At 52.4% G+C, this 70,742-nt stretch overlaps 1 protein-coding gene across 1 annotated transcript; it reads right to left on the bottom strand.

Annotated features, from left to right (window-relative positions):
* Positions 1 to 20,271: 20,271 nt before the first annotated feature.
* GYPC (glycophorin C (Gerbich blood group)) lies at positions 20,272 to 53,147 on the bottom strand. Its single transcript, XM_036884152.2, has 3 exons — positions 52,875 to 53,147; positions 21,730 to 21,852; positions 20,272 to 20,928 (listed from the first exon to the last, which is right to left on the bottom strand). The coding sequence occupies exons 1-3, from the start codon at positions 52,909 to 52,911 to the stop codon at positions 20,735 to 20,737; spliced, it is 354 nt and encodes a 117-aa protein (XP_036740047.2). The 5' UTR covers positions 52,912 to 53,147; the 3' UTR covers positions 20,272 to 20,734.
* Between the last annotated feature and the right edge of the window lie 17,595 nt (positions 53,148 to 70,742).

Genomic DNA, 70,742 nt, shown 5'->3' with positions numbered 1-70,742 from the left:
GGTCCCAGTGTCCACACGTGTGACCACGCACCGTGACATTTGCTCAGGACACCCCCCGTGTCCCCGGGCATCTGCACGGCTGCCCATCCCCAGAGCCTCCAGGACGTTCGCTGTGTCTTCTGTATTCTGGAGTGTGGTACAGCTTCTGAGCAGGGGCGGTTCTTGTACGTAGGGAGTTACAGTCAGACTGAAAAGACGTGCCTCTGGCCCTGGCCCTTGACAGCAGGAAGGATTTGAAAACCCTACCTTTTACTCTTAGAGGAAGGCTTGGATTTGATCAGGGCTGGGAGCAGGGTGAGGGGCCAAACCTGGAATGTCCCGTTTCCATTTGGTAATGGTGTCCTGCTGTGCACAGCTGGCTCGACGTCTTTGGCGATCACACCCCTCCCAGGTCTCGGCGTGTGCTAAGGTGGTAGAGCAGCTCTGTGGCCCACGGTCAAGCCTTCAGTCTCCACTGAGACCCCACAGCAAGCCAAAAGCTGTTTCTCAAAGGAGAATAGTTATCTGCACAGGATGGCAGGGCTTTGTCCTGAAATCCCAAGGGTATGGCCGGTGGGGGCTGCCAGAGGCTCCAACCCGCACTCCTGCTGCCACGGACACTTGAGGTTCCTTGGGATCTGCTGGGTCGAGTGGCCCAGGGGCAGAGCAGCTTGTGTGGCAGCCAGGCCTGCTGCAGCACCTTCTTTGGTCAGGCCCCCCTGAGAGTGAGCTTTCTGGGCCCCCCGGGAGCACTGCCCCAGATGAGGACTGTTGCTTCCCAAACTCAGAGGTCCCAGTGGGTGTCCGCCTCTTCTTGGTATCCAGTACCCGGGCCTCCCGGTGAGATGGGATGTGCACATGCCCTGGGTCACTGCGGAAGGACCCTGCATCTCTGCGGGATTCCTTTCTCAGCCTCTAGCTTGAACCTGTTTGACCAGCTGGGTGTGGTAGCTGCTAGTCTGCCCACTGGGTCCAGTCAGCATAGTGTCACCAGTGTAATGGGCCAGCACGATGTCCTGTGGAAAAGGCAGGTGATCAGGATTCCTGTGGGTTCAATTACAGCATAGGGCTGGCGGGCTGATGGGCCGCTGAGGTGGGCAGTGAAGGCCTACTGCTGGCCTGGCCCGCTGAGAGGCAGCCGCTTCTGGTGGGCTTCATGGACAAGCACGGAGAGAAGAGCAAAGCTTCATCCCAGGCAACAGAGAGTGTATTCATTTGCTTGAGCAACGAAACGGCATCTGGTACAACAGCCGCGACTGGGGTTGCCGCTTGGTTAAGCTTTCAGGGGTCGCTGTCATCCTCCGGGACCCTCTGCCTTCTGCATGGGCCGAACGGGAGAGTGGGAAGGGGATGTGCTGGGAACCACCCCCTCCATCCTTTACGTCCCGGCTGGTGGCGCAGCCTCTGCAGGATGAGGCACTGCATTTGACTTAAGATTTTCCCAGGTAGAGGCAGGTCTGGTGGCTTCCATCTGCTCTCTCCCACCTAATACTCCTCGTGGTCAGGGAACCAGTGTGGGGAGCCTGCCCGTCCCTGAGTAAGTCTGTTCCAGTGATGAAGTTCTGGAACTGGGGCCACAGCTGCAGGATGGGGCCCTGGACGCACCGTGAGATGGGCCTGAGCTGAAGCCCCGCAGTCACCTGGCCCCCTAAGCACTTGGTGCGCTGGGGTGAGCCAGAGACGTTTGTGTCCCCCAGAAGAACCGATCACCTCGTTTCCCCAGCTCACAGCCACCCTGGTGAGTGGCCGTGGGCTCCTGTGGGGACGGCTGGAAGAACGTGGACAGTACCAACTTTAGCGGTTCAGTGGAGTCTTTCCTCAAGGGGACCCGGCCTTCCTTTCATCCTCGGGGCTGGTCTGTAGCTTGGCCTGTCTGGGAATTGGCTGACTGTCGGTGGGGGGCTTTCTGATTTGCTAATTCAAGGCAGACATAGTTCTCTATAACTGGAGGCTTACGCTGCACAGATCAAGTCAGCCTTTAGGAGGCTGCCCGTCAGCTTCTTTCTGTGGGACCAACTCACCAGTGCCCCGGGTCTTGGGGGGCCCGACCTTCTGATGGCAGCCCTGGCTCGGGTGTCAACATGGGCCTTAGCCTGGCACCAGAGGCTGGCCCCAGGCTGCCTTTGCAGCCTCAGCTCCCTGCTCCCCTGTCTTGATTGAACTCTGGACTCTATCAACACCGAGGTGTGCACCCTCCCCTCTGCGCTGTCCCCTCTGGCCACCACTCTCTGTGACGCCACTCAGTGGAAGGGAGCCTTTCTGACTCCCAGCACAACTCTGCACTTCTCTGTGCTGGCTCCTGGCCCTGGGGACGCCCCACCCGCCTGTGCGTCTGGCCCTGGGGACCCCCCCGTCCGCCCCCACACCTGGCCCTGGGGACCCCCTGCCCACCTGTGCACCTGGCCTTGGGGATCCCCCACCTGCCTGTGTGCCTGGGGACCCCCCGTCTGCCCCCACACCTGGCCCTGGGGACCCCCCGCCCACCTGTGCCCCTGGCCCTGGGGACCCCCCACCCGCCTGTGCACCTGGCCCTGGGGACCCCCCGCCCGTCCCCACACTTGGCCCTGGTGTTTGGCTCCTGCCTGTGTGCTTGACCCCACAGGGCGGGTGCTGTGAAGCTCCCTGCAGGGGATGTGAGGCGCACCCCAAGTGTCAGTGCTCCCTCCATCCCGCAAAGCTGGGCCAGGCCGCAGCACTGGATATTATGTCTGCACAACTTTTTGTTGTTATTGTTGTTTTGGCAGCCTCTGCTGCCTGTCAGCATGATTCCCCACGAATTGTTCTAATTTACAGGGCGTTTCACACTGTGTGAGGCCGACAGGAGCGTGGGGCTGGGGTGAGGGGCGCCGGCTCAGCTTGTAAAGCTGTCGGTGTTCCTGTAGGTGGCTTGGTGGGGCTGCTCCCTGGCCAGGGCCTGGGATCAGTGCTGGGCAGGAATTTTAATTAAAGGCAAGAAGCTGGCACTTCTGGGCTTCCTCACTTCCCCCAGCTCCTGGCTCTGCTCTGCAGCCCCTGGAAATCCCGCATGAAGCAGTGAATTGTTCAGAAGTAAACAAAGAGGTGGAGTGCTCACCTTGGCTGGCACGTGGAGGTGAGCAGAGGGACCCCAGAGAGGCAAGAAGCACGAACTTAGTGTTGAAACAAGAATATTTACAATGCAAATGATATTTAACCAGCCGTATCAACCAGAAACATAATATCAGCACATACTTTTCCTGCTACTTTTGTTAATACTGATTTATTTATCTATCTGTCCTCATCAGGGATTAGTAATGTAGCATACTTATTTAATTTTTAAAGAGAGTGATTTATAAATTTTGAGGTTATATATTGAATGCCATTTCATAAAACACATACAGTTTTATTTATGTGTTTGCCAGAAACTTACATTTGTGTAGTGGAGAAGTTAAGTTCAGTATCTAAAAGTTAGGTCAGTGTTTCAGGAGTCATTTCTCGTGGGTTTTTGGGAGGGCACTTTGATATTTTTATTTCAGGGTTAAAAAAAGGCATATAATTTACTTCTGGCATCATTTTAGTCAGAATATACAGTAGACGACTGGGGCTGGGGCCGTTTTGAAGCTGCGTCTCCTCCGTGGTCATGTCCGCACGGCCCCTGAGGTTCGGAGCTTTACGACTGAGCTGCGGTCAGCACGGGGCCGTGGCGGGAGCGAGGGACGCGGCTCGCGGCTCAGGGCAGCCACCGAGGACAGCTACCCTCCGGTTAGCGGAAGGGCAGTGCGCAGAGCTCTTCAGATACCCTAAATTCCTGTTAGACCCTATCAATGAAATAAATGGCTCACTCTTCCCTTTAACATTGAACGTAAGCAAACAGCTCCTCTAAATTAGAAAGTCTTTTCCCAAATGCCTTATTTCCATCTTCCACCATTTATCTCCTTCTCCATTGTATTTATATTATTTTGCTGACATATTTTATCTCTCCAAACAGACTACAAGCTAGCTGCAGGACTCGTGATTAATTTGTCTCAGTAGTACTCATACATTTATTGCTAATAATAATAAATAGAGGGCTTATGTATGTTTAATGAGTGAGCGAATGAACGAAATTTCAGATCTTAATACTCTGTAAAAAAAATGCTCTCTGGTTACATATTTATTTTTAACTAACAGTTAGCTCAGGGACAAAGAGGCAGACACAGGCATATGTATTGCTTTCATCAGGAGTAAGCAGCATTGTTATAATACATAAAGAGCCCTTTACAGGGCCGACCACCTTCAGCCAAATGTATAAACGTATAAAGAAAGCATTATGTGTCAGTGTGGGAAGTAAGTGGCTTGGCTTTGTCACAGGACATCTTGGGACCGCAGCACCGAGACAAGGGTGTGCGGTCAGACAGGTCAGTGGCTCAGGTGCATAGGTGCAAAGGGTCCAGACACAGTGAGCACCAAATAACATCGGTAAGGTATTGACGAGTGTTACTGAGAATGCTACTAAAGTACACAATGTATCAGAATGAGAATAGATTTCACAAAGACTCCCTGAGTAAAACCAATCCCTGGTCCAGGGAGGTCAGCCCAGAGAGGGACGCAGAAGCGGTAACAGGGAAGTCCAAGTGGCGGGATGATGCTGAGGCTGCCACCGTGTCGTGGGCGTCCTGGAACCCTGTGTCAGCCTGGGGACTTAGGGCTGGCTTTCTGGAGGTGACAGCATTTGAGTTGAGAGTTAAGAGGAAGTAAGAGTTTGCTGGAGAGAGACATCCCCGGAGGAGGGAACAGCAGAGAGAAAGTCAGAAAGTATGTGTGTGTGTGTGTGTGTGTGTGTGTGTGTGTGTGCACGTGAGCGTGTGCACATATGTACACGGGAGGCAGAAGTGGGGAGAGAGGAATGGCTCATTTGAGGACTGAGGGGAGATTGCCTTTGTTGGATATGCTAGGTGTGCTGCTTTGCCCTCAGAAAGGACTTACTTACCCCCCTCTGGTCAGGGGGATTGCCTGGATCACAGTGACATGTCATCTGTAGTACCCTCTGTCTTTGCACACACGATTGTCACGGGACTAGCGTATAGAAGGCACTGCTCCAGGGGCCAGAGACGTGGAAACAGACAAACCCACGAGCCCCCGCCTGCACGGGGCTGTGTTTCATAGGAGAAAAACAGACTCGGCACCGCACAGGTCAGTCAAATCTGCACAGCATCACAGAGCGTAAGGGCTAAGGAGGAAACCCTCACAGGGAAGAGGACGGAAGGCATGCAGGAGGGGCTGGACCTTTGGGGCAGGAGGCCAGGGGAGGCCCCCACCAACCTGACTCTGTAGTAAGAGCTGGAGGAAGTGGCTGCCAGGCAGATGCCCCAGGGTCCCTTCTTTGACCGGCAAATGAAATCGGCTCCTACTGGTGAGCATTCAGCCTCCCTCCCAGGGGTGTTAACCACCAGCTTTGCTCTGTGTGTGCAGCTTTAATGAAAGAGCTGTGAGGAAGGGACTTCACTTTGCCTGTTGACCTGGCTTCCAGGCTTTGTCTGAAGGATCCTGGTTCTCCCGGCCTCAGGTCAATGGCCGTCGGGTGAGGGCGTCCATCAAATCTCCACACTGTCCCCACACTGTTAGGAAAACCCATTCAGTCCTGCAAAGCTTGACCTCCCAGGACACAGTGTCCCAGCCGGCTGAGTTATCAGCCTGGAAGCCCACGGTCCGATCGGATATTCCGTGATGGAAGAGAGGTTTTATATCCGTGCAGAGTTCTGGAAATGTAGCTAGTATGACTGATGATGTGACTTTTTAACCTGATTAAAGTTTAATGCATTAAAATGTCCACAGCCCCAAGAGGCTGGCGGCCGCCGCACTGGAGAGTGTATGTCTGGAATGATGCCCTGGGTGGTGTGGGGTGCCCTGGTGTGCTGGTCCAGGGCGACGTTTGCAGCTCCCAGGCTCACCCTGCCCAAGGCACCCCATAGGTGAGTTGTTCCCCTAACTGTCCAGCTACTGGAACATGCGCGTGCATGCGTGTGTGCACACAGACACAGACAGACAGACAGACACACACACACACAAATGCCTATGTACATGTCCCTCTAGGATGAACACTAATTTTGGAGAGATTTCAGCCCATCCTCCTAGGAGGGCAGGCTGTCCACCAGTGAAGTTGGTGCTGAGCATTCATCTACTCACGCTTTCTCATACCTTCACGTTCTGTTCACGAGGCCCTGCTGGAAAATGGGCATCTGCCTCACTAATGACCTGGCACCTCTTAATAACCTCTCCCTTGGCCACAGAAAGCCAACAGGAGCTTTGAGGCATAGTTTTGGCTGCCCTTGGGGATGGGATGGTGGGTGATTAGAATAATGGAGCAGCCTGTGTTGAAAGAGGAGCATAGAAGAAGGAAAGGTCCAGGAAAACTGAGCCAGGGGTGGGGCCCAAAATGCAAGCCATTCTGATGATGTACCTCAGATATGACTGCCTGCTGTCTGGGAGACCCTGTGAGAGAGGCACCTGGTGGCTGCTCAGCATGAGGGGTGGGATGGCACAGCGCTCAGAGGAGCAGCCTCCACATTGAACCAATGTCACACCAGTACCAGTGAGCACACCTGTGCCCAGAATTTGGTTTCTAAATGCCATTCTGCTCTGAGAGGAAACAGGACTCCTTGGAGAAATGGGATGCAAATGGAAAAAGTCAAGATGAGCCTGGAACATCTCATGCTGGAGAGAGTGTGCAAAGAACAATAGGGACACGTCCAGGGGACAGGAGCCCGCTTGCGCAGGTGCCTACTGGCCACATCCAGGACAATGTGGGCATCAAAGTAAACAGTGATAGTAGTGGATCATCAGATGTGGAAAAAATAAGAATCCACCGTCCCTACTAATAACAAATGATTAAAGGGGGGGAAGAGAAAATCAACTAGTAAAGGTAGAAGGAAAAGCCACCCTCACCGCACTGGAGTGCCTCTGGATTCGAGTAGAAGCATCAGCGGAAGCTAAAGCTAAGGTGGAGGTTTGGTAACACCTGGCCACTTCCATACTTTCAGAGCATCTCCCCACACATTACTTGCTAATCACAAAGGGGAAAAGAGTAGCTTTGTGGTGGAGAAACCTGGCAGATGTCCCCTTAGCCTAGTGATCAAAGTGAGTATCATCAGAAATGGGGCCAGTCAACACCGTGTGTGTCCCAACTTTGTGCACTGGGAACAGGTCATCCCCTCTGGGGCTTCCTGCCCAAAATGCGTAATCTAGGATTCAATTCTGAGAAATATCAGACGAGCCCAAAGGATGGAAATTCTGGAGAAGAAAAAATGCTCTACATTATTTTAAAAAGTCAGTATAAAAAAGGCAAAGAAATGCTAAGGAATCATTTCACTTTAACAGAGACTAAAGAGACATGAAAATTCTGCACCAGAAATAAAACAGTAGTCAGGAAGAATATTCTTGGAAAATTGCAGAAGTTGGACATGCTGGACAGCTAGAGGCCACTGTCGACTGGGCCTGAGAGGTGCACTGGTGGCACCAGGCAAGGAGACAGGATCTCTCCTGGAGAGCCTCGGAGCAGGGTGAGTGGGAGATGGGCCCCAGCCTAGGCCCTGGCACCACCCCAAGCCCCGTCTGGGGGACAGTGCGGTCGGAGGAGGCAACGGTCCCACTTCCTGTTGTTCTAACAGATCAGTGTTCTGGGGGGGAAGGAAGGGAGGCAGCCAGCAGGTGAAGTGTCGTCCAGCTTCTGCTCCTTCTGCCCTGCAGGGGAGAAGGCGGGGAGCTGTGGCCCGCACGGCCACCGGGCCACACCTGGGCAGCTGGGAGGTGTTTGGCACGGAGGGTCTGTGGCCCTGCCAGGCACCGGGTGGCCACCCGACCCACATGGTGCAGAGCAGGGACCCTCTGCCTGTCCCAGCTGCGATTTCACAGTAAGGGTTACATGCCCGCCCTCCAGCTGTTCACTGTGGCAGGTAATAATACACAGGTAATATTTATTGAGCAAGTTGAGCATGCCACGCATTTTGGGTGGATTGTCATTTAATCCTCAGAACAAACTTCCGTGGTAGGTACTCTCAGGATCGCGGTTGCAGACATCAGCCATCGAGGCCTGGAGCAGTCAGTCAAACTGCCCAGGCTCACACAGCCGGTGCAACACAGACCCAGCCCAGGCCTGTGGGGTGGTCCCTGGGCTCTTCTTACTGATAATGGCCCTTTTCTGGGTTCTGAATATTTTAATCCCACCTTTTTCTTCCTTTTTCCCTCCCTCCCTTCCTTCTTTCCTTTCTTGTTTTTGTAAAGGAAGAAAAGTGTCCAGAGAGCTTGTTGCACTTCCAGAGTCCCAGACCGTGGTGAGTTGCTCGGTGGCCGACTCTCAGCCTTGGCCTGCCGGTGACGTGTCGGGGCCAGGAGGGGGTCCTCTGACTTGGCCAGAGCCCCGGACGGGTGGCCCAGCATGTGTGCTTAGCATCAGGTTCCCTGGCAGCCAGTTTCATGCGTCTGTGCTCCGCTAGGCAGGTGGCAGGTTGTAAACGACCCAGAAGCTTTCGGCCCTGCCCAGCACTGCTCATTCCTGGGAGAGAGGCCTTGCCAGGAGGTGCCAGGCAAGCACCTGCAGGGAGGGGTGGCACTGAGGTTGCAGAGCGTCATGTGACCTGGGCGTTTGGCCCAGATCTGCACAAGCAGCTCGGGCCGAGCTGAGCAGGTGCCCTCACCTGGAGTGTGGCCGGCCAGGGGAGGTGCTGGCTCGTCGGGCAGGCCCTTGGCATCCTTGTGACGCTGGTTGCAGCCCTGAGGGCAGGGAGCCTGGCCTGTGGGTGTGGGTGCATGGCACCTGGCCCCACTGCCCCATGCCCCGGCACAGGCTGGCCCTGCCGTCCTCACGCACGCTGCCACCACCTGCCCCAGGCCCTCGCTGCAGAGCCGCACCTTCCTGCCCTTCCCTTCCTGGGGCCACACCTGGGCTGTGGCGCAGGGTCCCAGATCTGTCCGCCCACTGATGAGGGGTGGGTGCAGAGTCAGGCAGCTGCATCCACCTGGCCCGGCCTCCTGCTTCCCGGGGCGCCAGCTGCTGGGCCTGCTTCCTGCCTGCCCGCCCAGGGCCGCCTGAGTGCCCTCCCAGCTGCCCCTCCTCACATGCCCTTGGTCTTCCCTGGGTTCGGCTGGCTTCTCTGTGTCCCCACTGCTGTTCCTAACACCTGTCACATGCTGGGGAATTTTCCCTGTACACGAAGACTTTGATGATGTTCCTTAAGGTTGAGGGTGAGCTATGCTCAAGGTCCTGTGTCTTGCCAATGGGTTTCAGCCCCAGGCAAGTTCGCTATGGATTCAATGTGACCAAAGAAATTGACAACAACATGTTCTTGGGGTGAAACGGTTATACCCAACTTTATTTCCAGGTGGCAGGTCAGTCACTAGAATCCTGTTCACCCAGAGTGAGTCTGCAGGCAGCAAGCCGGTCTCTGCCTCTGGGCCCCTCTGTCTGCACAGCCGTCCTCCTGTCCTCTGTCCTTGGCGCTGCCACCACTCCATCCTCTGCTCTGCTCTCCTGCAGCCTTGCAGCCCTGCCACTGTATTGCATGCAGTGCACTGGGCGGAGCTCTGTTTACAGAGTCAACAGCCATGTATTGCCCACAGGTGTGCAGTGAGCTAGTCAACCAGGGCCAGGTGAGAATCCTGGCCACAGGAACTCTCCTTTTATGCACATTCTGCAACTGAGCCACGCTCGGGGATAGTAGATGTGGGGCTCCTGTCATCCGTGCCAGCCCCTTGTCTCCTCTGTCCTCCAGGTGCCGGCCGCCCCTCCAGGCTTACGTATGAAGGCTCCAGGCTCAGACATGGTGTGCGGTCTGCCCAAGGCCATCCATTAGTAAGGGGACCCCAAGGTTTATGCTCTTTCCACAGCAGACTTGTGGGAGGTGGGAGTGGGTGGGGAGAATGGTACATCAATTCTCCTCAACATCTGAAGACAGCAGAAGGCCCAAGAAATGGGCAGGAGAGCTCAGCTCACAGTGAGGAAGATGTTTCCTACAGTCGGAACTTTCCAGAAGCAGTGACTGTCCACCTCTTCACCAGAATTACCTGGCCAGAGGCTCGCTGGTCATCTGTGAGGGAGGAACAAGAGGCATTACTGGAGGTGGACCTTTGAGAGCCCACGGGTTGGAGAGGGAGCAACTGAACCCTGAATCATCACGTTTCACTGAGAATTCGCTTGTCAGACTGGAGGCCTGGCAGGTTTTCCCTCTTGAATACATTGAGTCTCTGCACTCACCTCCGTCTCCCAGATCACACCCACGTGCTAGGCCGCTGGGGCCACAGCTTCCTGACTGACCTCCCAGCTGTCTCTGGCCCCTTACTTATCCTTCTCCAGGCTTCGCAGTGGGAAACTACCCAGGTCTCCCACCCCCATCCACCCTCCTGTGCAACCTCCTTGCACAGCTTTTTGTCCCTCTTGAAGGGCCCTGTCCTGACTACAGGCCCATGTGGTCAGGACCCTGCATCTCACCTTCCCATCCCCACGCTCCTCATTCCTCCGTCTGGTTGTGGGAAGGTGGATTCTGGGGCTGCCCCCCCGACAGGGCCTTTGCACATGCTGCTCCTCCCCCTGGGTCACTCTCCACCACCTGCTGCCCTTCAGTTTCTCCCAGTGAACTCCTCCCAACCCACAGCTAGCGAGGGTGTTGCTTTCTGTGGGAACCTTTCTTGGTGCATTGGTCCCCCTCCAGCTGTCAGGGTGCTCACGTCCTGTTATAGTCGCACATTGTTCACGTGACTGTTTCTCCCTTCAACATCTGCTCTCTGCCAGTTGACTTCCATGAGAGCAGACACCAAGTCTGCTTTGCTCACCACCTACCTCCAGCTCCTGGAAAGAGTAGCTACCCCGGATACACCTGCTGCATAAATTAACTGGCAAATCCTGAGTCCATGGGTCCTGGGAGAGAGGATTTTGAGAGATGAAAATGAGATGCAGACCGGGAAGGCTGCCCGGGGGTGTGCTGGGGTTGGCCTGCTGTGGCTAGTGATGGGGGCCTCCTTCCTGGGGAATGGCTCTGCCTCTCTTCAGGGCAGGATTGGCAGCCTGGTCATCCAGGTAAGGGGGTGGGCTCAGACCCGGCGCCAGGGGGGCGCACTCCCTACTCTGCACAGCTCGCGTGGCTTTGGTTTCCCCTGGGAGCGGCGTTTGCAGATGCGTCTGCGGCTCTCGCCCCCGCCCTGCCGGGCTTTGGCATTTGGGTACCTGGCATGCATTCGCTCACTTGGCCTCTCTGCACTTCAATCCGCAGCATCAACTGGATGGCCGGGAGGGAAGGGTCATGCCCACGGGCACAACTGCTTACCACGTGATGTTTGGATGATGATTCTCCTTTCCCTGCAGGAATGATAGTTCGACCTTTCTAGTTTGATATTCAGCCATAATGAGAGACCAGAGACCTTGCTGACCTGTCCCCCTTCTGCTTGAGAGCTGACGTCCTGACACCTGGCTGACGGAATGTGATGTCATCAGCTACCTGTAGCTGCTCTAATCCAGCTAAATATTTAATGTGGGTCTAGATCACTTTATCTCCTCAAACCCAAGGCAGTTAATCCCTGTCACAGCAGGATCCCACCTTCATTAAAGGGGCTTTCTTACAGAGAGAAGACTTGGGTGGGCGAGTCAGGGATACAGAGTAGCGCTTCTTATACTGTCAGACCCCACAGCCCCTTCTTAGAAGATACTTTGTGACGCTCCCTTAACTGTACTGGAATGGAATTCAAAGAGAGGATGACCCACCTGTGCATGTGATTTTTAAAAAGTTAATAGAGCCCCGACCATAATGTCTATAGTAAAAAGGAGAAATAAAAGGAAAGCGATCTTATGATAAGATGCAATGTTGTAATATGTAAATGGTCAGGCCTGACTCTATTAGAAACTATGATGCTATCAGATGTTTGCACCTGCTTCAAATGAGTAATTGCGGGTGAAGAGAAAGGGAACAATGATTTCCCTGAAGATTTTCTTTATGTCTGACATTTGAAGTGAGGGCTATGGAGGAATGCTTCTGCAGATTATGTACCTACTCCTGGGGTCCCTGGGACAGCCCCCAAAGCAGATGAACCCAGGTGTGCACTGGAGACGACTCAAACATCTCGAAGGGCATTGCCATTTGTGATAGGATTTTACCCAAAGAAGGGCAATGCTTGGAAAAGAAGCAACTCTTTCCTCTTATTCACATGATTGCTGCATTTGAAAATTCAGTGTGTACAAAACTGGGTAAATATACTTGTGTTTAGATATAAAATGATGCAATGTTCAAATAATAAACGGGTCTATCGCCTGAGTGTCTAACAGGACGTTCAAGACCCTTCTTGTACCACAAAAGGGCTACCCATCCTATCAGTAACCCCACACACCCTGCCAAGTTCCCAAAAACCCCAAGGGGTCCAACCCCCAAGTGTGGGTCCACTGACGGAGAGAGGCGGATGTCGGTGTGGCTGGAGGAAGCGGTGCTGAGTCAGGGTCTTTCCTCTGCTCCTCTGCCCCGCCTGGCCCCGCAGGCTGGGGGACAGCCATGCTAGTAACAGCAGTAACAGGGTTCTGAGCCCTCCCTGCCTGCGGCCGCTGGGAGAGCCGCTCTGCCTGCACGATTAGCCCACCCCGGCCAGGTAGGTCACTCCCACTTCGTGGTGGAGACACTGAGACTGTGATATTAGGCAACCTGCTGAAGTTCCTTCCCCCTTATCTTTCTGATCTATAAAAAGAGAACAGCCTCTGTGCATTTTCAATAGAAACGAGCAAAGACAGTGGACATACGTGTTTTTGTTCCAATGGTCTATGGAAGTTGTAGTGTAGATTACTCTGTATTAAGCATGAAATGATTAGACCATAATTGTCTACGTGTGTGGCCACAGGAGACGCCCAATGGTGATCAACAGGAAGCTGAAAGGTTTATGTTTCATGCTACAACCAGAAGTGATTCTTCTGACCATGGGGATTTAAAAAGGCCTTCCTGCCCCGGCAGAAGCTGAGAAGGTGGATGGTGCCGATGGACGGTCACAGAGTGAACCCCTGCTTACAGAAACAGGGTGCTGAGCCTCGGCCGTCCTCCTAGAGCAGAGCCCTGCAGCACAGCCCTGGAGGCGCCGGAGGAAGCCTTACGGGTAATCGGAGCAAGAGCAAAAGCTAAGCTTAGGGAGCCTGACTGGTGAGGACGACAGTGAGTCAGGAAGCACCTGCTCAGGAGGGACACCACCTGCATGGTGACGTGGGTCATTCGGGACTTTGCCTCCCCAACCCGACCTCCCCACCTCAGAAACAACTAACGGTCTGTTCAAGACCAAGGCGCCACTGAGAGAATCCCAGAACATGGGTGAGGCTGCACAGCCCCTGCACCCCTGAGACAAGGACACGCTGGGGGTAAGAGACGTGGCCGTGGGGTGACTGATGGCCCTCCCCCCGGTCCCCCAGAGGGAAAGAGAGTGGAGGGGGACAACCAGCATGACGGGCCACTTTGTGGGAGCCCCTAGGCTGACTGCAGTGGAATCTGTGAGCAAGAGGAGGGAGGGGCTCCCAACAACCAGCCCACGGATCTTGGCAGATGGGGTTCATGCCTGCGGTGCCCAAGTAGTAACCCCAACCAGTGGCTTTGCTCATCTGCAGAACCAACACGGGGTGCACTCTGACCAGGAGCTCAGCGGGTACAGATCTGCCTGATTTGGGTCAAGTGAGGATTGCCAGCCCAGGACCCCAGTTTGCCCACACCACACCAGGAGCTAAGTCACAGCCCCTCCCACTGGGGAGAGTATCTGCCTGGCCCCACCTGACTAGAGGGACAGGTGAGAGCGCCTGGAAGCTGTGTAACCAGCAGTAACACGGAGCAGCAGGTGCAGCTGATCGCCCCCGGAGCAAAACCAGTGCCAGGTGTGGAGCGATGCCCCACTACACCCAGGCAGGGTGTTAACTCCCAGCCCAGGCTGAGGGAAACTCCTCACCCCTCCTGGTTAGAAACCTTTTCGGGAAACTTTGGAAGAGGCCAGTCTGCATTTGAGGAGGCTTGGGGAATCCTAGGTCTCAGAATGTGCTGTGTGCTGCTCCAGGGCCAGGTTAGGATGGCCAGGCTTTGCCTTTTTAAACGGAGGGATCATCCCTGTATTAGGATCAAAGGAGAGGCCCTCAAGCTGTGGCAGGGGAGAACACAGCCACGCAGGTTTGGGCTGCCTCCTAATCCAGGCGTGCAGAAGTTTTGTTTTGTGGAAAGCCGTGTAGTTGAACCCCAGCTTGGAAAAGCAGCATAGACTACTATAAAAGTTCCTTTTTAAAGTGTGGGCTTAATTATACACAGTCAATCTTATTGTTAGCTTAATGCAATTCTGAATTAAGGAACCCATTTGGATATTGCTTCAGGCTGATGACCTGGGTTACTTCAACCCTTTCTGACTCCTTGAATTAAACTGTCTTCACAAGGCTGGAGTCAGTCTGGGTGTCTGTGCCTTAAATGTTGTCTTTTCTGTTATCCTCGGTGCTTTGGAAGATGGAAGGAATTGCTAGAGTCAGCATTTCACCTGTGCAGGAAGCGCTCAGTGAAATTCTCATACTTAAAGGAGCCTCTTTAACTCCACCTCTTCAGGGAGACAGCCCCAAGTATCTGTTTGGAAAGGAAATTCCTGTCTGAGGCCACAGGGGAAAGCTTCTTGGATGTAGCTAATTCTATCTAGAGCAATAAAGCAAGAAAATGAAATACATGACATCTAGATTGGGAAGGAAGATGTAAAGCTACCTTTTTTGAAGACAACATATCAACCTGGAATATCCTGTGGAGTCTCCCAATGAGCACTAGAACTACTGAGTGAGGGTGGGATACAAGATCAATATACAAAAATGAACTGCATCTCCATATACTGTCAATGAGCAATCAGAAATTAAAAATATCTTTGAATAACAAAAATTAAATGCCTTGAGATAAATTTGACGAAAAAAGTTTGATTTATACCCTAAGACTACAAAACATTGCCAAGAGAAATTAAAGAAGACCTAAAAACAGGGAGAAATGTGTACATGGGTCAGAAGACTCAATAGTAGGATATCAGTTCCCTTTAAATTGATCTATAGGTTAATAAATCCCTATCAAAATCCCAGCAGCTTGGTTATTCATTCATTCATTCACTTATTGAATATTATATTGTAGAAATGGACACACTATTGTCTGGGGCTCTCAGGAGTTAAACTACTAATGTAGTGAGTGACAGCTAGGATTTATGACAGCACACAAGAAGAATCAGATGATTATAAAACTGGAAAGGATTTTTTAAAGGAACTAATTTAACTTCTAGAGTAGAAAGGAGAAAAGCAAGGTCAGGAGAGAGGAAACAACTTCCCAGGGAATCACTACACATTTAATTGCTGAACTCCTGACTCCCAGACGGGTGGTCTTTCCATACCAGAGCGGAAGGCAGGCAGGCTGCACCAGCCCGTGAATGACTAGCCTTCCTTTGCTGGTATTTTTTTAAAAAGACTTATTTCTAAAAATGGATGCACCTCATTACTTTATTTTTCCCTGGGTGGGGAATTGAGACGATGTCAGGACATGATATTCCTCTGCCCCTCTCCAAACTCGAAGTGTGAATGTGGGAGATGAGGTGTTGCTCAAACTGAGATGGGGCAGCATGAAACTGTAATATTGAACTGTGTTGAAAGACTTGATTTTTAAAGAGGAAATTATGTATTAAGGCCAAGGAAATCCCTGGGAAGACAGAAAAATGTAATACTAGGCAATTTGGGAGAACTTTGACAGCATCAAATGAATAGACATCAACATATGGGTGGTAAATCACAGATCTTTTAAAGTTTCCTGTTCATAGGAGATCTATTTCACCTTTCATGGTGAGAGAGATGGTGGCCAGGTCATTTCTGAGTTTCTTAACAGTCCTCAGGGATGTGGATCATGAATGTTTGGAAGGGGAATTTTTAAAAGATGAAACTTATAAGATAGTGTATATTCACATGCAGATTTAGAAATAATATGGAGAGACCCCATGCACCCTTTACCCAGTTTATTTTAAGCTACATCTTAGAACTGTAGTGCAGTACCATAGCCAGGACATTGATACTGATAAATCCATAGGTCTTACTTAGATTTCCCCAGTTTTACTTGTACTAATTTAGTGTGTATGTGTACATATGTGTGTGTGACTGTGCACATGTGAATTTAGCTCTTAAAATGTTATCCAATGTGGAGGATCATACAGCCACCACCACTGTCAAAATACAGAACAAATTCCATCAGCACAAGGGTCTCTCATGTTGCCCTTTAAAAACATTTATTGGGGTGAAATTCACATAAAATGAATTAGCCATTCTGAAGTGGACAATTCAGTGGCATTTAATACATTTGCAATGTTGTGCAGCTCCCACCTCTATATAGTTCAAGAATAATTTCATGCCTCCAAAGTAAAATTCCTTACTCAGTAAGCAGTTTTTCCTCATTAACCTCTTCCTAGAGTTGGGCAACATCAATGTACCTTCTTTCTCTGTAGATTTATCTATTCTGGGTATGTTAGGCAAATGGAATCACACAGTAGGTGATATGTTGTGTCTGTCTTATTTCCCTTATCATTATGCTTTCACACTTCATCATTACTGCAGCATGTATCAAGACCCCATTCATTTTCATGACTGAATAATATTCCATTGTATGTGTAGACCATGATTTACCCATTCATCTATTGATGGACATTTGAGCTGTTTCCATCTTTCAGCCATATGAATAGTGCTCCTATAACTATTTTTATATATAATATGAGTATCTGCTTTCAATTCTTTGAGATATATACTTAAGAATGGAATTGTGGGGTCATATGGTAATTTAATGTTTAACTTTTTCTGGAAAACATTTTATTTTCCCACCAGCAATGTAAGAAGGTTCCAATTTTTCCACATTCTTGGCAATGCCTTGGGAGATTATTTTTATCATTAATTCAATCTCTTTACCTATTACAGATTGTAATAGTCTGCTAGGGCTGCATAGCAAAATAGCACACATTGGGAGGCTAAAACAACAGAAATTAATTTTCTCACAGTTTTGGAGGCTGGAGGTCCATCCTTCCTCTCTATAGTTGTCATGAATTATACTTTTCTATATTGTGTGCCCAACAAAATAGATTTGTAATTATTTTTACACATTCATATTTTAAGTCATGTGGAAAAAAAAAGTGGATTTAAAAACCAAATATGCAGTAATATTGACATTTATATTTACTTATGGAGTTACCTTTACTGGAGATCTTTATATTTTTGTACAGCTTTCACAGTTACTTTCTAATGTCATTTTGCTTGAACCTATAGAATTCTTTTTAACAAATTATTTCTTGCAAGGTGGGCCTACTGGTAATTAGTCTCTTAGCTGTTGTTTATCTGGGATGTCTTAATTTCTCCTTCATTTTTTTTGAAGGATAGTTAAGATGGATATAGTGCTTTTTACCTCTGAATGCTTCTGACTTGGAGAGGAAAGGGAATAATTTCAACTACTTGAAAAATCAAAGCTGGCTCAAGTATTTGGTTTGAAGTGAAACACTGGGAGGTCTGCCTATCTTAAGCATCCCTTGAGATCTACAATGCTGGCCAGAGCTACCCCCTGATCACAGGATGATCTTCGACACGGAGGCCGGCCAATTCCATCCAGCCCATCGCCAGAACGAAGCCGTTCCGCAGTGCACGCCTCTGTTCCCGTGATAGCAAAGCAACGGAAGCAACCAGACCTACAGCCGAATCTCTCAGGCACTGGCAGAGGGATGGGGAAAGGTTTCTACTTTAAACTCCCCCATGTGCCACAGGAAGCTGAAGATGTTTTTGATTTGCTGGTGGGAAGGGAGACTCCTTTGAAGTATCTGCGCCCAGCTGTTAGGGCATTGCTAGGGTTTAATGTACGTGCACGTGTTTTCGACAAGTTGAGAGCTCACAGGTACCAGGCTGTGCCCACCTTGCTGGGAGGCAATTCTCCGTGGGTCTCTCAACTTTTGTGAGGCATGGACTGTCCTTTGTTCTGGCCTATCTTGTCAACGATGTCTGTAAAGCAAGCAGCTTTGGGAAATGGAGGTGGTGCCATCCTTCAGAGCAGAGGGCAGGCATGCTTAGTGCCCATCAAGAGACTGGGCTCCTCTTTTGGGGCTCAACCCACCACCAGGTAATCTGGGACCATCCATGTTGCCCACCTGGGTCTCGGGGTGAAGGAGAACAGATGGAAATAGGCTGGAGTCCATGCCTTGCTGTGTACAGCAAAGCTCTCTGTCTCCCTCCAAGGTGTCCTGTGTCTTTTGTCCACATCCCCAGAACTGTTACAGGCTGGCATGTGAACTCATAAGGAGGTAAAATCTCTGAGCCTTCACAGTTCCTGACAAGCCTCTTTCTTTATTGAATTTTATATACCCAACACCCTACCATTCAAATATTTTAATCTTCATTTTGTTGATTAGAACAGAAGCTGAGAAGTTAAGTAACCCTTGCTAGGGCACAGAGCTAGTTCATGCCAGAGGAGAGGGTTTTGGTCAGCTTCGATTCCAGAACCATTCTGTCTCCATAACATGTGGACATGTTAAATTGCTAACATTAATGTGCCTGTAGCTCTATGTGTGGCACTAGGTCCATCAAAATCCTATTGACCCCAGAATCACCCCCACTGTGTGATGACACGAAAGCTCAGGACAGGACTGGAAGAGAGCTGAGCAGCATCCCCCCAAAGGGACACCAGTGGGGCACCATTATCAGGAGCCCTTCCACCCAAGAAAATGTCCTGTAATAGTTACACAATGGTTGGCTTGAAGCCACGGCCAACTGACCCTTCTTCTGGTGAACAGATGAGACCCACTTCCCATCAGGCAGGATGGGTTGAGTCATGTGAAATCCAGACAAAATAACGGGGTGGCTGGGGCAACGGGTGTGCTCCGGGATGAGGGGCGTCTCCAGCTGCTTGGCAGGCCCAAGCCTGAACGAGCCTGTAGCAACCCCGGGACATTTCCACATGCAGCTTCACCTTGTGTCCCGTTTCATTTGGCCCTTGCCACGTGCTCATGATGGAGACTGATCTGTCCCCCTAGTCGCTCCCTGTTGCCCAGGGAACAAACTCCCAGTTCTTAGCCTGGGGCCCAAGACCTCAGGGTCAGCCTCAGGTGTGCTGCCTAAAGACTTCATGCATTGGAGAGGGGTCGCAGGTGAAGAAAGGGCGCCCCCGGCTGGGGCGAGCAGTGTTTGTTTGCACACATGTGTGTACCGGATGTCCACGCAGGTGTGTGTGGCACGCACGTCATCTCAGCCCCTCTACCCGCTGGTGTGGCTGTTAGCCTGAGACAGCTTCCTCCAGGGTGGCATCTGGACTGGGCCACCCTGGCCGACCCACTGCAGCTTCCAGGTCCCCGCCTGTCTAATTCTGGCTGGGCCTGGGGACCCAGGGGGCTGGGGAGCAGGCTGTGCTGCAGGACAGTATTTCAGGACACCAGGTAGACAAGGAGGGTGAGGAAGAAGAGAGGGAGGGTGGGGAGGGCTGTGGGCCGGTTCTCAGAGAGCATGGCAGGTGCTGAAGGTCGGGAGGGAGGGTGACCCAGCTTCTTGCCCCAGGCCCCCGCCCAGGGAAGCCCCAGGTGGTTGCTGGCAGCCTGGGCTGCAGTCTCTGATCTGGTCTCGGAGTGGCTGCGAGCTGCTGGGAGTTTAGGAAGACTCTCGGGCAAGAGGCTGGTTGCTAAGTGCACCTCCTCTCTCTGTTATCTGGAATTATGGCTGCTTCTCAGGAAGCATTTAGACATGGTGCAATGAGGAACTTCCCACAAGCAGCACCCCGCCCCCCCATATCCGCCCTGGTTATGGATATCGGAAAGTCCTTCACAGTGAGCACCTGACACATTAGTCCCCTGCCATCAACTCTGAGAGTTGGGACCGTGGAGCCATGTCCCCTTGAGGGACAAGAACATTGAGGACAGAGAGGCCAAGCAGGCTGCCCAAGGTCACAGGACCCAAACCCAGGGAGTGGGCCTTGCAGCCCGCGCTCTCACTATTCTTCCGGAGAGGATGGCTTTGATAGTCCATCCGGTCTAGGACCGTGCCGTTAGAAAACCCGAGCTTCAGCCGGGGTCCTGGCGGCTGGGACACCATATTTCTGCAGGGACGTCCACCCTTACACTGTTTCACCAAGCTTCTGCCTGTGTGGGGAAAACGGGTGCTACCCGTCGCTCCCCACTGCCCTGGCAGCGGGCGCCCACCCCCACGGTCTGTGCTGAGCACTGGCCTCGGGAGCCAGACGTGGCCGCCCAGCTGTGTGCAGACTCCATCTGAGAACAAAACCGCACCCGGGGAAAGCAAGCCCCGGGTGGCCTTCATCTTTCCCCAATTTCAGTGATGCCGTTTGACTCTGAATGCTCCGTTACATCTCAAATTTATTTCCATCACTTAGAGCTGAATCAATGGGAGGCCAAGGTGCCTTTTAGCTCCAGCACCTGCTGTTTCCCCCAGATGTCAAGGTCTGACATTTGATGCCATGATCCCCAGTCAGTACTATGACTCACTGCCACCCGGCTCACCCACCCCGCACACCCAGCAGGGACTTTCACGCCACACCCATGGCAAACTGCACTGCCCCGGGGACCCCAGGCTCCCTCCCTCTGGCGGAGACACACCGTCTCCTGGGTGGCTGCCGCATCCCTGGGGGCCCTGGGAGGCCGAGTCCTCCTCCCTGGGCGGCACCCCGTGTGCCCGGCCAGGTGAGTGTGTCGGCATGTGGTGGGCACTCTTGCAGTCTGCCTGGGGCGCAGGTGGTGGGTGGTGGGTGCCACATGCTCTCTCGTGGACTTGAAGGAGGCACTTGGGGGGGCTCGGTTCTGCTCAGATGAAATATTCCTTCCTGCTGCTGCTGGCATCTTGGAAGGACGGGTCGTCCTGCAGGGCGGCATCCGCACTCTCGGCGAACTCCGTGCCCTTGGCCTCGTTGGTGTGGTAGGTGCCCTTGTGCCGGTACATGTAGTGCAGCGTGAGGAAGAGGAGGCACAGCAGCACGAAGGCCACAGCGGTGACAACGCCTGTGCAGGTGGGGGGTGGGGGGATTCACGGCTCTGACGGGGGTCAGGGGCCAGGACACAGTGGCTGTGCAGGGACCTGCCGCTGCGACCAGCAGGACGGCAGACAGGCTGACTCACTCCTGTCCCTCTCCCCGCTGCCTGGGGTGCTGGCGCCTGTCCATGCTGGGTAAGCTACCCCTCCGCTCAGCGCCCTGCAGAAGGGGCTGGGATCTATGCCCATCTGAGCCACGCATGGTGCCATGCCACCTACCGAGGAAGACAGCCTCCGTGCACAGCACGCATGATGCAGCCGTGCGGCCTTGCCTAAAACCAAGGGGTTCATGGGACTCAGACCTTCCAGTTCCAAACCCAAGACAGTCCCAACCGAGGGGTCCCTGGGGTGTAGGACTTAAAAAGTGCAGAAACCAGGATGGTGCAGAAGAACTGGGCTGGCTGGCTGCCATGTGCCCCCAGGGGAGGTGCTGCAGGTGTGGTCGCCGCCCTTCGGGCCTCGGCTTGGGGCCAGGGTCCAGGAGGGCAGGATCAGACCTGCTCCGGGCAGAGGGCAAGGAGCATGTGGCACGAAGAGGCGGAGGAGAATCCACCCGGCGGCCCACCTGCTACGGCCCTGGGGGGGCCCCGACCTGGGGTCCCTGTGCGTCCCCTCGCCCTGGCCCTCTGGGACCCAGGCCGGACGTTTCTCAGTCTCTCGCAGGGCCGGGCTCGCCTCTGAGGGAGTGCCAGCCTGGGGCCACCCGCGGCCTCGGCAGGCTCTCCCCTGGGGCTCCCTCCCGGCCTCCTGGTGGGGGCCCCGAGTCTCACCTGCAATAAGGGCGATGTCTGTCCCCGTGGAGATCACCCAGGGGCTGGGCTCTGTGAACAGGTCCGGCTGGGTGGTCGGGCTGGACGGTGTGAGCAGGACAGGTAATGTGGACAGATGAGGCTCTGTGAATGGAACCGGAGCAGGGGCTGAGAGAGGACGTTCCCTCCCCCACTCCCACGGCAGCCTCCCAGCCGAGCTGCACCTGCTGCCATGCGGGGGCAGCTCTGTGGGCCACACAGGGCAGACAGACGGCCTGGCACAGGGCCGGCCTCCGGCCAGGGTGCTAGAGAGCCCTGGGGCCACCGTGGTGTCACACAGCTAAGGTGACTGTGTGACCCTGCCTGTGGTGCAAGAGGGACTCCCTGCTGACTCTTGACCTGTGGTGCCTGTACCTGGTGGGAGCTCAATAGACAACCTAGGGGGGTGAGGGCGGGGCCTGCTGCTCAGGGCGGGGCTTTCCTTCAGAGGCCAGCTCTTCCCATGGCAGTGGGCAGAACAGACCGTGCATGACAGTGACGAGCCTAGTCACACAGCTTGTTCGTCCCCTGGGGCCGTGACTTAGCCTGCCCGGCCATCTCTGGATGCCCCTTCTCCTTGAGGAAGCCCCTCCCAGGAGGGCTCCTGTCGGGAGGTCCCCGAGACCCCTGGTTCGGTCTCTGCCTCAGCCCTTCCGTGCACAGGCCACCCCGAGAGCACCTTTTGGAAGCCCGGTGATCTGGCCAGAGGGCTGAGCTGCAGCAGAGCAGGTCACCTGGAGCTGCCGCACGCCATTCTCCACTGGGAGACGCAGGAGGGGCAGGAGTCCCCGGACCACGGAAAGACCAGTGTTAACATGGAAATCCCATGGTCCCACGACATCGGGTACACATATTAAAGCGGAGAAGCCTACTTCATAATGGTCATTTCCGCCCAGATAATCACTTCAATTACAGTGTGATGAGGTCATTCTCCCCAGTGCAGCTGCCAGATGCCTCTCTCTGGTAAGAGCTCAGCTGTCAGAGCCAGGAGGGATGGTGTGCGGAGCCGAGCAGGGGCTGGAGGCTGGGAGGACAGCCAGGCCAGGAGCCCTGGGGCAGCAGGGAGCAGAGCGGGGAAGGGGATGAAGCCAGGTCTCCAGTTGGCAGGCAGAGTGGGTGCACACCGGGGGCCAGCAGGAGAGGGGAGGAGGCTCAGCACTCGGAGCACTTGAGTGGTGAGCTCTGAGGGAACCAGCGGATGCCAGGCCCTGTACCCAGGGCAGACACCCTGTGATGGAGCATCCAGCACATAGTAGGTACTATTTACTGGATGCACGATTGCTCGCATACAAAAATGAGAGGATCCAGGCCTTACTCTCTAAGCACCTCCTAGTTGGCAGGGATGCTCACAGGAGCTCAAATATCCGGGATTGCTGTGAGGAATTTTCCAGGGCAAGGCCTGCACCTCCCCAGCCACTGTGTCCAGTGTGGCTGGTGTCAGCAGGGACCGGCACTTCCTCTTCTCTTAAAAACAATTACACAGGCCAGGTAATATTCCCAGAATTTGCCACGTTTTAACTCACTTTGTCTACATGGCTCTGTAGCAGTTATTATTGTTTCCATCTTACAGATTTGGGAACTGAGTCCCAGAAAAGTGTTACCATTTTCCTGGGGTCATACAGCTAACATGGGTGTCAGGAGCCAACCATCAAGCCAGACGCCTTCAGTCAATGAGCTTCACCCCGCAGGGCCCTGGCCACGGGCCATCTGGGTAAGCTGGTCCAGTACTGGGTGGGGTATTTGGCTTGAATCATTTGGGGTGAATTTCTTAGCTTGTGTTTAGGGACCCTGTACCCAAACCTGTAGGCTGGAACACTGGATGTCCTCCGGCAGGCCAGCAGGCTGGGGATCAGAGGGCCAAGGCCTCTCAGGGGTCATGAACTTAGCCTCCCAGCAGGGACACTCGCCCTCCACTCACCACATCCCTCCAGGTGCACTGCTGGGGCACAGGACACCCACCATCCATGCCCCACGTCCCCCCAGGTGCACTGCTGGGGCACAGGACACCCACCCTCCAGGCCCCATGTACCCCCAGGTGCACTGCTGGGGCACAGCACACCCGCCGTCCATGCCCCACATCCCCCCAGGTGCACTGCTGGAGCACAGGACACTCGCCGTCCACGCCCCACGTCCCCCCAGGTGCACTGCTGGGGCACAGGACACCTGCCGTCCACGCCCCATGTCTCCCAGGTGCACTGCTGGGGCACAGGACACTCGCCGTCCACGCTCCATGTCTCCCAGGTGCATTGCTGGGGCACAGGACACCCGCCCTCTGTGCCCCACATCGCCCAGGTGCACTGCTGGAGTTGCTCCAGTTGCCCAGTGTGACTGACTCCAGGGTGGTGACACTTCAGAGTGACCTGAACTGCCGTATAGGTCAGAACAGCAGGAAACACAGCCTGTCTGGGCAGGTGGGGATGGGGTAAGACAGTGTTCTCAAACTGTGGTCCCTGGGCCAGCAGCATTTTTTGGAGACTGTTGGAAATGCAAATCCTTGGGCTCCACCCCAGACCACTGTACCAGAGGCAGGCTGGGGCCCAGTAGCCTGTGTTTCCAGGCCTCTAGTGGTTCTCATGCACACTCAGGGCTGAGAACTGCTGGTCTAAGAGAAGCCTTCCCAGAGGGGATTTATCAGCTTGGCCACTGCAGGGTGAATAGGAGTCTGCTGCACAGATGAGAAGTATTAGCAATCCCAGCAGAGCTTGGTGGCCACAGAGTGCTCACCTCTCCCTAGCTTTCCCTTTGTCCCCAGGCATCTGCTTGCCCTCCCTGACCCTGAGGCTGCGGGAGCCTGGGTTCTGACCTCTTGCCTCTAGAGATGGCAGGTGACAGCCTGCCCGGGCTCACTCCTCATGCTGTTTCTGTCCAGCAAGCAGCCATGATGGGATATTTGGAGAAGCCCAGCTGGAGTGAGCTCACATCCCACCAGGAAGTGACAGGTCCATGTGTGGGTGGATTAAGAGCCAGGAACGAGTCCCTAGCTGGGGTTTAAGGGTCAGTGTGTGGCAAGGATTAGGGTCATTCTGAGCTCAGGAGGGGAAGGGGGTCAATGGGCAGGCTTGGGGTGCATTTATGGGAGAACAAGTATCATTTATGGCAGGTGTGGGTCTGGCCCCCAGGCTGGATGGCACAGGAGGCCCCAGCCCCTCGCAGAGACCCAGGGTACCCTGTGCTTTTTCTTCCTGGCTCCTCAAGATCGCAACGCCCACCAGAGAGAAGGCTCTGTCTGCCCCAGAGCCACGTCGTCTCCCTCACGGATCCATGGCCAGCACCAGGCTGGATGTCTGGTGACTGACAACAGCTGCTGAATGGTATCTGAAAGCCTTGTCCCTCCTGGGGACCCAGAATTGAACTGCAGCCTGCCCGTCCTCAGCACTGTCATGGCAGCTGCTGGTTCGAATCCTGGCTTGACCAGCTTAATATCAGTGCACTCAGCCAATGCTTCATAGTGATTGGCTTTAGTTCCTGCATATGTAAGACAAGAATAACAATGTCTGTGGCAGGGGTTAGAAATGCTGTGCACCATGTGACAGACATTTTATGTATGTTATGCAGACAGTGACTACACGGCACACAGCTCAGAATGGGTGCCAACTCCGTTGTAGCCACTATTTTGACTCTGATTCGTATTACTACTGTAGTTTGCACATAATTCAACATCAGGCCCCTAAGGGACCAGCTAACAGATGCTGTGAGGATGGGTGCCGGCTGTGGGTCCCCAGCATTGTCCTGGCCCACAGGAAATTGACGCCTGGGTGCTCAGCTTCTCTGGGTTGCCAGGCTACTGCAGGGACCAGGGGGCATTCCAAGAAATGGAAATTGGGTCTTGGACCTCAGGGCGCTTATGGTTTCCCTGGGAGATGTGACCTGTGACATACAAGTTATTTAGGGCACCATTTGTCAGGCAGTAAGTCCCAGCCCGCTGGTGGGTCACAACCAGCTAGAGTGAGAGAGACAGAGACACGAAGAGGGAAAGGAGACGGACAAAGGGCATGTGTGGAGAGAGACACCGAGAGAGAGCGTCAGGAGACGGCAAACAGCTCGGCGCCCGCAGAAGGCTGCGCAGCGGTGCGCCCAGTACCGTCAGGCGGGCTTGGGCTGCAGCTGTGCGCGCACGGAGCGCGCAGTCGCCGACTCTGCACGCGGGCCACGCACTCACCGCCCCCGCGCGCATGCGCCATGTTTGGAAGCCGGAATTTAGACCAGGACACCGTAGGGGAGAGTCTATCCAGTCCTCATTCCTACAGTGCTGGGTTCAAGGGAAGCCCAGCTAGGAGGTCAGGCAGCGAGCAGGCAGGTGGAGCACCAGCCCAGCCTCACGCTGCGGAAAGCTGGCGTGGGTCACGGCAGCAAAGGGGCTGCGTTGCGCGACAGCTCCGGGCCTCGGAGGCCCTGGTGTGGCCCCCCAGCCGCAGGCCTGGCCAGGGGGCCGGGAGCAAGGGCAGCGGACGCTTCCTGTGGGCTGGTGAGTCCGGAGAGGGGGCAAGGGGAACAGCTGCTCCGGGCTCCCAGTCAGGGGAGTTGCCTCCCAGGCGGGGCAGGCCCGTGGGGTCAAGGAGGCCTTGGGAATGGAGGTGACGCCCAGTCCTGGGGGCTCAGCTAGGTGAGGGGGAGGGGAGGGTGGGAGCGGTGCTCTGCGCTGGGCTCTGAGCATTTACTGGGCACAGGCACGGATGAAGTTTCCTCCTAAGCTCCCTGGAGTCTTCCGCAAGCCTGCATCAGGGCCGTCTTTCCCTTTCTTTAAGTTACAGATAATGAAATGCAAGCCCACAGGGGTCAGCTCCCTTGCCCAGCTCTTGCAGCCTGTGTTCTAACTGGGGATGATTCCTGGGTGCCAAAGCGTGCCCCTCTCTGCGTGCCGTCCTCCCCAGCGCCAGCTGGCGCAGCTGGGTTGGCTCTGCTCCTGAGCAGTCTGCCATTCGGCTGCAGCCAGGTACCTGATGCTCTGCAGGTGCCCAGGGGGCGGCTGCCAGTTCTCATGCACGGCAGCCATTCCTGGGAGGCCGTGGGCACCAGGTGACATCCCTCCACGTAGGTGAGGTCCTCGGCTCCAGCTGGCCGCAGGGGTACAGCTAATAGGACCGTGGTGGGGGAGGGGGCGTCCTTAGGTGCCGACAGGGAGCAGTGGTCAGGGGCTCGCCTCGGGGACACATGGCAACCCTCCTGGTTGCTGAGACCCTCCCTTCTTGTGCTTTCGTTGAAGCCGTGCTGGGAAGCTGCTGCTCCCCTGCGGGGTTTCCTCTTTACCCCTGCGAGCGCACCCTGATGTTCTCCCTTCTGCCTCAGGGGTCGTGGAGGAGGAGCCCAGCTCCCTGTTCCCCACCATTCACCTGGTCCAGCAAAGGGGCAAGAGTCCGGGCGTGGGCAGAGGAGACGCCAGGCAGGCGAGCTCCTGGGAGCTGAGGACGGCTTCAGGTAGGGAGGGGCCTGGGGTCTGGGCAGAGGGACATCATCTCAACCTTAATTCCTGAAGGAGGCAGGTTGTGACGGAGCCCGTGGAGGTCCCTGTTGACGACCCTGCTGATACTGCGTTCCAGGGTGGCCACATCGGTTACTTGTGGACCTGCCAAACAGCGTGGCTCACTGAGAGCCTTCTGTCCTAGAGAACCTGCAGATCTGGGAGCGAAGTCGCCTCTTCCATGGCTCCCAGGAGCGAACGTGACTTGGGTTTAGGAAGGCCAGCTCCTGGGAGGGACAGGCACATGGCGGTCACAGGCGGTTCTCTTGGGCTCACAGCAGTTTCTTCCTCCTGCTCCAGATTCTGGCCTCAGAGTCCTTACGCAGGTGAAGTGGAAATCAACTGACAGTTAATGTGTATTAGGTGACCCTTCCTTCTGGGAGGAACGAGGTCAAGCCCATTTGGTTTTCTTTGGTGGTTTACTGTCATCACACCTGGAAAGGATGTAGTATCTAAGCCAGCCTGGGGAAAAGCTGGTGTCAGAACTGAAGTGCCCCAAAGAAATAAAGGCACAGCTTATCACAAGCCCGCCGTCTCCCTGCTGGCCAGCCAGCGTGGGCCCAGCAGTGAGCAATGGTCGGTTCAGGACGAAAGGGATGTGGAGAGGATGGTGTCTGTCCCCAGGGAGTAAAGACAGCGTTCAGGAGACACAGTTATTCATGTGAAAGTAGACTGCCAACAGTGTGAGATGGAGCATCAGGGGTGGGCATGGGGGTCAGACTGCCCCAGGACTCCAGGTGCCACGGCGGTGGGGGTGCTCACGGTTTTGTCTGCTCATCTTTCCCCCAGCACACTTTCTGTGGCCTCCACTACGCTGCAGCCATGTGCTTCCCAGTTAAGGCCAGGTCCCTGCCCTCAAGGAGCTTCCTGAGTAAGAGACACACGCACCTGTGGGGAGGCTCGGGAAGGGTAGTTCTCTGATGTTCTCAGGAAGGGCTTCCTGGAGGAGGTGGCTCCCCAGGCTGGTCTGCTGAGATGGTGGGGAGGGCCATGCCAGCAGCAGGGCCTGGGCGTAGCGGAAAGGCAGAGACACCGAGGGAATGTTCACAGTGGTGCAGTCGGCAGGGCTTGTCGATGGGGGCCCCGCAGCCGGGACGCCTGGTCAGGGGATGTCAGAGGCTGGGCTCTGGGCAGCGGCTGTGGTACGCTGGGGGCTCCCCAGGCTGCGTCCTCAGCACAGCCACCCTTCCTGCCTATGCAGAAGGTTTGGGTCCTCTGGCCTGGACTTGCAGACTAAATTCCCAGCACCTGGCAGTGCCTGGCCAGGTGAGGCCAATATGAATTTGACCACCTTGGTCAGAATGTGCCAGCCAGTCTCCAGGTCAGCAGGATTGGCCCCCGGCCCCTGTGGGTCACCTCACAGACAATCCTCCCCAATCCCCAGGCCGCTGAAATGCTGTGTGATGCAGTTGTATCACTCCTACACCCGCACAGCCATCTTAGCCGTGGCCCTGGGCCTGCGCCGTGGTGACACAGGACTGCCTGGGGGCGCTGAGGCCTTGCAGGCTGCTGCCCACCCACCCGTGCACACGCTGTATGGGGCCTCGAGGCCCTGTTCTGCCCTGGAGAAGAGCGTTCCCTGCAGCGGTGGCGGAGCTGTGGGGGGAGAGACTCAGCAGCAGATGGCAGCCAGGGTCAGCCAGGGGATCGCCTCTGTGTGCCCACCTTGGGGGCTCACTCAGGGATTGTCGCATCTGGGCGTTTGTTCTGGGGACGTGCTTACTGGAGGGGACCTGGGAAGGGCTGTGAGGATGCCGTCGCTCCCACGTGGGTTCCAGGGCTTTCTCCATCTGTCCTTGCTGCCAGTAACCCTGAACTTTTTGTTTTTAACAAAGCCTTATTTCAACATGACAATTCACCTCAGATGAGGGTCTAAGTAAAAGAAAAGAATGCTATGTGTCCATCCTGCGACCACAGCACAAAAATGGAGCCACCCTCTCTTGCCCCCCGGGGCCGTGAGAGCAGCAGGGACCAGCAGGAAGCCCCAAAGGGAAGTGAGTCTCAGGAGACAGAGGTCGGCTGAGCCAGATGACAGTGTGGGGGCCTTGGCGTCTATTAACGAGGCAGCAAATCCCCCCTCTGTTTAGGGTGCAGCATGAAGTTGGGGAGAACCCCGGCTCCCCCACTGCCCTCAACTCCCCAACCTGTGCTGAGCGATGGGAGGAGGAGGCGAGATCCCAGCCAGGCTGCTGGCAGCTCCAGGGGAGGAGGGTGGTGGGCTGGGAAGCCGCCCAGGGCTTGGTGGGCTCTGGCTGCTGAGCCCAGTCCCCCTGGCAGCTGCTCGCCTGGCCCTCTGGCCTCACCCCTGCCCGGCAGCCAAGCAGCATCGTGGACGTGGCGTCTGTTCTCCCTGTCTGTTCCATGACACCACCCCTGACCCCTGCCCAGCTCCAGCCCATCTTCTAAGTCTTGTGCTCATCAGACTCAGTGGCGCTCAGAAGTCCCTGGACACAAGCCGCTCCTGGGCCCCGCTGTCCCTGGCCTTGGCCTCGCTGCAGGGGCTTTGCCCTCCTCAGACATTCACGTGTCTCTGCCCTCTGAACTCTTGTTAGGCCTGCCTCAGCGGCTCATGGCTGGGATGGTGCTCTGACCTCTGACCCCTAAAGGCATGCCCAGCCCCCAGGGTGGACATACCCCCAGGGGCCGTGTTCAGTGCGTGTGGGCCCTCCAGGAAAGAACATACTTCATGTGTCTGTTGCCCTCTTGGGGCTGAAGGGGGCCCGGGTGCATGGCAACACCCAGTAGGAATTTGCTGAATTATCACAGGATAAACAGGGAACCACGAACACATTCACCTGGTGCTGAGAGCAAATGCCAGGCCCTGGGGAGGGAAGCCCTGCGACCCCCTGCCCACTTCCGGGCAACCTCACCCCGTGGGGCTCAGCGGCTCACCTCCAGGGCCCCCCTCTTCCGCGTCTGCACAGTAGAGAGAGGGCGACCCAGCCTGACAGGCTTACTGCGGGGCTGAGGGTGTCAGAGCTGCCTCAGATGGGTCACACCGGTCACACCGCAGGCCACCACCCCTCCCGCCTCTGGAGCCAGCAGGTCTGCGGTGGCCCGAGGACAGGCATCTCTGACATCTGCCCTGGTGCTGTGGCATCTGAGGGCCCTGAGAGGCCCTGTGTCCTGCCTGTGGGAGCCGCGGCTCCGCCACGCACCCTGTGGGCCTGGGCCTGCATCGTGGGTGGACTGCTAGCTTTCCAGCCCCTTCTGGGAAGAGAAAAGCCCAATCAAGTGAAAAGCCTTGGCCTCACAACCACTCTGATGCTCCCAAAGACATGCGCTAGTCACAGAAAGACCAGTGCTGCACGATTCCACGTACATGAGGCTAAAACAGGCAGATTCACAGGCTCCAGGAGGGGAACCTGGGCGTGGGGGAGGGGGAGGGGAAGGGGACTCGCCGACCCGCAGCGGAGTTTCGGTTCGGCACGGTGAGAAAGCTCCAGAGTTCTGTGGCAACATTGTTCCTGTAGCCAAGTGCAGCGGATTGTACACGCAGACATTCGGGAGTTAAATGTTCTTACTACAGTAAAAAAAAAAAATAATAGCTCTTCCTGTGCTTAGTGCACCCAGTGGGGGAAGGGGGCCCGGCCGGCTCCGCTCCCCCTACACCTCCCTCTGCCCGGCTTGGAGCTCCTGCTGCCCTGGGAAGAGAGTGCCAGGCCAGGGGCAGCCATGTCTTTCTCCTTAACTGGTGGCGGTGGTGGTCCGGGCCTGGTGGGGGTGCCTCGGCTGAGCAGGCTCCATCTGAGGGTGTGGTGATGGCCCCTGGGAAGCCTGGGGTGGGCATGTCCACCTGGCCCCTCCCTGGCCCAGTGGTCCTCCACTAACTGGCCCCTCCCTGGCCGGGGCTCTCTTGAGTGGGATGCTTTGAAGATGGTCCTCGCCCCCTCCAGGCCTGGCACTACAGAGGGGCAGCCTGAGAAGGTGCCACATCTCCCCGTGGGGGTCCCCACGTGGCTGTCCGTGGCGGCCGCACAGACTGGCTCCACCCCTGCCTGTTCTAGGGGCTCCCCTGGCCCTTCTCGCTTGGCTCGAGGCGGAGAGAGGCTGAAACCCCATGGCGAGGTGGGGACAGCGTGGTCCTTCTCCAGCTGCCCTCAGGGACGTCCTCGGTGGTGGCTGTCTAGCCTCTTAGATGATGGCCACCGGGTGACCGTTTCAGACCAGTGTGGACTCTAGCTAGGCTGCGTCTAGTGTCTGTTTTGAATATGTGGTAATCATTGCTCATTTTCCTCAACATTGAGTCTCTCCCTGAGATCCGTGTGTCTCAGTGAAAGAAGAGTGCCTTTCCCACCTTACTTACACACGCATGTGCACAGGTGCACACACGTCTGTACACACACGCTGGTGTGTGGGTGCGTCTCTGGCCAGGGGCGGCTGTTTGAGTTCGGACATGCAGGAGGGAAGAATGGATTTATCTACGACTGGGCCAGGAGGAGGGGAGAGAAGATTCATGGAGTTCATTCAACAAAAACCATACAGGATCACTGCAGTAAACACAGTAGCGAGAAAATCTTGTCCATCTGGGGTCTGTATTGTAGGGAAGGGATCCAGATAATAAAAAGAATAAATAAGCTAGGTGGTTTGCTAGACTGTGCTAGGAGAAACGATGAAGCAGAAAAGGGTAGGGTCTATGGTGGGAGCTCAAATTTAAGCATGGCCAGGGAAGGTGTCATGAAGGGGCGGGGACTAAGACCTGAACAAGGTGGCAGAGGGAAGGGTGTGGAAACACAGGAACAGCTTCCAGACAGAGGGAATAGCGAGTACAGAGACCCCGAGGAGGGCGCAGCCCTGGTGTGTTTCAGGGACAGCCAGAAGGCCAGTGTGGCTGGAGTGAAGTGAGTTGTAGAAGGAAGAACTGGAGCATTAGCAGGGGTCCATGTCGGGCCTTGACGGCCCTTCACACGCGTCAGCTCCTCCTCTGAAGTAGACAGGAGCCACAGGACCATTCCGAGCAGAGGAGTGGATGTTGACGTGTTGACTGACATGTTGACAGATTGCTCTGGCTGCTGCGCAGAGAAGGGGACCGGCTGGGAGCCATGGTCAAGCCAGAGGACAGCAGATGGTGGTTGGACTTCCACGGAAGAGGAGAGAAGCGGTGGGGTCTGAACATGTGTTCTTGGGATTGCTGGTAGGGGCTGTGGACACATGACGAGGGGCAGTGGGATCTAAGCTGCATCCAGGAGGAAGCCGGATGTGGGACAGCGCGGGTTGTTGGGTCACGGGGTGAGATGTGCTCCTGAGGCGGAGGACTTGCCTGAGTAGAGATGTGGGATGGGCAGGGCCTTAGCCAGACATGCAGGAGGTCCTGGTGTGTCCATTCCAGCGAGCCCCTGCAGGAGGGACTGAGACTAGCCATGTGTGTGTGGACAGCCAAAGGGTGGTGATGAGGTCACAGCCAAGGGACAGCAAGATGGCCGCCTCCTGGCTCAGAGTGTCACGTGCGCTTTTAGGGAGGAAGGAGTGACGGTGTCCTTGGGGACTGCCCTGTGGGTGCAGATGTTAGAGCTAGGAGCCCGCTCAGCTGGGGAGGCACTATGCTACAGGGGCAGGTTGGCACAGAGTGAGTGCAAGGCCTGGGGGTTTGGGTGTCCTTGGCATCCAAGGGCCGGAGGCCTCCTGCAGCTGTCTGCATGCCATTTCTCTCTCCCACATCATTTGGTCTCCAGAACGGCCCTCTGATGACTCAGGGCTCAGGGCCACAAGGGCCTGAGAGGTGAATTTGTCTTCCTGCAGCCTTGGTGTTGGGGCAGGCCAGGCAGGTCCCTCTGCTAAAGATCTAAGCCCCAGTCCACTGCCTGACATTTCAGAGGGTCTGGTCCCTGTAGTCCTTATTCAGTTACAGAGCCTTGAAATTCGCCTTCTGTGGTCATTTCTCATGCGAGGGCCTGCTGGTGGGAAGGAAGTTTGTGGTGGGCAGAGGTGCTGTGCCATGGCATTCAGACTGGGGGCCTTTATAAACTCCTTCTCTGCAGTAGGATTCAGATCACATCACCTCCTACAGGAAGCCTGCCCTGACTTCTGCCTAGGCTGTGTGCTCCTTTTTCTATTCCTGAAGGGGGCAGTGAGCTTTCTCATAGTATTTTAGGTTTGGCAGGCCACAGATGGGCTCTATTCCTTGCATTTTTTATTGCTTTGTTTGTCTACTTTTTTTGTTATAATCCTTTAAAAGTGTAAAAACCCATTCTTAGTTAGTTGACTGTACTGAAATAGGCTACTGGCTGGATTTAGCCTGAAGGCAGTAGTTTTCTGAACAACTTGTACAAATCACCATTAAAATTCTCTGTGGCTGTCTGTCTGCACTAATTTTTGAGCTACTAGAGGGCAAGGACTGTGTTTTCTATCTCAGCATCTGACATAATGCGAGGCGAATGAATAAGTGATGCTGTGTGAACTATCTTCTGACAGGTCCCAGCTGACTCTTTTATCATGACTTTTTCTGCAAACCTGCCTCTCATGTGGTAAATAAATAACCTCCCTAGGAGCCTCCAAGTTGGCCATTAAACAGTCACTCCACAGATGGACCCCGAGCTTCCAGAGATATTAATGGTTGCCATTTATTATAAGTCCCTGGTATGTAGCAGCCCTTGTAGACTCCTGGGGGACATGGAGGTGAGGCTGGCGTCTTGTGTGTGTGCGTGAGTGGTGCATGTGCACACTGGGTGCTCACACACGTGATTCAAGTTCACATCACTCAGCCTTGGCACAGCCCCGGGTCAGCGCTGACATGCCCCCCCCCCCCCCCCCACTGCAGGCCCTGCTTTCCAGCTGGGTCACGTGTGCTAATCCTTACCACTCCTCTGGAGGACTTAATTCACTTAAAAAATCATATAATTGCATTTTCAGCATAATTAGGTACCTAATTACATGACTAAATGTCCTCGATCAGGCTGCATGTGTAAATAATGATGATTTAGTTAGCCATGCTTTGTTACTGGGCTTCCAGAAGGCTCATCAGTTAGTGAGAAGGAAGTGGAAAATGTTTTCTCCTCCCTTCGCTGGGTATGACAGGCAGGAGCAGAGAGGCCAGTGTCCTGTCTGGACTGGGAACAGGGTGCTGAGGGCAGCCGGAGGGAGGGACTTGCGCTGCTGTGGGGTCCCGGCTCAAAGCCTCAGGAGGACCTGCCAGGCGAGGGCATGTGCACCGCATCTCAGGAAAGTGTAGCACTGCCCCAGGGGATGTGGTCAGGGGAGGCCAAATGGCCCAGGGACAGTAGGCCCTTCAGGTTAGGACCAGCAGGGCAGGTGCAGTGAGGGAGTCTGGAAGGAAGGAGAGCGGCAGGAGCAGGGGGCATGAGCCATTCCTCTGCATGCCCCAGATGCTTCTCTCCACCCTGGGTGGAGGCAGAGGCGTGCTGGGCCTCACTGTCCTCACGTGTGTGATGGGACCATGACAGGACCCACCCAGAGCGTGGTGGTGAGGGTGTCACAAGATGATGCACAGAGGCGGTGGGTGTAAGTTTATATGCAATACACGTCAGCTCGTATTGCCAGTGATTCGTCTGTGATTGGATTTTCTGCTGGAGTAGTGTTTGAAAAGGAAGCTGGGAAAGGAACTATTTCCATCTAAATATGGGGAGTGTACTGCTTGGGGTGGTGGTGAGGAGAAAGGCAAGTGATATCCACAACCAGCTCTTTTCAAAAACCGTCTTACAGTGCCCAGAAAAGTACCAGATGACACCCCCCCCACATGCCCGGCCTCTGGCAGGAAGATGAAATGAGCCAGTGCCTGTGGGCAGGGTGTGCATGTTTATTTTCTGGAATGGTGCTGCTTTCTGAGCACTTCCTGCTGTGCTGTCAGCCCTCCTTTGTCCTCTGGTGTCAGGGCCGGAAAGGGGCTTCAGGAAGCCACCAATTCACTTCCTCATTTTGCATCCGGCAGCAAAGCCAGGACGATGTTGTCCCTGGGTCAGGCGCCTGCGCTGTCTTTGTGCTTGGGGTGGAAAAGCCGTTTCTGTTCACCACTCCCACTCTACTGCCTCTCTGCCCCCTTGTCCCACTGTTTTTCTGGCTGATGGAGGTGCTCTATAAGATGTCTCTACCCATCACCCTGGCATGCTTCTGCTTACAGCCCTCCCCCTGCCCCTTTCAGATCTTGAGATTTATATTTCCCTAACATTAATCTTTTAAAAGCAAAGAAGCCATAAACATGTACATAAGTCTTCTTCCCATCAGTTGAAATCCTATGACACAGATCAACTGCCATCTAAATTAAATGTTTCTTTCATAGAAAGTGATAAATGCCCTGGAGACTAATCAAGAAAGTTAATGAACTTAGACTTTGTTCCTTTCAGAATTTTGCAGGTGGTGTAGCTAGAGTTCAACAACTGGTTGACATCTGATGACTGACAGGAAGGGTGAACTGGCGCGCTCCCGCTGTGGTAATACAGCCAATGTGGACAGGAAGCTCTGTCCATCTTTCTTCATCAGGAATCTTAGCACTTCAAAAGTGGGTTTGACATCTAGCACATAATCTTAGGGGTAAAGGTTAAGTACAAACACAACTTACCATTCTGTCAGACTGGTGTTCTAATGTCTTAAGCAAACCAGGTAACAGTGAAAACAGAGTTGCCAAAAAAGACAGTAGCTAACTATGGGGTTAGATCTGTTTGAGTGATCAGGATTAGGACTCCCAGATAAGCCAGGTGGTCTAAGACAGTTCAGAGTTCAAATAATTTTATCCTTTTTAGCATGGAAATAATTTTATCCTTTTTAGCATGGATGATTTCACATTGAATGCATGTAATTTTTAATTTTACACTTTTCAAATAACTCCTTTGAATTTTGTTTTGGGAAATATTAAAGCTATGGTTTTAAGAGAAGAAAAAATATAAATGGCTAAATCCAATACATATTTTGAGTTTATTTTCCTCTCTTCCTTTTCCTTGTCTTATTACTTCTTCCATCATCACTACTGCATTCAATATCATGAATCAACTTTATTATTCTTCTGCTTGGTGAGTAATGGGCAATGGCAAGTCTTAAAGTTCGGGTTAAATAAGCTGTGTCTTCTCTTGTAGGCCATGATCAGGTGAGAGATGATAGAAAAAGGGATTCTCCAAAAACTCTGAAGTAGTGCAGGGATGGAAAGAAGGAAAGCCTTCCTCCTTCCAGGTTTGAAAGAGTACTTGGAAGCTACTGAGAAAGGACCAGCAGGACACTGGGGCTGAGAGTAGTGGGCGAGGAGAGGGAGGCGTGTGTGTGACGTGGGGCACCTGACAAGGCTGGGATCTGAGGCTGGAGATTTTAAGGTTCTGATAGGAGTGTGATTAGAAGTTAATAAAGGAGATAGTGTGATTGAAGATGTAGGAGGCTTATGAATAACGATTTATTATTTTGTATTTAAATACATCCAGTTACTGAATAACCTCCACAATTATTATACAGTAGTTATACTGTAATTAGATAAAATAATGCAAAATATATTATTTGAAGTATCAAACATTAAGATGCATTTCATATTATGTAAAAATAAGGTCTTAACCATTGTGGAAGGTATCCATGAGATGGATGGAGAGAGAGAATAGGAAGGGAATCCCATGAAGCCCCTCTGAGGACTTTTCTGAAGACCAGGAACACTAGTTCTCCGCAGAAGCCTCTGCAGCTGGGACCTGGCCTGGGGCTTGAGCGGGGGGCGGGGGGCTCCCTCAGGCAGGGCAGGAGCTTCCCACCAGTGGCTGTCGACTCTGGCTGCACATTAGAATCTCAAGGGTCCTTTAGAAAAACACCCGTGCTGAGGTCCCGTCCTCCTAGGGTTGCCAGGTTAGAATGCAGGACACCAGTTACATTTGAATTTCAGATTAAAAAACAACATTTTAGTAAAAGTATGTCCCAGATATTGCATGCCAGCTCCACAGACTCCTCACTCTTTTATCAACTCACCAGATATACTGGCAGTTCCTGGGCGGGGGGAATACACCTGGAGGGGAGCTCTAGGGTCCCCCAGGCCCGAGCCTGGGGCCATATGCACAAGCCAGCCTGAGTCCCCATGTTATCATCTAACTCATGCACAGCCCACCGTCCCATGCGAGCCCCTTGTAGGTCACATGGACTGATGCATTTCACACCTCTGGGCTTTGGCTTACACTGTTCCCTCTGCCTGAAATGTCCACCCCACCTGGCCTACCTGGTGAGCGTCTACACATCAGTCCACGCTAGTTCAAGTCCAACCATGAGGGGACATGTGTCCCAACCTCCCAGGAGGAGGTGAACTCCTGTCACTACAGACAGATTCATCAAACACATCAACACGACTCTAGGGGTGCGGAGAAGGCTGTGGCATGTTCCTCTCTGTTGTCCTGGCAGTATGTAAGGTGGTTAGCACATAGTAGGTGGTCATCAAAAGCTTACTGAGTGAAGGTTCCTCTCAGCAGACCAGACTGAAATGCACCAGGAAAAGTCATCCACCCAGTGGCATGGAATCAGGAGTTTGCAGTGATTGCCAAGCCGGCAGAGCCCAGCACCCACTCAAGGATGGAAGGTAAAAAGCCATCTCTGGCATTTATCTCCCCACACTGCAGAGGACTTTTGCATACACCAGTGATTCTTTGACTGATTCCAGGGAAGAGATTTGAGGAGCATCCCCTCATTCTGCCCCAGGCCCCGGCTCCTGCGAGCTGCCATCTGGCTGCCCTCCTGCTTGCCCCACGGGCTGCCCTTTCTCTGGCTCTTCAGTGTGTGTTGCCAGCCTTGGTGTCTGGGAGTGCTCACTGCTCAGTGTGCCAGCTGTCACCCCAGGTCTCCAGCCCAGGCTCTGTCCCAGGACAGACCACCTGCACAGCCCTGATTTCAGAGGGGATGCATGTGCATCAGAGCCTGGGGCAGAGGGCAGCCAAGAGCCAGCTGGGCCCATGTCGGCTGCTTTGGCGGGCCTGCCGCGTGCTGGGATTCACGTGCACTATCTCACGCTAACAATGCTTCTTGCATTCAAAACCTGCTGTCATGGGGGAGCCACAGATCGTGAGTGCCTCTCAGCTGGGACCCCCAAGCAACCTTGCTAACAGGCACCTCCACCCTTGCTTTATATACGAAAGACTGAAGCTCAGTTGTCAAGGACAGTGCAGGATTCACACCTGGACCTGGGCCCAAGGGTTGGCCACTGCCCCACTTGGAGCCCCTGGCCCTGCTCCCAGTGTGGGGTCAAGCCTGGGGATAGGACTCTGGCAGCCAGTGGTGGCAATATGCGCTCTGTCCGCTCCTGCCAGGACGCAGTGGCTCAGTGAGGTGGGGATGAGGCGGGCGGCCCACTTCAGATGGGACAGCTAAGGCCAGAGCGGCCACATCACCTGCTCAAAAACACAGTCTGCGAACCCAGTCTGTCCTGCCCTAAGGACTCTGGTGAACACTGACCAAGGCTCAGAGGGAGAGCTAAGATTTGAAAGTAGGATTTGCTGTCCTCAACGGGGCGTGTGTGTGTGGGGGTGGTGGTGGTGGTGGTGGCAGGGGATGCCCTTGATGGCCTTTAAACCAGAGCTCCCAGGGGGGAGGAAGGCAGCCTGAACTTCTGGGGCGAGCAGACCTTGCTTCAAACCTGGCCACACCACATTCGATGAGACACCGTCACACCTCCCCCCACAAGTCCTAGGGCTTTGTCTGCAACATGGGACATGGTGCTTGCCTCACACGGAAACCTGCGCAGCCAGAGATGCCTGGGGGGCACCAGCTCCCGCTGCCTGTCTCTCCAGAGTCCCTTCTCCATCCACCCTCCACGTCAAACCTCCGTCCCCAATTGCTCCCCATCAGGTCCTGTGCCTGGAGCCGCCAGAACCCTGCCTGGGTGTTCAAGAAAGTCAAGGAGCTTCCGGGGCCCTCGCCCATCTCTGAGGGCACAGCTGGTGATGGGCCGGGCTAGGCCCACTTTATCAGCTCCAGGCCTGTCCAGCAGGGCAGCAGATTCGCCTGCAGCTGCTTGATAAGGGCTCAGCTCTGCTCTCTGTACTGCCTGGAGCCTTATCAGAGGCAGGCCTGTGCTGAAGAGCTATTCCATCGGCAAGAATGAAAAGGAGGGAAAAAGGCCCCAGAGGAGATAAAATGCCCCTGTGCTCAGACACAGCCACGCTGGATGCCGGCCTGCCAGGCTGAGCTCTGCAGCTGGGGCAGGTGTGGGGTGCCCAGGACAGGGTCCCACATGCACCCGACTCGGGAGTGACCGGGGCCCTCCCATGCATGGGGCCTGAGTTCGGAGACCTGAGCTGAATTCGGAGAGGCTGGGTTTCTGAGGATGCTGCCATCCAGGTCTCCCTGGTGCGTGTGTGTGTGCTGGGAGGCAGGCAGTGCTTAAGCATGAAGCCATCTGTCCCCCTAGGATCCCAGCATATGAAGCGCCTGGCATCCTGGAGAGGAGAGTACCGCCTGCCCGCGGGGAACCGCAGTGCTGGCTCTGATGCGCTCCTGGGACAGCGGCTTCATCCCTTTCCAGGAACGCTCAGGATTCCGGGCTGTGTGAGGACCCCCGGTGCCCCCTCTAAGCAGATGTACAGTAGCGCTCCCCGCCCCGGCCCCCGGCCCAGAGGGAGCTCAGTGGGTGGCCCGTCCTCCCCCGTGTTGGCTCAGGGGGTGGGGGACAGAGGGAGGTAAGCCGTGAACGCGGTCGCTGTTGCCAGCAGTTCCAACAGGGCCAGTCAGTGATGGGGAGTCAAGTCACATAAGTAGCAGCTGGGGTCACGTTACCTGAGGGACGGGGAGCCAGGGTGGGTTCCTGTGCCCGTTCAGGGACTTGGGTCAGTTGGATCACCTCTGGACTGCTCATCACACCAAACAGAGCAATGTGCAAACAGAAAGCAGATGAAAATCACCTCTCAGCATCTTCCCTGGTCTAGCAAACCTGCGGGGTGGCCTGCCCCTGGGAGCTGTGTCGGTGGGCACCTCTAACCCGGTGGTGGGGGGACCACAGTGCAGGGGCCCTTGGTCCTAACCTGAGCCACCCCAGCCATTTTTGGAGGGGAAGGCAGGTGTACTTTCCGGCTGTGCTTCGCTCTGCTGGGGGCCTGGGCCTTGCTGAGTCAGGTGCTGGGACTTCCCTTCTGGGGTGGGTGGCAGCTTGGGCCTGGGAGCAGTGGGAGACCCCCTTGTGTCCACCCTTTCTGGGTTCTCTTCTCTACCACCTGCTGGGCCGCACCCTCCGCCCTGGGGAGGAAGGTCACTGCTCTGCGCTCTCTCTCGGGCTGGCACCCTGCAGGGGCTCACTCGGCTCCTGTGTCCTCAGTCCCAGCTGCTCCCCAGGGGCTCTGGAGGCCACATGGGTTGCAGGGCCTGGGAGCTGGGGCTGCACGCTCACACTTGTTCCCTGTAGATCACAGCACTATCACCCAGGAGATGCAACTCACACTCCCAGAGAGGCTTCAGGAGGCTGCTGTATGCGTGTGAGCACACGTGTGTGCAGCTAGGGCATCTTCCAGGACAGCTGAGGACCCGGCGGGCACGTGGAGCGCCTGCTGTCCCCTCCCCCGCATCCGGCCCTCCCTGGGCATCCCCACCATCCTCGTGCCTCCCCCTCAGCCCCCCCAGGTGCTGGCTTCCCGGGGCCTCGGCAGACGTGATGAGATGAAGGGCCCCTCTCTCGGGGCAGGAGCTCCCTAGCAGGGGGCTCGGAAGCCCGCGGGTCCGGGAGGATGGTGGGTCCCAGCTACGCCACCAGCTGCCGGAGGCAGTCCCATGGCCTCTTCCCGCTCACCTGCCCGACTGCACAGCCCTCCCTCCTCCCTCCCTGGCGTGGCTGTACTCCCTCGCCCTGGGCACCATCCGATGGACTGAGTGTCCTACACGTGTGTGTGGCTCGTGTCTAACTGGAAGGTACGCTCCCCCTGGGGCCACTGCTGGCTTGTCCACTGTCACATCCCCAGGGCCTGGCACCTGGCTGCTGCCCAGTCTGTTACCACTGCTGAACTCAGAAGCACCATTGTATAACCGGCCAAGTGTGAGCACATGTCTTCCCTTAATTCCAACTCCAAATCTGAAAAGAGGGGTCACACCTCCCGAGGTGGGAAGAAGTTTCAGTGAAGTCAGGCACAGTGCACCCCACTCACCCTCCTGTGGGAAGGACCGCCCTCTTGTCTGCGCCCTGGGTGGGAAGCGCTGTTTGATGACCTTGCTGGGGGTGAGCTGGCGGGCCCTGTGGCTGTGGGACTAGGGGGCGCCTGTCGAGGGGTTTGTCTTTCTCTGCACCCAGATGAGGTGAGGGCCTTTGCCAGGGCGGCCTGGAGCCCCGAGTGCCTGTGCTTCCGGTGGGGCTGAGGAGAGGCAGGAGGGTCCCTCCCCCTGGTGGCCTGGGCAGTGGCAGAGCAGCTGCCAGGAGCGAAGGCCTCTGTGGGCGCCCAGGTTGGTTGGGCCTGGCCCGAGTGGGCCTCCCCCGCTGCCGCCTGGTCCCTTTCTCCCATGGCTTCTTGTCTGTCCGCGAGACTGTGGTGCCCCTGGAGAGAGGTGCCACCGGGCTGGGTGGGCTCGGCCTGGCGGCGGCACCGTTAGAAAGTCTCCTGCTGGTTAAAGTCAGGAGTCAGCAAACGTTTTGATAAAAGTCCCCATGGTAAATGTTTAGGCTTCGAGGGCCATATGGTCTCTGTCACAGCTCTGCTGTGGCTGCCTGAAAGCAGCCACAGACCCATGCAAATGACTGTGTTCCAACAAATTTTATTTCTAAAAACAGGTGGCAGGCTGGATTCTGCCTGTGGGCTTTAGTTTGCAGACCCTGGTTTAAGTGCCGGTCACTGAGTCTCGCTCAGGCTGATAGTTACTGAACGTCTGCTCCGTGCTAGGCCTGGGCCTTGACCTACATCTTTTCCTACACTTAAGGTGCCTGAGGGGACAGAGCCACCGAGAGGCTGAGCTGCACCCTGATCCCAGGTGTGTCACACTTGAAGTCCGCACTTCAATCTGAGAATGCTCAGTTGTTAGAAATCAGGCCCACTGTCCACTGCCATGGCCACCTTCCACAGAGTCTGGTGGCAGCTGGGGCTCACCGCATCCTGAATGCCCAGCAAGGTTACTGGGACATAGGCAGCAGGGGAGTGGAGGCCAGAGTGGGTGGATTGTCCATCACAAGGTCATCCCCACTGGTTAGTGCTGGAGCCAACCCCAGCTGGCGGGCTGGCAGGGCTGGGGAGGGGCCTGCCTCTGCTTCAAGCCTTGCACAGGGTCCAGGCCACTTCGGCTGGGGATGCTGAGGCCTGGGTCTCTGCACACCTTCTCTGCTGGGCACACTGACTGGCAAGGCCCTGGCCAGGAGGCACTCTCCAGGGAGTCCTGACCCTGGGGTGTTGGGTCCCAGCACAGGACCGATGGCACAAATGGCGCAGATGGTGACACTAGGGCTTGGTCCGGGGGGCCAGAGGGGCTTGGACAGCATCCCGCTGCAGCATGAGGGTTCCCAGGGGGGTTAATGGCTCAGAGGGAGACTTCCTAGACTGAGGCAGAGGACACCGCCTCCCTCTGCCCCGTCTCCTTGGGGAGGGCCCTTCTCATGGGAGCTCAAAGGAGAACTGGGGTGCTGGGGGCAGGACATGGGGCAGCAGTGAGAGGTCAGCCTCTTATCTGTTCAGACACTCAGGCCTCTGTTCTCACAGCCAGGAATGGGGAGGGCACGTTAGGCCAGGGCCTCAGACCGGGTGCGCCAGGGCATTGGGATCTCAGAGATGGGCAAGGACAACAGGGAGGGGCTGGAGAGAGCCGAGCCCAGAGGTGCTCCTGGGCAGGACGCCTTGCAGGGCGGCTCAGCTCTGTAGGGGAACTAGGGGTTCTGGCCGCCACTGACCGCTGGGGCCTCCAAGAGGCACTTCAACTTTCTTCAGTATTGTTCATTTTCTCAGGGAGCGACAGACTTCATCTCACTCAAATGAGCTGTTTAAAAGCAGCCTATTCTAAAAGGCCTTTTTCAGAAGCCCCAGGATTCTGAAATAGGAAATGGCTGAGGGGCAATTACCAAAGCAGACGTAAGGAAATGCAGTCACAAAGCCCATGGAACCAACTCTCTTCCATTCTTCCTGTGAAAGAAAACCTTGTTCTCCTTTGAAACTCCCCATTTCCTACAAGAATGGACGGTGGTGCTGTGCTGGGGTTAACAGGATGGACAGTGGGTTAGACCACCCGGTTCAAATCACAGCCCTGCCCCACAGCAGTCCTGTGTCCTGAAGGTGGGGGTGACACCCAGCACCTCCCTGCCAGTGAGGGGTTATGGCTACTGACGAACGAACACTACAGGCTGGCGCTGCCCAGCTCCTGCGACAGGCCTCCCCACGCCTGCATGTCGTGGGTACCGGGACATTCAGACTGTCCCCTCTCCTCTACAGCTTGTCTTAGGTCATCCCTGAGTCACAACATTCTCACCAATCAACCTCTGTCACTGACAACTTGTTTCTTTAAGCACAAAATCTTTAATTCAACATGATAGAATATATCTAGTTACATAGAAAGTTGCCATAATTTAATATTAGTTAATGTCACATATCAGTTTACATTTGGGAGGTCACATTACTTTAACTTATTCTTTAAATATCTAGATATCTATTTAGCTATTTCAGTGAATAATCACAATGAGATGTAGGTGATGGAATGTGGAACCCAAATTCGTGGGACAAGGCAGTTCTCACTAGGAGGCCTAGACGCTCTTTGCTCTGCTCCTGGGGTGCGTCTTGCCGCTCCGGGGCACCCAGAAATGTTTTCAGGGCAGGGATCTTGCCTTAAACTTCATTTTTCTCCTCCTGAATCCCTAGGACAGATATAGGATGGTCATGCCCTAACCCTATGTGTTTTTATTAAAGAACCAGGGTTGTATATGGTAGTCATTAAACATTTATTATATTATTATGATAATATTATATATCGCTATAAATATTACCATAAATTGATTTCATAATGGAGTTTTCCATCCAGTTTCCTGTACAATTTTGATGGTTTTCTTCATGGAGTTTGATAAAAATTTATCTCCTGGAACTAACTGGTGAAGTCATTAACAGCTGGGTAGACATTGCAGTCTGGCTAGTGGCAAACATTTAACCACAGTGAGTGCGTTTTGTGGCTTCATGTGATGGGAATGTCCAACCTGGAAGGCTCCTCTGAGGTCCAAGCCCCAGAGAACCATCAGTGACAGCGGGGCATCGGCCATCTTTCCAGAGGGCACCAGAGCCTGCACACTCGTTCTGTGCTGCCCTCGGAGTCCAGGGACAACTCGAGAGTGAACTGTCACCAGGGGCCCCTGCAGTGTGGACACCAGGCCTCTTATCTCCAGCTCAGCTATATCAGATAGCTCTTATCTTTTTTCTATTTCCAGGCTTTATCTAAGAATTTATATAGAAATGTCATTTCTGCCTAAAATAATTGCTATGCAAATTTGTGCCTGTAACACCATTCTGTGTGTGTGCTTTTTGGGGTGGGGGAACCCCAGCGGGGAGGTCCTCCACATCATCCCCTCCCGCCCTCACCGGAAGAACCTGATGAATGGGTTTCTGTGGTGAAAACATGCCCTCCCCGGGGACTCTGCGTCAGGGTCTCGCAGCTCCTGCACCTGTGCCTGAGTCCTCCCCAGCCACCTGACCTCGGCGAGCCTCGTGTCCCTGGCTTGCCGCGGGGGGAGAGTGCTGCCTCTTAAATGGAGGCCAGAAACAGATGGGAAGGTGCCAGCAAAGAATGACACACAGGCAGTGACGGTCGCATAGCTTGGGATATTTTAACAAGAGACAAATCTACCAGCCCCCCGGGGTGGGTCTGTGGTGGAGGCATTCCAGGAATTGGCCGGGTGTTCGTGGTGGCATTCTTCTCCCCCAGGGCCGTTGTGGTGCATCTGAGAGGCAGCTGCCCACTGCTTCCCAGGGGAACGTGGGCCTGTGTGCCGGTCGGCCTTGCTGGTACGACTCATGCGGTCTCAACCCCGGTGCCTCTGCGGGCATGTCATTAGCCACTGCTGGGCAGCCGAGTGGGGCCAGCGGAGGAGGGCAGAGTGAACACCTGGGGCTCTGGTGGGTGGATAAGAACTTTTTTTTAGAGGCCGGACAGTGACCTTGGGGCTGCCTGGAGCACAGCAGAAGGGCAAGAGGTCGTGGGCACCCCCATCAGCATGGTGGAGGGAGGTGGAGGGGGCACAGCTGCTCAAGGCTGCACAGAGCCCACGATGCACTGAGGCCCCGGGGAAGTGAATTCTTTGAACCTCGGTTTCTGTATTTCCAAACTAGAATCAATGACCTCTACATCTGCATGCCTAACATCCTCAGGACTGGACAGGGTGCCCACATGTCCATGCTGGGAGTGGGGTAGGACAGAGGGGTGCTCCCTGCCGCCCCTCTGCCTGCGCTGGGGCCCAGCAGGCTCCTCGCGGCCCCTCCCTGGGCCCCTTTACACCGGTCCCACCCTTATCTCTGCCCAGTTCCAAACTGCCGAGCAGCTGTCACCCGTGTCCCATGAGTATCTCAGTCTCTGCTCTAGGGAGGATCTCACATTCATTCTATAATGAACATGAATTACTTCTGTAATGATAAAAGGCAAGAGAACTTTATGAAAACTCTTAAATGAAGAGCAGCCTAATTTCATTGTTTAAAAAGCCAAGAGAGCAAGAGAAAGATAGAGATGGAGAGAGATGGAGATGGGGGTAGAGAGTCCTAGGTGCCTCCGGCATTGACTTGTGGTTCCCTCTTCCTGAGGGCAGAGGGACAGGGTTGGCACAGAGCAGCTGCCCCCGCCCCGGGGGGCCTGCCAGGGGGTGAGGCGAGGCTTCCAGGTGGGGCGGCCGTGCAGCCACACAGAAGGCCAGGGCCCCGAGGCCAGGGCAGTCAGGCGGGGAGGCACAGTGCAGGGCCCAGAGGGCACCCAGCCCTCGGCCTCGGGTGGGCTGAGCTGGGCCTCGGTGTGACCTTCACGGGCCCCTTCTCCCCCAAAATACTAAACACGGAGATCTTGGCATAAAGACAAATAGAATGTTTCATCTGAGAAGTTCATTTTTCCTTTCGATTTTAAGGAAGCAAACATCTCTGGGCCTCTCAAGGCGCCGATGGGGTGCGGGTGAGGCCTGCTGCCTCCTGAGTTCCATGTCCTCATGTGCAAAATGGAGATAAAAGTCCCTCTGCAGGGCTGTGGGAGAGGCCAGATAACTCTGCCCAGGGAAGCCTGCTCTCTCTGCCCTGAGTCGGGGACAGCCACAGTGGAGGAGAGGGGCCAGGTAATTTACAGAATTTTTCCAAAAGGGAAAAAAAGCTTGTGAAGTTTTAAAAAATGACTCTTCAGGATTTTCAACCATCACTGAAATTGATTCAGTAGAATGAGAACTTGGGCAGAAGACAAGGAGGGAACAGGACAGGCTCCCAGAAAGTGAGGCCAGCTTCCTGGCAGGAGGGCGCTGGGGGGTGCAGCTGGGGCAGGTGGCAGGCAGCACCCCAGGGGAGGGGCAGCCAGGCTCTGAGGAGCAGGTGGGAGCGTCCTGGCTGTGAACGCGGTCAGATGGCAGCCTCAGTAAAAGAAAGACATGGCTGGTGAGGGCATGCACTGAAGGGCAGGGCACTGGGGGCCGGGGTGGAGGGAAGGGTCGGGGTGCACATTGAGTGGGACAGGGAGAGGTCGGGGCTGGACCCAGGGGAGCCCTGGGGTGCCGAGGGCAGGGCCTCACACAGGGCTGTGGAGCACAAGGGATACCCTCTCCGTACAGACCAACCTGTGCCTGCACCTCTGCATCTTCACACACATTCACTCATTCAGTGTTTTTAAAGAGCTCTCAGCTCAGAAGGAGCAGTTTACCACTGGAGCACCTGCAGAGGTGCCTGCCGCAGGCTCTGAGGGCCTGCTCTGGCTCTGCAGACCTGGGCAGGCTGTGCCATCCTGTCCCTGGGGAGTAGCTCAGTGGCATGTGGGCAAACAGGGCTGGGGGTGGGGGGGGTGGGGCAGCCAGCACTCATCCGGGACGCGCTCAAGCCCTCGGTGCGTCGCTGTGATTAACGTGCACCTGCCTGCCACTCTGCTAGGCATTTTTCCTATGATGATACACTCAGAACAAACCTCTGGAGTAGATGCCCAGAAAAAAGTCTTGCTGTATCAAGACTCGCTATGGAATTTGTGGGGTCCAGTGCAAAATGAAAATGGGCATCCCCTTTTCAAAATTTACGAATTTCAAGATAGGCAGCAGCAGAACTTTAAATACTGAGTGTGGACTCTGAGGACAGACCCTGGTGGCTGTACAGGACAAGCCAGCCTGTCGTGTGGACTGAGGCACTGAGGCCACATGTTCAAGGCCACAGCCAGGTCAGGCAGGTCCAGGTCTAGGCCCTAAGGTGGGTGCTCCAACCTCGTCACCACCAGCAAGCTGATAAATAAGTGAATTTGGGGTAAATGGTTTAAAAGCACTTGGGGACCCTGCACTCAAAGCCCCTGCTTGCTAAGGCTGGGGGGTTCTTCCAGGAGCTCTGGGAGAGCACGTCAAAAGAAGGCAGTGGACACTGCTGCTTGACGAATAGAGAAGTCGGAGCCTGGGGCCGACACCAAAGGCAGGCAGCACGATCGCCTTATCCCGTCTGGAGCTGGCAAACCGTCATTCCCGAGTGGGGATATATGTGCCCGCAGCCACTGGTAAATGAGAAGGTTCATTCCAGGGTCCCGGGAAGACACAGTGGGGTCCCAGCAGCAGGCAGCTGCGTGCGTGAGCCCCCGGCGAGAGCGTGTGTCGTGTGCAGTGTGGGGCAGGGGCTCTGGCTGTGCTCTGAGGTGACTGGGCAGCCTTGCCGGCCTGCCCCTCACAAGTGCCCTGAAAAGTGAGCCTTGGAGTCCTGGAAGGGGTCAGGGTGGGTCCCCTGAGCCTCAAATGGTATGTTGGTCAAAATGTTTCGGCAATGAGAGGGGGGAGGTGTGGCTTAACTCTGGTCGAAGCCCAAATGTGAGGGGAATATAGCCGCGTCGCAAAGACCTGTCCATCACAGTGGTTTCGACTCCCCAGCCTGGGACTTCCAGCATCCCTGCCATGTCTGGTCCAGATGCTGCCCTGTCTCCTCAGACTGTATTTCTGTGCCTTTTAGCCTCTGCACTTTTTTTGGCAGGCAGACAGGATGCACTGGGAGGAGGAGGAGCTACCAGGGGCTGGGGCAGGTGTGAGGCAGGGGAGGGCGTGGAGATCTGGCCCAGCCCCTGTCTCTCCACAGTCAATGCCTCTGCACGGTGAGCTTCACCAGGTTTCCCAGATCCCTCCCTTTGGGGAAAGGGGTTGGGGGGTGGCCTGGTGCTGGGTGTCTCCCTTCCCTGGGTTAGCCCTGACCCCAGCAGGTGAGGCTCTGGAAACTTCTCCAGAGGGCAGGCCTTGTTAGATTAGATGCCCTAGTGTTTCAAATTGCCCCCTTTCTGTCCCCCTGTGGGGGCTTGGGGATTTCAATACTGTGGGGTGGCCACTATGACTGGGTCCCCTGGAGGTCTGAACTCTCCGACTTGTCTGCACTAAGCCTCCAGCAGTTCGTCCGCTTGGAGTTACTAATGGGAGGCACAGAAGGTGTTGGGCCAGGCAGGTGGGCAGCCAGTCCTGCTGGGCTGCTGTGCCCCAGGCAAGGCGGGCCGCCTGCCTCGCTCACTTGTGACGTGGCAGGCAGTGTGGTCCAGGGCCTTGGGCTCAGCTCTTGCTGGCACAAGAGGAAACTGGTTCTTGCCAGCGCCTGCCATTGGCTACAATTTGCATGCTAACATTTGTTCTGGAAGAATGTACAAAAGTTAAAATTTATAATAATAAGCCAGGAGCCAGCATTCCTTCACAAGTTTGGATCACATAATGATCCCAAGAAAACCCTGGGCAGAGTTGGGGGGCAGGGAGAGTCTGAAAAACCGACCAGGGCTGGAGGCGGCTTCTGGGACCCATCAGCCCTGTTCTGGAGTTTGTTTTGACTTTCTGTCCATTTCAATTCAAAACTTACTGACCCCTGCATGTAAGTCAAGTTCCGGGCCAGGAGCTATTGTCTGATTTGTCAAATGTGTTTCAGCATCTGGAACAGCCACAGGCCCGGGGCACTGACCTGTGCATCGTCAGTGCATCTGAGTCTCTGAGTACCTCTCTGTACCTGGCCCCCAGTGGGGGGACAGGTGGGGTCACAGAGCCCTTTGGGAGGTCAGACATCCCGGAAGGCGGCAGACCCTCGAATCTGGGCTGCAGTGTCCCCAGGGCCATGTGTGGGTGGTTTTCCCCTATTGAGACACGGCGGGGGAGGTGGGAGTGCCTAACTGGGCTGGGGGGACATGCCAGTGTGAGCCCGGGGGCCTGGATGGGGCAGATGAGAGGGTGGAGATGGAGGACCAGGGTGGTCCGGACATAGGGAGTGGCTGTGAGAGAAGGCTCCAGGGGGCAGCCTGAGTCGGCTGTGAAAGGCGGGTGGAAGGCAACAGCTCCCAGTGCGGGTCAGGTCTGCCGCAGGAGAGGGAGCAATGGTGCCTGCAGCGGGTTGAGGTCGGGCCCCTGGCCTGGCCGGGCATCCGTGCTTTGCTGGTCCCTCCGTGTGTGGAGCTGTGGTGGTGACTTCCCAGGCCCGGCTCCCATGGTGCGGCGGTGTCTGAACACTGTGGGCACCCCCAGCCCTCGCCCCTGGTGGGCCTCTGCTGGCTCAGGGGTCTGACCACCAGCGTCTGCTCGGCACCTGACAGCCCTGGGGCGGGTCATCCCCTGAGCTTCCGGTGCCCCACCAGCACAACAGGTGGGAAATGCTGCAAGCCCAGGCCTTGGAGTGGACCCCTGCGAGGCCCTAGCTCAGGGCTTGGCATGCGGGCACCCGGGGCTGCCATTGTCATTAACATTATCAAAGGCAAAAACAGCTGCTCTGGGCACAGCAAACTCTGGAGATTACCGGCACCTGCGGGCCAGTTTTGCTCTAATAAGTCCTGTTAACAACAGCCAGACACTATTATTGCTGAGGGCTGTGTTCCCTGCTCATCACGCCTCCTGTGCGGCGCTTTACTGTTCGCACCTGGAGATGACAGCGTTTGGCTCTGAGGTTCTGGGCACCTCCCCCAAATCAGTAAGTGCTGGCGTGGGGTCAAATCCCGTCTGGCTCCACAGCACGGGTGGGGGTGGTCCCTGCTCTGCCTCTAGCTTGCTGTGAGCTTCTGGGGACTGTTTCTTCACTGGGGATGGGACCTGCTATCATGGGGGTATGAAAACATACACAGCCTCACTTGGAATTACAGAGGCACATTCAAAAGTGACATTTTACTCATCAGACTGACTAAGACATGAAGTGCGAGTGAGTATGTGGCAAAAATGGAGAGTTTCACTGGCCACTGACAAGTGTTGGAAATTCACGTGACCTTCTGGAAGGCCATTTTCCAGTGTCTACTCACATTTTAAATGTACATGCTCTTTGTCCCAGAAACTAAATTCAGAGGGGAAGGGGACTTATCCTAAAGGTACACAAACACATGAATGTAAAACCCGACTTACAAGGATTGTCATGGCATCACTGTGTCTGGTTAAAAAAAAAAAAATCAAAGACTGTACTTAACCTAAATGTCCATTCATAGAGGAATCTATTATGTAAACAACCAATTTGTTCCTACACCTGCAGCCCTGAGAAGAATGAATTTGTCTCTACCTGGTGATAAGTTATAATCTTTAACATATATTCTTATGAAAAAAGATGAAGTAGAACATATAAAATAAGTTTCATTTTATAAAGTAAAGGGTAATTGTATAAATATATAACACTTCTGGAAGGAGTTTCATAAATCAGTAAAGTAACTGCCCTTGAGATGGTAATAATAATCCTATTATGAAGTATCTATTTATCTACCTAATTCATCTACTCATCTGTATCTATCTATCTATCTAATCTATCTAATCTACCTATCTACCTACCTATCTATCTCATCCCTCTCTCTGCCACCCAGAGACCAGCTGACTTGGCTTGCCAGTCTCCCCCTGCTGATGAGGGGCCTCTTCCTACTGAGTGCAGACAGGCTGACATGCTCCCACTGCAAACACAGAATGCCCCTTACCCCACCCTCTTGTTTCCCAGGGTGCACTCCAAGTCCCCAGAAATAACTGCCCAACCAGGGCAACCTTGGAAAGGTCCAGCCTGTGCCATGTGACTCCCAACACCAGCAATATCCTGAGGGGTTGAGCAATGGCTAAGCTGGAATTTCACTTGGCACTTAATGCAATTCTTTCTGCTTCTGCCAGAGGCAGTGACTTCTATGTAAAGCTGCCAAGCCTGCATCTCCTCACTGAGCACTGCCTCCTTCTATACAAGGACAAGGCCGTGGGTTTGTGTGCAGGGCCCATTCTGAAGAACTGTGATAGTCAGGCTCTGGCTGAGCCCAGCTGGGAGGGTGGACCCGGCTGTAGGAAACAGTGGGTCTCTGCATTCTAAGCTCTGGTTCTGAGAAGCGGTGATCTAAACTGAGACAGGATATAGTCACATCCTGCCAGAGTTAGCAGCAAGAAACAGGGCCCCACGGTTCTCCCACAGCAGAGGTCCTGCCATAAATCAAGTCCTAAGGGTAATCTGGAATGGTATGGAGGAAGGGCTGCATCCTCAGGGGTTCAGAAGGGAAGGGTTTGCAGTCATTGGTCAAGGTCTGAAACCGGAATTGGAGAAAAGGCCTGGGGAGGGGAGGGAGAGAGTTCTGGGGTGAGTGAGCCTGTCCTTTCCAGACAGGGCACTGCCGGCTGCAGGCCTGCGCCTCGCTTCCTCAGGGCCCATGGGAATGACACAGTGGCTTTGTCCCCTCAGCTTCGGCACTGGCACATACACGCACACATGCCCACTGGTTCTGACTCACACTCACACACACTTGTAAACACACGAGTCCGCTCATCCACACTCATGTAAAATGAAAATAAATATGCCTGACATTTCCTCAGCACTCAGTGTATGTCACTCTCTGTGCTGAGCCATTTATATGCACAGACTTCTCACAGCCCAAAGAGGACAGCCTATTATTCCCGTTTTGCGGATGATGAAATGAGCAAAAAGACGCTGATTTGTCTCAGGTTCTTGGCTAATCAGCGGCACACACGGTCCTGCAGCGGGCAGCAGGGCCCCCACTCCCAGGCCTCCTGTCTGCACACCCCGCCGGCCCACGTGTGGCCCCGGACACACAGCGGCACACGGTGCACAGCCACCCCTAACCACGCTCATGCACGTTCAGGTTCGGCGGGTAAGGCCTCCCAGGCCCTGGAGTTTAGACTTGTGACGGAGGGTATCTCCCACACGCGGACCGGTATCCTGTTCGTGACTTAAAGTGTTACCACACCACAAACTTCTTAGTCTCCTGTCTGACAGCTCGCGGCCGGGCCTAGCCAGGGAGCGGATAAACAGTCATCTGCACAAAATAAACTTCCGTTTTTGAATGCAAAAGGCCAAAGGCAGGGCTGGGGGAGAGGGCGGCCCGGCGGTGGTTCCGAGCACCCTCAGAGGATGTCGGGGTGTACGGCTTCCTGGGGCTAACGCACGTGCTGTTCGAGACAGACAGCGAGCGCCCGACCGCGCCGCGGAGCGGGGAGCCCGCAGCTGCGCGCGGGTCGGCCGGGGTTCGGAGGCGCCCTCCCGCAGGCCCTCCGCGGGCTCCCGGGGGGCGCCCTCCCCGCAGCCGCGTCCCGCCCGCCACGCAAAGGACCCGAAGGCGGCCGGCGGCGGCCGGGCCCCCCACTCCCCGGGCCGGGCCCACGGGCTTGCGGGCTGTGCCCGGCCTGACGTGGGGCGGCGACCGGCCGGCGGCCCTGCGCGGTACTCACGTGGGCCGGTTGGCGCCGAGGCGTTGGGGGCGCTCATCGCCGACGGAGCCGGGCCGCCGCTGGGGGCGAGGGTCGCGCTCGCGGGCTGCGGCCTCGGCGGCGGGCGGCGGCGGCACCTGTGTCCACGGCCGGCGCGCCGAGGGAGGGGCTCCCGCCCGGCTGGGCGGGCTTCGCTTCTCCCTGCGGACTCGGCCGCGGGCTTTCCACCCCTTTTTTAAACACAGGCGCCCGCCCACTTCCGAACTTTCCTGCGCTCCAACTTCGCCGCGCACGAGTCAGTTCCTCTGTTGCTGTTTCCGTGCGGGGCTCCGGGGCGCGGAGGCCGTGGCCGAGACGCCCGCGGGGGAGACCCCAGAGCGGCACGGCGGCCGGCCCGGGGCGGGGCGCGGGGGCGCGGGGAGCCCGCAGCCGCCGGCGGTTGTAGCCCGGGGACGGGCCCTGCCCGGCTGGCCCCTCAGGGGAGCTGTTCCAGCCCCGGGCTAACGTTTGGGAAAGTCATGAGTAAAAAGGATCCGGACAAAGGCCGTGTGACTTCCTCGGCTCAGCTTTGTCGAGGCTTCCCGACGTAGGCGAGTTCGTGCGGGATTTACTAGGACAGTTAGAAGCTGGACACGGGTTTGGCACTGGGGTGCGTGGAGCCCACCCACATCGCCCTCAGGGGGCGCTCAGGCAGCGTTCCGCCCCCCCACCCCCAGCGGGAAGCAAAGCGGGGAGCTGGAGGCCGAGTCGCCCTCGTTTCCTATCCCAGCCCCAGGAGACCCCCGTACCGCGCCAGTCCGCTGCCCCATCCTAACTGGGGCTTTCCAGTGTGTGCGTGACCGCCGGGACACCCTCGCCCTTCTCCCACCAAAGTTGCTCTGCTGCAGTCCCGGGGCACCATGTGGGTGTGCCTGGCGGGAGGCCCGCCCGCGTGGGACACAGCGCTAGGCCGCCCCCTGCAGGTGTGCAGTGCAGACGCCTCGCTCAGCTCTAGGTGGGCCGAAGCAACTCCAGGCACCCTTGCGAGGACTGCGGAATCGGCCTGGTGAGAAAGTTCAGTTCTCTCAGGTAGTGTGAAGAATTCACACTGCTTACAAATCTTCAGTGAAGCCCGCATGCTGGACGTGTACACGCCTACCCGAGCGGAAGCACCCACTGGATGCCTTTGGCCAGGTGTGGACACTGTGGAGTCTCAGTTTCTTCGTCTATGAGATGGAGACAAGATCACGTAAATTCCAGATTTTTACAGAGGCAGTGTCTATAAATTAATGGTGGGACAGAAAAGGCATTTAATAGAAGGTAGCAAGGATTCCTGTAACAGTTCAACATTGTTTTGTAATACATATAGGTCCATGTTGGATAACAGTATCCCCTGGGTTCAGAGTTCATACATTAAACAACTTCACTTATCTGAAACACAGCGGGGGAGCTGGAAGGCAGCCAAGAGACCCACCAGGTGACCAAAAACCCATCCCCAGGTCATTGCGCTCAGGTATGGGAGGATTTCTAGAGGCTCACTTGCAGCCGACCGGACTTTTGACATAATCACAAGACCTTCACTTACTTAATTTCTCAGGATAAGACAAGTTCAAAGTACCAAAATGTAACAAGAATTCCTTACAGAGAGAAACCAAAAAACTGAACTAACCAACTTAGTAAACAGCTAAATCAAACCAACCTGGAGATAGAGACCCCCACCAGCTGTAAAGGTCAGATGCAAGAACAAGAGCCCTTGCTACACAACAGGAAGCGTCTTGGCTCCAGCCCTCTGAGGATGTGACTGCACCCTGGGCATCAGGGAGCCATGGCTTTGGGACCCCATCTCAGTTTGAGGCGTCACTGCCTCCCGGCTGGGTAACCTTCAGCATGTTCTCACTCCTCTGAGCCTCCATTTTGTCATCTATGAAATTGGAGCAACCTGCACAGTTAGGTTACTGTGACTAACACATTAGAGAATTACTAATTCATGGGATGCTGCAATGTCTTACTCAGCACCCACGCATGAAAGGTCCTGGTCCCCTTCCCTCAGCACACACTTGGTTTATTATAGTGATGGTTTATTCAGGCCATTCTGAAAAGAAGGTAAATAGTGTTCAGTAACGAGTAGTTGTTTAGCTAGCTGGGGAGCATTTGATATATTTTAGAAGATTTAACCATGACAGTGTCTACTTTTAAAGAAATGAGGGCTATTTTAAGAAGGTAAGATAATTATGTGAAAAATAAGATAAATGGTAAGAATCTGATATTAAGTTACAGAAATGCATTTAGTTGCCTTTATGAGTTGGATATTTATTAATGAGGTAGAAAGAGCTCAGATCTTGTAACACTGCAACAGTTCTTACTGCATTTAATTCCCATTAATACCCTCAAAGGGGCATTGCCAAGGGCCCATTTTAAAGATGAGAAAACTGACATTGGGAGCAGTGACAAGATCTTGTTCGAGGCAGAGCAGCCAGGATGCAGTCTGAGCTCTGGCAGGCGCTGTAATGCTCCGGGGCCGTGGCAGGATAAGCTGCCAGCCCTCCACGTGGGGAGAGGGTGGGATGTAGTCCTGGAGGGGCATTTCCTCTTCCTTACTGGCGTTCTGTCCTGTCCGGTAGGAGCTGCCCGTGGGTGGGGGATCCCTCCCTGCCAGCCTTATCCCCACCCCAGATTAACACACTCAGGGCTGGCCCCTTGTCGGCGGCCATAGTCTTCTGGCTCTGAGCTCTTACAGGCAGAAGTGGGCAGATTTCACTTGAATCCTTGAAAAGTTCTAATTTAAAGTTTTACTCTTCGTCAAAGCAATAGATGCCCTTTGTGTAAAAGAAAATTAAATGGAAAGAAAAAAAAATCCAAACCCTAACAACTGCTCATAATCTCTGGCACACTCAGATATACTTATTTTTAGTCTTTTTTGTGCATTTGTGGACATTTGCTTTATATTATTCTGTTTCACTGAATATGTGATTTTAAGTGCTGAGTTTTTATTACCAAACATGTCATAACCATTTTCCCATATAAAAGTATAAAATCTCTTCAATTCGTTTTAATTACTGAGTTGTTGACTAATTAAGTAATGCTGTGGTAAACCATGTGAACATAAACATCTGCAGTTCACATTTTTTTTTCCTTAGCTTGTATTCCAACAAATGGAGTAACTGGCTCAAAGGTTAGGAGTGTGTTTACAGTTTTGGTCACATTCATGAGTCGTGGCTGTAACAATTTATATTCTCTCCAGTCAAGAAAGCCAGTGCTCAACTCAGAGCCTCTTGCTGGTATTAAGCATTAGATCTTAAATCACTGATGATTCTGTGGATGAGACGGAAACAAATGTACTTACTTGAATTTGCATTTTCTTGATTACTAGGGAGGTTGAATTGAATATACTGTCATGTGCTTATTTGCAAATTGCACGCATTTTCCGCGGATATTTTGTTCATGTTGTTTCCTCATTCAGAGGGGTAGTTAATGTTTTCCTTATTGATTTATCTGAATTCTTTATATTCAAAAGCCAACAACACCTTTTCATGTGCATTGCAAATATTTTTTCCTGGGCCTTTTTCCAGGTTCTTTGCCATTAACACAGAAGCATAGTTTGACTTAATCTGATTGGCAAGTGGGCAGCTTTTAAGGAAACCAAACTGTGGCTACGCATATGTGATGAGCAGAGAGAAAAGCCGAGGTTTGGTTTGTGAATGCCCTCCCAGGCTGTGAGTGACGGGCGTGAGGGGGAGGGACAGCCTGGGAAGCCCAGAGGGAGCAGGGGTGGCAGGCTCTCCCCTGTCCCAGCAGCCCGCGGATCTTCCCAAGAAGAATTCTTAAGCGAGGCGGCCTGCAGGCTGGGAGCAAGGAGACCTAGGGATGCCTGCTAGGACTGAACAGTGAGCCCTCTTCTGTGTAGACTTTGCTAAAGGCTGGTTCTCAGCATGCCAGGCAGAGAACACAGCACCCATGACTTGGAAGGCTGTGGACTTGTGTCAGACCAGAGCTACAGATGGGCCCTCACTCACATGACACCTCGTCCAGGCATGGATCTTTAAGCATCCGGAATGGCCTGCCTCTGGAAACTTCCTAACTGTATCTCTCAGAGAAGAGGATCATGGTGATAATGGTGTCCCTGGTGGATGCCAGTGTCCCTCATGTATCCTAGTGTCCCTGGTGGATCCCAGTGTCCCTCGTGGATCCCGGTATCCCTGGGGGACCCAGTGTCCCTGGTGGATCTGGTGTCCCTGGGGGACCCAGTGTCCCTGGTGGATCCCGGTGTCCCTGGAGGGCCCCCTGTGATTCGGCTCAGTGTCATGGAGCTCATCATGCTGGAGATCTTGAGGCAAAGGAGAAAAGGCAAGTTACTGCTGGGTGAGTTCCCAAAGTTTCCCATCAGAACATGTGGAAATAAAAATCTTCTCACAACTAGAGAGTGAATGACAAACTTTCAAGAAGCCCTGTTTGGGTTACAGCCCTTTCCCTTTGGGTATAAGTTGTTGGTGTGAAACAGAGGTAAAATATTGCATCTCCAGCTGTTCCCAGCTGAGCTCTTGAGGCCCCAAGAGAGAAGGCAGCTTCCTCCTTAGACCTTTTGTGGTGTTTGTTCTCTTTGGCCAAGAGCGGGGAGGAATTTGGGGTATGTGGCTTTGTGACTAAGAAGGGGAAACTGGACTGGTAATTGCATTTGCCAAAGTTTTGCTGTGAGCTCTGCATATTTTACTTCCCTGAAGCCCCGGGACAGTCTCATGAGCAAGGAAAGAGCAGGATTTGGAATGTGGCAGGCATGCTTTCTCATTCCTGGCTTAACACTTGCTGCTTTGCTAAGGGACTTTGCCTCCATGTTTTCTCATGTGCAAAATGGGGTGCGTGGTTCACAAGAATACATTCAGCATATTTTATACTCTCTTTTGATAACCCACTGCAATTATATTAAGTGGATCATAAAAGAAATAAGCTCACAGGATGTAGTGGCTCTGAGGGGAGGCTTCAGAGCTCATGCATGAGATTTCAAGAATTCCTGGAAGACGGGAGGGGTGTGGAGCATGTGGAGGGGTGGATATAGAGAGATGGAGCCTCCCGCCCTGAGGAAGCCCATGGTGGGGGCTGGGGGACTAAGCCTGTCAGGGCTCAGAGGTGGCAGGTCAGAAGGTGAGTTTGAAACTGAGGGTGAAGATAAGGAAATTTGTTGAAGGTCTGTTTGGGGTGGGGCAACTCTTCCCCTTCTCCCCACTTCCCTACCTTTGGGTACAAGATGTCAAACTGGTGCAGAAGTTTGCTCCTAGTGGCAAAAATATGTGGATGTCTCTAAGAAGATGAAGAAACTATAATGGACCCAAGGCTGCTGGTGTGAGAAGGAGCCGTTTTCAGCAAAACCCTCCCCTTTCTGGCATTTGGGGGCCTTCAGACTGTCAGGAAGGTCCTCTTCCACATACCCTAAAGGAGAGACCATATAATCCAGAAGCACAGATGTTCCAGCCACATGTTTTCCTCCCAAAAGAAAGGCTGATCAGGAAACAGGTAGGTTCAGACAATAGAAGAGGAAATCCTCAAAAACTCTTCAGGATAATCCGCCTGGTCTTTCAGTTTTAAATGTTGATAGGCTACTATATATGACGGCTGTTGAATGCAAGAACCAGAATGTGGGGAATAAAAGGCTGACATGGACAAAAGGAAAAATTAACCTTGGTAAAAGAAAGAGAAATAAATAAGAGCACTTAAAGGAAAAAGGAACAGGGTAGACTTTAGTATGCTCATAAATTTGGGAAAATATTAAAACCATAAAATACGAGTAGTATGCTATGTAAAAGGGAAAGCAAATAATTAGAAAGAGTTTTTGAAAATTAACAATTAAAGATCTTCCTCAATTTACAAAGGGGTTATGTCCAAATAACCCCACGGTAAGTTGAAAATATCGTAAATTGAAAATTCATTTAATGCACTTAACCTACGAAACATCAGAGCTCAGCCTAGTCCGCCTTAAATTTGCTCAGAACACTTACATGAGCCTACAGTTGGGCAAGATCATTGAACACAAAGCCTATTTTATAATGAAGTGCTGAATATTTCATGTTATGTATTGAATCCTGTACTGAAAGTGGAGAACAGAAGGGTTGCATGGGTCCAGAATGGCTGTTGGTGCATCAGGTGCCGATCTTGGTGACTGTGTGGCTGCCTGGGAGCAGTGCTGGGCCCAGGAGTGGACACCACGCTGTGTATCCTTAGCCCAGGAAAAGACCCAATTCACCATGTGAAGTATGGTTTCTACTGAATACGTGTTTGTCTCTGCACCACTGCAAAGTGGAAAAATCATGAGCTGCATCATCATAACTTGGGTACGTCTATAATGACTAAAATGAAAATTCAGTTAAAGAGTCAAAAGTTAAAGCTGAAGAGATCTCCTAGACTAAGAACAAAACAAGAGAAAATGAGAGAAAAAGTAAGATGATATAGGAAGTCCAACGAATATGAATTTCCCGAAGAGAGGAGAGAAAATGGAAGGGGGAAAATTACATTGAAATTTATATGACAAAGACAAAGAAGAAAGGAGAGAGGGTGGAGGGAAGCGGCTCCAGCTAAAGAAGGACACAGGCCTTCAGGCCGTAAGGGTTGAATTTTAAAAGTACACGTGGCTGTGAATTGTGGTCCAGAGATTTGTCAAAGCTGTCGGAGACGGGTGGGTGGGGAGGCGGGGAGGGGAGCCTGCGGGGGGCTGGAATCAGCCGGGCTGGGGCCCCGGACGGCAGGGGGCTGGGAGGGCAGCGCTGGCCGCCCCGAGTGGGACGGCTCGGGGCCCCCGGGCCCGGCTGGAAGGCGGAATGGCTGGGAGAGAGGGTGGCGCCGTCTTGGGTCTGTGTAACTCAAGGTTTAGTTCTTGCACGAACGCGGAATAAAGCTGCCCGAGAAGAAACTCCTCCCGGACGAGGGAGGCCGCCTGGGCGGAGGAGCCCAGGGCCCGGGCGGGGTGGGGCCGGCGCCGGCGGCCGGGGCTGGGTTTGTAGCGTAGTTCTGGGGGGCAGCGAGCCTCAGGGCGGTGCAGCAGGAGACCGGAGGGTGAGCGCTGGACATGCCGGGAAACGTGTGAGAGCGCTTACATGGCCTCTCCACAGGAAGAAGGCTCTTGGCCAAAACCCCAGAACAACAAACAAAAAGCTGTACAAATAAGTCATGGTCCAAGTATGAAGTTAACTAAACTCTGGCATTATTTCGGGCCCTTGATGGAGCATGAGGAGCGGTCCTGCACGTCGCCGCGCGTCTGGGGGCGTTTGGGTTGCCTTGGGAAGCGGGGGGGACGGGGATGTCCGGCCCCCCGAGAGCCGGGGTATGGGCCCCCGCCCTGGGCCCTGCGGCGGAGCAGCCCCCGGTCCCCCGCGGGCCTCCGAGTGGGCGGGACCCAGGTGCGGACGAGCCTGTAACCGAAACGCGCCCGCACACAGATCATCCACAGACCATCGGGAGGAGATGCCGCGTCGGCTGCGCCAACTGTTTACCGTCGGGCCCATCTGGGGGTGAGGCGCGGGAAGCGGGTGCTGGGGGGCGGGGAAGGCTGAGGTCCCTACACCCCCCGGACGGAGGTGGGACGCCGCTATGGCGTCCAGGCTGCATGCCCTCCGTCTCGTTAAGTTACAAAGACGAGAGAAGAACCAGGTGTAATACCAACACCCCCCAGTGTGGAGGAAGGGGAGAGGGCGCGGGCGTGGTGCCCCCCGTGTTTCCTCCTGTCGCCGACTTGTAGGGGGACCCAGGATCCCGCAGTGAGGACGCACAGAGTTTTGAGGGGCGGCCTGGGTCAGACTGTTTTGCCCTCGGTGAGCGCCACCCGCAGGTCCCAAAGGGCAGGACGGAAGTGCTGTGAGATGTGGGCGCCTCCGCACGGCTTTTCCAGAGGAGCACAGCTCCGAGCAGGGGGGCGGCAGAGCGGCGCGCGGCCTCGGCCTCCTCGGGGGCCTGGTCCAGAGCCCGGCCTTCCTTGGCCAGCCTGCGTGGACGCCATGCTGCTGAGTCTCCCTGCCCGGGGCAGGTGGACCTGGGCCGGGGCTAGGTGAGGAGTAGCCCGCACAGACTGTCAGGGCACATGGTCTGGGTGGGCAGGTCAGAAACTGGGATGATAAGCGTATTGTCTAGGAAAACGAGGAAGCCAGCTGAGACCTGCTGTTGAGATGGTGGGAAGGGCTTTGAAGAGCAGGCCTATGTGGTGGGAGACGGTTGCTTTTAAAACAAAAGCCCTCTATACTATTTAAACTAGTTTATTTTTATTTTCTATTTTTGAAGAATACTTGTAAACCACAAGGAAAACCTAAAAAAACAAAAACCCACCTAGCTGGCTGAGAAAATGGGCTGGGCTTGGCAAGATGAAATTTAGCAGCAATTAATTTGTCTCTGACCTTGTTTCCAAAACATGGCAGGACGGTACCGAGGAGACATGACTTCACTGGGGCTCCCAGCCTCAGCTGCGCCCAGCACAGTTCTAAGCGTGTGTGTCAGGGGCAGGGCCTCAATCTCTGGGACCTCCTTGAAGGACTGGCCTTGAGACTCCCCAGCTGAGGCTCCGGATGGAAACGATAGCCCACCTTCTCCCAGGATTCATCCCGCTGTGCATCCCTGTTTGCTGGAGTCACCACCCAGACTTCAAGCCCCCAGTCTCTTCATCCCACCCAGCTCCTAAATCCTCAGTGGGTGTCCATCACCTCCTCCTTCCAGCTCTCCAGACCCTTCCACCAGTGCTTTCAAAGGCACAGTCCTACCAGCAAATTTCTCTGTATTCTGCAACTTTCTGTTAAATGTTACCTTTATGCTCTTGCTCCTTCAGGAGCCTGGCTTTCTTTTTTTTTAAATAATTATTTTTTATTGAAGGGTAGTTGACGCACAGTATTACATTACATTAGTTTCAAGTGTACAACACAGTGGTAAAACATTTATATACATAATTCTAGGTTCCAGCTATCACCCTACCAGGCTGTTACAATATCTTGACTATATTCCTTATGCTATACATTACATCCCGATTACTTATTTATTTTACCATTGGAAGTCTGTCCTTTTTTTTTTTTTTTTTTTTTTGTGAGGGCATCTCTCATATTTATTGATCAAATGGTTATTAACAACAATAAAATTCTGTATAGGGGAGTCAATGCTCAATGCACAATCATTAATCCACCCCAAGCCTAATTTTCGTCAGTCTCCAATCTTCTGAGGCATAACGAACAAGTTCTTACATGGAGAACAAATTCTTACATAATGAATAAGTTACATGGTGAACAGTACAAGGGCAGTCATCACAGAAACTTCCGGTTTTGCTCATGCATTATGAACTCTAAACAGTCAGTTCAAATATGAATACTCATTTGGTTTTTATACTTGATTTATATGTGGATACCACATTTCTCTCTTTATTATTATTATTTTTAATAAAATGCTGAAGTGGTAGGTAGATACAAGATAAAGGTAGAAAACATAGTTTAGTGTTGTAAGAGAGCAAATGTAGATGATCAGGTGTGTGCCTGTAGACTATGTGTTAATCCAAGCTAGACCAGGGCAATAAAACATCCATGTATGCAGAAGATTTCTCTCAGAACGGGGGGGTGAGGTTCTAAGCCTCACCTCTGTTGATCCCCAATTTCTCACCTGATGGCCCCCCTGCGACTGTGCCTGTCTTAGGTTGTTCCTCCCTTGAGGAATCTTACCCGTCTCTGGCTAACCAGTCATCTTCCGGGGCCATACAGGGAAATGTGAAGTTGGTAAGTGAGAGGGAAGCCTTATTGTTTGAAAAGGTTAGCTTTTTACTTCTTTGCATATTTATGCCCTGTGGCTTCTATGCCCAGCATTTGTCTTGAGGTATCTTTACCACTTGGAAGAATTATGATACTCGGTAAATTTGATATGAGGCACGAATTCTATTTAAGGGTTGTAATTAGGAAGGAAGAAGAAAAGCTATAGAAGTAGCAGGCGGAAGAAAACATGGGAAGATTGATTATTTCTTTGACATATCTTCTTGTAGAGTAACTTCAGCATGTATAGGTTTTAAGCTACTACTTAAATTGCGCACACACATTAACATAATAGGAGTATAGTTACATAACCAAAGCATATCTGTAATTACCAGCCATCTCCAGTGAAACCAAGAAAACCAGTTAGGCACCTTAGGCATTTGTGAAAACTTATCTATGATATGGTGGATATTGTCCAACTGAACTTGAACAGTCTGAGAGAAATCAGACAAATTAAAACAACCCATTCCTGGGGACTGTTCACATGCCATATGTTCTTTTAACAGTAAATAGTCTGTAGTTGTAAGACTTTGGAGTGCTACAATTTGCACTTCTCCAAATTCTTGGTTGAGTTCCAACAGTATAGATCCAGTCAAATTTGTTGTTTTACTGTATGCACAGGCCAGCTTAGATATCTCCTTCCTCATTCCCATGGCAAGTCCAGGAACTGGTGGGATGAGTGCATCTACAGCTGTAGCAGTGCGTGGATCTTTGTTGGGGTTTTTTGATGATCATCTTCTGGCATGAGTCTTCCAGAGAGTGCTGATGTTGGAAGTTCTTTTTCATATCGTATCTTAGTTCATTTTCGGGGTAGCCCAATTAGGCTTTGATCCTCTGTATAAACACAAACAGACCCTTTGCCTACACTTTTATATGCCCTTTATACCCTTGTGTAGAACTCGTTGGAGGTTACCACACAGGAACTGCCCTTTTTTTTTTTGCTTTGTTTTTGGTATCACTAATCTACACTTACATGACGAATATTATGTTTACTAGGCTCTCCCCTATACCAGGTCTCCCCTATAAACCCCTTTACAGTCACTATCCATCAGCATAGCAAAATGTTGTAGAATCGCCTGGCTTTCTTTAAGGATATTTCTTTGGTCCTTACCAAAGTGGATCTTTAAGTGGACATGCAAAAAAAATTATTTAAAATTGTTTGCTCCTTTATCTGTGTCTATACCTGTGCCTTGTCTATGTCTCATCTATATCTATCTATATATTACATACTCCACTCAGGAGTGGACTTTCTGGGTTGTAAAAGAGTATGCATTTGAGTCTATTAGATAATGTCAAATTGTTTTCCAAGGTGCCAATTTCTGTTGCCACCAGGAGCGTTTGGAGTTGTCAGTGCTCTACAGTTTCCAAACGCTGATATTTTGAGTCTTCTAAATTCAGTTATCAGTTGGTATATAGGAACTGATTCCTGTGACATCAATCAATCAATCAGTCAGGGAAGATGACCAGTGGTCCTGAGTGCACTGAGAAGGAAAGAGCCCATGGGTGATTTAATCAGCTGCTGGAACTGGGCTTGATGTCTGTCTCTGGCACGCACGTGGTGACGTTGGACTAGATACCTCCTCTCTTTGATCTGTAGTATTCTCATATGTAATGTGGGCATAACAACTCTTACCCTACAGATCTGTGGTAAGGATTAATAATACATACATGGTGGCTGGGACATAGTGGTGCTCCACAAATGATGACTTTTTCTTATTGTCTTTACTCATTGGGTCGTAAAAGCCACTGAAGTGTAGCAAGCAGGTGGAGCTCCAGGGACTGAGGAAACAGCAGGAGCATGACGTGGCCCCATGTGATGGCTCGTATTATTGCCCAGCAAATACCCTCCCCTTCCCCAGCATGAGCCCCCTATACTGCCCTGCCATACGGATTTGGGACTGGCCGTCTCATTTGTTTTGGCCAGTGGGGTGTGAGTGGGCATGACTACGCCACATCGCAGCTGGGGCTTGGAGTGTGATTACGTGGCTTGGTCTGGCCTCTTGTTCCCCAGCCCCTCAGCCCCCCAGTGTGGGAAGAGCCCACCCCGGGAGCTGCTGCTTAGCCTCAGCCACACTTCTGGAAGCCTCACCGGCTCTTACTCCACCATCCTGGTGATTTGCTTCAGCTGTGTATGACTATGTTGTGAAGTACTTGCAATGATGACAGTATGAAATGTATTAGGAACTCATTGTATATGGCAACAATAAAAAGTAATAAATATGAAATAGATTTTCTTTGCATATAAGAATTAATATGACATCAGACAGATACTCTGATATTCATCCCTGAAGCTGTTCTTATTTTCTCAGAACTGTGAAACAATAGATGCAAAAGACCTGTCTGTTTTTTAAAGAGAAAAAGCATATTTTAAAGAAAACAGTGCCATTTTAATTATGATTTTCTCTGTCGTGGCAAAGCTTGAAGGGTGGGAATAAATTTAACTAAGCTGGAATCTTAAAGGGTGGAAATAAGCCAGAATAAAGAAATATTTTCAGGACAGTAAACCTTAGGCATCATCTAGGGCAGCCCTCTTGTCTGCATGCAATAAGGAAAGGGTCAATACTAGATACAAGGTATTTGCTTTTCCTCCTGTCTACACACATATTCGCCTATTCATCTGTGTGGCCATGGACCCCACCATGTATGTATGCAGCAGCCATTCAGTGACTGTCCGCTGTGTGCCAGAGTGATGAATAAGTCAGAGATGAATAAGATAACGTTGCCTTCAAGCAGAGCAGAGGCCAGAGGTGGAGGAACAGTTGACAAAAAATCCGCACATTGTGCTGTAGATGTTGCCTAGATGGGCAGGGTCGCTTCCCTGGGAGGCTGCAGTGGAGCACATAGTGTTCCTACACCTTGTCCAGACCCTTAGACAGAGACGAAGTCTTGTCTCCGTGAGCCCCACAGCAGCCGGCACAATGAGGCACACAGATGGGGCAGATGACTGACGGTACATGGTGCGAGGTAGTGAGCTCTTCTCCAATAGACACCAAATTTTAGGGGCCTGGCTAGCCCAGCCTGGGGCATTACCCACTGGATCCATACCATAGCCACTTGACCCACCTGGGCAACATTTTCTGATCTATGCCTGGTCCCCTCCATTCGGCCATTCTTTTAAAAGGTTTTGCCTCTTCTTCCTTGTGTTTGAGGCAAAAGCAAGCACTATATTCCTTTTTTAGTGCTAGTTTCCTACTTTAACTATCATTTAGACTGGAATATAGCTATTGCTTTTATGTAATTTTGAGAATTATATGAGCTGATACATATAAAGCACCAAGAACAGTATCTGGCAAATAGTGAGCTTTCAAACATTTTTGATATTATTGTTAGCTAATATCTCTTTGTGTGCTTTTATGAAAATTTCTGATTGACAGAGTCTTAACAATGGAATTGCTGAATCAAAGAGTAAATAAATTTCAAATACAGAGAGATAACCTGCTGATCGACAATTTTCACTCCCATCTCCATAGGACATGAAAGCCCCAGTTTCATCACCACAGATCAGTGATGTATTAATTTGTAACTTGTAATGCAATGTATGAACAATAGCATCATGTTGCTAATTTGCATTTTCTTGATGAAGATTGAGCCCTCATGTCCATCATATCTATTCTTGTATTACCTCTTTGTGCTCTTTTTGTGAATTGCCTGTTTAGGTACTTGGTCTATTTTTTCTTTATAATGATTCTATTCTCATTGACTTGTTAGAACTCTTTATATATTGTTAATAGCTATTATATCTTGATTTGGTGGGGGTGACATGAATATATACATATGAAATGCCCATAGAGATGTACCTTTAATATTGTGCACTTTACTGTAATGTTAGTTATAATCTGGTTAAACATTTTCAAAATAGAAAATCAGATAATAGACATACAGAAAATTCAGGTATTGGGTTTACTAGACATGAACTCTATAATAATTTTAGTCCAAGGAATTAGCTGGCAAAATGGAGAACTTTATCAGGAAACTATAAAAACATTTCTATGAACCTTTTGGAAATAAAAATATAATAACCTGTATTAATTAAGAACTCAATACATGAATTTCACAGCAGATTGGACAAATTTACAACAGAACTAGCAAGCTGGAAGTTAGGTCAATAGAATATGAATAGAATGAAGCATGGAGATGAAAAATATGCAAAATATAGAAAAGAAATAAATATATGGAGCATGTTAAAAACATATGACAAAAAGCTATAATTGGAGTACCAGAATGAGAAGAGAATTAAATGGGGTAGAACACATGCTCAGAAAAAATCATGGCTGATAAGTTTCCCCAAATAATATAAGACATCAAGTCACAGTTTCAAGAGGTGCTATACATTTTAAGCAAAATAAATGCTATACATAAACTTATGTCTAAATATGTCAAAGGAAAACTGGGAGGAAAAAGAAAATCTTAAAGGCAGCTAGAGAAAAAGGACAGGGTACCTTCCAAGAAGCAATGATTAGACTGAAAGCGGACTGTTTGTCTGTGAGCAGATTAAATACAGATTAAACTGGATTTTCTCTTTATATACATTTTAAATGATAAGCAGAAAAATAATGTAAAGCTACTTTTATTTAGGAGAAAATCCAGTATAGAGGTTGCAACTCTATTCCCGTGATGTGGCCCTTCTTTGAAATGGTTTTCCATCTCACTTCAACTTTACAAGTTGTTTCTAGATTTAATTTATAAGCAGTATAATAAAATCAGCCCTCTCTGTTTTGAAAAACAAATATATCTAATCATCCATGCTGTTCATTAGGTTTGGTTCAGAAAAACTGGCGGCTGCTCTTTAGAGTCACTGCCTCCCAGAGGCAGATGTGCTGACGTGGGGAGTATAGGGGCCACCCTGCGAGTCTGACGGCCGCTCAGGTGAACATCCCTAGTAAGCACAAGTGCCACGCCTCAAATGCAACTACTGTAGAGGAAAAAGATGCTTATTTGAATGTACATATATTATAAAGTGTGAGTTCAGAAAAGTGATTTCAAAATAAAAATAGACTGTCGTCTAGAGCAGTTACAGATTTACAGAAAAATTGAGCAGAGAGTATGGAAAGCTCTGTTACACCTCCACCTACACAGTTTCCCCCATTAACATGCATTAGTGTAGTACATTTGTTAAAGCATTTGGTGAGCCAATATTGATATATTGTTAATAAATAAAGTCCATAGTTTTCATAAAACTTCACTCTATGTGATTCAGATCCATGGGTTTTGACAAATGAATAATGTATGCATCCACCATTGCATTATCGTACAGAATCGTTTCACTGCCTTAAAAATCCTTTGGTTGACCTTTTCTCCATGGCCTAGACTTCTGACAGCCGCTCATCTTTTGTGTGTCTGTAATTTTGCCCTTCCCAGTGTCATGGAGCTGGGATCATACAACGTGTGGTCTTGCAGGTGGGCTCCTTCCACTCAGCAGGATGCGTGTACACTGCAACCACGTCTTCTGGGGGCATCACTGGCAGCCTGTTTCTTTTCATTGTTGAATAGTGGACCAGAGTCCTTTTCTTCACCTTTTGCCAGTATTTGGTACTGTCAATTTTCTTTTTTTTGGATTTGAGCAATCCTAATGGATGTTGTTTTTAGCTTATAATTCACAAATGATGTATGATGTTGAACATCTTTTTTTGCTATCTGTATACTTTATTTGGTGAATTTATACTAATTGCCCATTTTTTTTGGGTTGCTTGTTTTGTTATTGTTGAATTTTAAGAATGTTTTGTTTTATTTTGATACAAGTCCTTTTTCAGACATGTTTTGCAAAGATTTTTCCCAGTCTGTGGCTTTTCATTCTCTTAACAGTGTCTTTCGCAGAGCAGTTTTAAATTTCAATAAAGTCCAAAGTAGGAATTTTTTCTTTTATGGGTCATGATTTTGATGTTCTATCTAAAAACTCATCACCAAACCAAGGGCACTTTGAATTTCTCCTTTTATCTTCTAGAAGTTATATAATTTTATATTATGAATTAGGTCTATGATCATTTTGAGTTAATTTTTTGTGAAAGGTGAAAGATCTGGATCAAGATTCTTTTTGTTTTTGGCAGGGGTGGGGTATATGGATGTCTAATTGTTCCAGCATCATGTGCTGAAAAAGAGTATCCTTTCTTCATTGAGTTCTCTTTTCTCCTTTATCACAGATCAGTTGACCATATTTGTGTGGGTCTATTTCTGGGCTCCCTATCCTGTTCTATTGATCTATTTTTCACCAATATACACTGTCATGCTTACTGGAACTTCATAGAAAGCTTTGAAGCTGAGTAGTGTCAGTTCTCCAACTTTGTTCTTTTCCTTCAGTATTGTGTTGGCTATTCTGAGTCTTTTGTCGATCCATATACACTTTCAAATCAGTTTGTCAATATCTACAAAATGCTTGTTGGGTATTTTGGTATTGGTATTGCATTGAATTTATAGACCAATTTGGGAAGAATTAGTGTCTTAACAATAGCAAGTCTTCCTATCCGTGAACATGGAATATCTTTCCATTTATGTAGATTTCCTTAATTTCTTTCATTAGAGTTTTATAGTTTGCCTTACATAGATCCTGTACATTCTTTCACATTTATACCTAAATATTTTATTTTTAGTGGCTAATATAAGTGGCATTATATTTTAAATTTCAAATTTTAATTGTTCAATGCTGCTATATACAAAAGAAATGGATGTCTATATATTAACCTTATATCCGGCAAACTTGCTATTTACTTAGTTTCAGGAATTTTTGGTTGAGTTTTGGGATTTTCTACAAAGGCAATTGTGTCATTTGCAAACAGTTTTATTTCTTTATTTTCAATCTGTATACTTTTTCTTTCTTTTCTTGTCTTATTGCCTTAGCTACCCATACGACAATTAGTAACAATAATAGAGGGGATCTCATTGTTTTATTCCAAGTCTTGAGGGGAAGCCTCTATTTTTCAACATTAAGAATTATGTTATAAGGAGATTTTTTATAGTTGTTCTTTATCAGGTTGAAAAAGTTCCAAGAATTTTCCTCTATTTTTATTATGCTGAGAGTTTTTTTATTTTTAATCATGAAAAGGTATTGGATTTAAAAAAATGCTTTTGCTGCCTCTGTTGATATAATAAGATTTTTCTTTTTAGCCTATTTATGTGATAGATTACATTGATTTCTTTCTTTGAGTGTTGAACCATCCTTCCATACGTAGAATAAGTGCCACTTAGTTTTGGTGTATAATTTTGCTTATGCATTGTCAAATTTGATTTATTGATATCGTGTGAGGATTTTTTTTGCATCTATGTTTATGTAACATGTTGGCCTGTGGTTTTCCTTTCTTGTAAATTCTCTATCAGGTTGCAGCATTAGAGTAATCATGGCCTCTCATAGCTTCTGTTTTCAAGGCTGTGTATATTCACAATACTCTCAGCTGCAAGTAACATAATGCACAACTAACTCACATAAAAGTTTATATTGTCATAAAACAAGTCTGGAGGTAGTCAGGTAAAAGTGTAAGCTCTCAAAAATGATATTAAAAAGGCAAGCTATTTTTTTTCTCTTGCATGTCTGCTCTTTAGTTCCATGCTTCTTCTCTCATGGCAAGATGACCACCGCGGCGACTCCCGCACTTCTCCCCTAAGGGCTCTGAAGTGGGGTGCTTCTGGGTTGGTTCTGTCATGTCAGACCCAGATTACATTCTTCTCTCTGTTCTGCCTTTTCAGCATTGGCCTTTGACCTTAACCTTGTTCCCTCACAGCAGAAAGATGGCTGCAGCAGCCCCAAGAATCTGAGGTCAAATAACAATGCTCAAAGGCTGGAAAAAAGGATGTCGCTTCCTTAATTCCCCTTTTGGAACATGGAACGCTTCCCTGGAAGACCGACACAAAGTTTTTCTTTGTTTATCTTTAGCTGGAAGTTCTTACCCAATCAGTGATAATAGGAATGGAATTACAAGGATTTGATTAGATTAATAAAATATCACTTCCTATGGCTGGAAATCGACCTCCCCTTCACTAAAGTATGTGGACACCTATTAGTAAAATGAAAAAGGAGAGGAATAGGCCAAAAAAACAAAAAAAACCAGTCAACATAAAAAAATCTTTATTATCCTAGGCAATAGTGAATAATAGTGGCACTGAAGTTTTATAGGACTAGTTTTTTTAAAAAGTTTTTTTAATGAAAATAATCAAACATTGAAAATACTTT

This window comes from Manis pentadactyla, chromosome 8 (genome assembly GCF_030020395.1).
Source record: "Manis pentadactyla isolate mManPen7 chromosome 8, mManPen7.hap1, whole genome shotgun sequence".
NCBI lineage: Eukaryota > Metazoa > Chordata > Mammalia > Pholidota > Manidae > Manis > Manis pentadactyla.
The sequence above is the reverse complement of the archived record's forward strand: the minus strand, read 5'-3'. Positions and strand labels throughout refer to the sequence as shown.

Coding starts and splice junctions, on each gene's coding strand:
- GYPC (XM_036884152.2), bottom strand. CDS start 52,911: ATGAGCGCCCCCAACGCCTCGGCGCCAACCGGCCCAC. Junction 21,853..52,874: donor CTCGGCGCCAACCGGCCCAC/GTGAGTACCGCG, acceptor TTCCATTCACAG/AGCCTCATCTGTCCACATTA. Junction 20,929..21,729: donor AGACATCGCCCTTATTGCAG/GTGAGACTCGGG, acceptor CCACCTGCACAG/GCGTTGTCACCGCTGTGGCC.